Source organism: Paramisgurnus dabryanus, chromosome 16 (assembly GCF_030506205.2).
Source record: "Paramisgurnus dabryanus chromosome 16, PD_genome_1.1, whole genome shotgun sequence".
Lineage (NCBI taxonomy): Eukaryota > Metazoa > Chordata > Actinopteri > Cypriniformes > Cobitidae > Paramisgurnus > Paramisgurnus dabryanus.
This window is the reverse complement of record NC_133352.1, coordinates 5,849,842-5,921,423: the sequence shown is the minus strand read 5'-3', so window position 1 is coordinate 5,921,423 and position 71,582 is coordinate 5,849,842. Positions and strand designations below refer to the sequence as shown.

Below are 71,582 nucleotides of genomic sequence, written 5' to 3'. Positions count from 1 at the left end.
GCCAACGTTAAAGGTTGGCTGATTTATTTAAATCAAATCCACACTCTCAGAAATAAAGGTACAAAAGCTGTACCCTTTCAAAAAGTACACCTCTGTACCTAATGAGTGCATATAAAACAATCTTTAACAAAACCCAAATCATTTGCAGTCCTTTCATGGTGCAATTTTATTGTCACTGAACATGTATTAAGTATCATCAATGAAGGAAAATTGTTATTGAGATAGACTAGAGATGGTATACTTTTAAGTTATTTGTTTTTACGTACTGTTTTCTACATAAAATCATCCTACATAATGTAAAGAACATTCTGTGAAAATATAATCTTCAATATTGACTGAGTAAGGTCATGTCAAAGATTGAAATCATGGTGAAATTAATACTTGAAATAAAAATGTAATGCTCTTTATCTCAGAATTTGATTTTGAGACTTTAGCTTGGATTTCACTGACAGGGTAACATGGTCAACTTACCAATTTACCATTTCCTACACCAGTTATAATATGTTATTTTAGTATTTCAATATTTAACAAGATGCAATATTAAAATGGAAATGTATTACTAAAACTCAAAGGTTCACCTTATTCAAATTTTATAATATATCTACATAATATATAGCTCAATAAATTAAGCAAAATGCAGTGTGGATTTCAAACTGCACAAAGGTATTTACATGGATAAACCCTACTTCAACATGACTACTAAATGCATTATGAGACATGGACAGATGTTTGTATTACTTTAAACGGACAATATGCTAATTTTCCAGCTCCCCTAGAGTTAAACATTAGATTTTTACTGTTTTGGAATCCATTCAGCTGATCTCTGGGTCTGGCATAATTCATTGAATCTGATTAGACCATTAGCATCACGCTAAAAATAACCAAAGAGTTTCAATATTTTTCCTATTTAAAACTCTTCTGTATGTACATTGTGTACTAAGACCTACGAAGAATTTAAAGTTGTGATTTTCTAGGCAGTTATGGCTAGGAACTATACTCTCATTCTGGCGTAATAATCAAGATATTATGCACTGCCCGAAAATAGTCCCCATAAGCCGCCTTTCCACTGCACACGACAAACGACGGCCGATAAGCCGGATGTCATTCATTTCCTATGGAGAGTCGCAAAGCGGATGCGTGAGGTGCCGACCATCTGCGGATGCGTAAATATCGGATCTGTTTTGACGGTTGGATGCGTTAAAACATTTGAACTTGTGCGACTAAACCGCATGCGATATGCCGACCGGAAGTTATGTTTTTCATTGTATTCCAATCACAAACTGTGTGTGAGGTGAAAATGATTAATCCTTTTGGTTTAACTTTATTAGTTACACTTGAATCCTTAAAAAACACTATTGATTACTGATAATAAATACATTATTAATTTAATTTGTGTATGTAATTATTTTAATCTTGTCTTTATATGTTCTCTCAAAAAAATATTGGCAATCTTTGTCATATATGCATAGCTGTTTATTGTTTCATTCATTTGCATTAATTTATTTATTCCACCATGGTAAATATATTAGAATGAAGCCTCTTGCGCTGGAATGAGCTTCCCTCCCATATACGATTAAACTGAAACTTCATTACGACTGCCACTAGGGGGAGAACTCCGACTGTCGTTTCCGTATGTCGTGTGCAGTGGAAAGGCGGCTTTAGTATCTTTCAATAGCAGGGGACTATTTTCTTTGATTATTACACCAGAATGAGAGTATAGTTCCTAGCCATAACTGCCTAGAAAATCACAACAACAATTTCACAATCACAATTTAAATTCTTTGTAGGTCTTAGTACACAATGTACATACAGAGGAGTATAACTTTTAATTTTCTGTCTGTCTTAGTACACGATGTAACTACAGAAGAGTCAAGTTTTCAATAAGAAAAATATCTAAACTCTTTGGTTATTTTTGAGCGCAATGCTAATGGTCTAATCAGATTCAATGGATTGTGCTAAGCTATGCTAAAAGTGCTAGCGCCAGACCCAGAGATCAGCTGAATGGATTCCAAAACTGTAAAAATCTAATGTTTAACTCTAGGGGAGCTGGAAAATAAGCATGTTTTCAAAAAAAAGTGGAGTGTCCCTTTAACGCAAAAGAGTAGCAGAATGGTGATTTTAATGTCTTGAACGGAAACATTTTCATGAGTGTGCATTAACATGTAATCAAATATGAAATAAAAGCATAATATGGTTTACTGTGCAAGCTCAGAACTTTAACTTCCCCCTCCTTAAAGGCACACAAGGCAAGTCTGAGTATTATTTCTCTACTCGCTCCCCCTAGTGTCTGGGAGTAAATGCGTTCTATATCTAAGACTATACGAGACTGAAGGACACCGGGTCGGATACAGCGAACTTGCAAGTGGGGTATTCTTCCTACAGACGGTAGGGGCGGGCGAGAGAGTCTTCATTCGTCATGTAATGAGTCATTTAACCATATACCGACTTACGAAGATTATTTATTAACATAAAAATGCTGCCTTGTGTCCCTTTAACTGGTATAAATGTACCAGCAGAGAGTGAGGCAATGGGGTGTCCCGGGACAGAGGTGAGGTACAGCTATAGAGACCTTTATGTGCTGACTGGTGGATTACATGAACATGCCCTTTACAAATGTAATTAAATAAACTTCAATAATAATTGCTTTTTTGTTAAATACCCCATAATGAATGGAGCGAAAATCAATGCACAGGATAAAGAACAGAGGAAAAACAACCAGCAGCACATTCAATTATTCATGTATTCATTATTAAAAGCGGCAAAACCACATAAAACCAACCACTTTAATGACATAATACAACATTTATAATGAGCAGATTAAAATGAGCTTCATTTGTTTTATTTAGAATCCGTTAATTCTTACATCTGAAAAAGTGCTAGTTGAAAAATGTCACGGAAATACCTGAGTGCGAAACAATTTCTGAAAGCAAAAACATTTTTTAAAGGACATATTTATTTTTATCCTCTTCACCAGTTGTCCATCTGTCACCATCATCATAAACAAATGACATGAAATTTTCATTCACAAGAATGATAGTCTGTTACAAACACAGCATCATCTAGACCGCTCGCACACATTTTGGTGCAGGTGTCTGCCAAACAACTGCTTATACAGACGGGCTTCAAACAATGCTTGGGGTAATTCAAAGGGCCACAAAAACAATGGACTTAATTCATGATACACGAGCTGTGTAACTGTGTGTAACTCATTCATAAAATCATTCTTATCAAAGCTGCTGCATCCATTTTGATGCAATTACATTAAAAAAACAATTACACACAAATACACTTTGGTCGTTTCATCAACGAAGCCCAAAGTCTGAAAACAACATGTAATGATGTCCATAAATAAGGTGCCTTGTATGATTTCTTTGATGGTACTTCATGACTTGAACGTTTTCTTTGATCGTTTCTTATTTAATACACCCAATGTATTTGTGAACATACCTAAATTACAGAAGCAAGATTGTTTATAAGCATTATGCTGAAATATTTCTGTTCATCCAGAAAACGAAACAACCGAACAGTAGCGTTTTGTTATTTTGGAAAACAGGATTATTTCAAAAACATAACGTTCCTGTAACTCATTCCCTTATCGCTCGACCACAATGTCATAAAACACAAACCAGTCTTTTTAATGAGAGGCATCTTAACAAATGTTTTTACATGACAACACTGAAGTGATGATTTTATTTCATTGGAATGGCAGACAATAAAAGCGCATGTTTAACAGAAAGTGCAGTCGCTCTCCTCCTCACATTAAAATAGTTTGTTTTCTGCACACTGCTGTTCACTACGATTGTGTTAACATTTAACAGCTAGAAATCAAGGCTTGCCTCTTTCAATCGCTGAGGTCTTTTACAAGTAAATACTGGCAGAACGACGGATGGCTTTTGGTTTAGGACATTGTGTGCCTATGTACGCCCACCCACTAATAAATAAATACGTGACATTATAAAATCAAAAGGTGCTCTTGCTGTGATTTGCATTTGTTAATGTATACATCTTCTATCATAGCATTATTGAAACTTGTTAAAAATATACACAAATGATTTCTATTTACTGTATTCAGTGCAAGAAAATACATTACATGTAAGGCATGACTCCCAAAAGAAGAGATCCAAAATAATTGGCCGTATGTGCATGTTTGCCACGAGTTGACTACATAAACATCGAATCTGTAGTGGTCTTCACATCAAACATACAATGTTCATCTGATAAACTAGACCGAGCTCTCAAGACACACCAGGACTACAAAGAGCGAATGATGTGCGAGCCGATAAAAACTTTAAAGCTTTGAATCATACCATTTCAAATAGTTGCTCAGATAAACATCATGGCTGGCTTTGAAATGGTTTTAAGTAAAACCTGGACATACTAGGTAAAAATTTTACCAAAAATGGTAAAAAACGTTGACTGAGGAGTACACCAGACTGAAAGATGAGAATTCTGTGATTATTTACTCTCCTTCATCTTATTCGAATAAAATACTAAAATAAAATGTTAATAATGCTCTTTGATTGACAATGGAAGTATAAAGTGACCAGGAGCTGTTGAGCTTTGAAAGTTAAAACTATGAACACTTTTACATTTAAAAACTTACCACACTGTGCATGATAAAGATGCGTCAATACGAATGCAAATAAGATTTGCTTGTCATTACACAAAGCACAACTTAAGAATATCTGGAATCATCGTTAAAATTGATTAAAAGCTTTTTTTGTTCATTATGGTGCTCGACAGCTTAAGGTCCCAGTATGCTTTCACTGCATGAAGGGAGGAGCAGCCTTAAAGCATCGTGAGGGTGAGTGTATAGACAAAAATGATCATTTAGAGGTTAAATCATTTTTTTCATATATTGATCATGGTTCGCTTGCAGCATTTAAGCGGTATGTGGGTATAAAAATATAAACATTTAAGACCCTGAATGAGCGATTTGCTTTGCGGAAAAGTGTGAGACTTTTGACCGGGACCACCAGTTTTTTGAATCAGATTAAACAACAATACAGGTTGTTAAATGTAGGCATCTATACTGTATGTCATGTGTATCTGTAGAGTATTACATTTGCTCATGACTGAGGCTAAGTGAACATTACATTACGGTTTCCTTGTGATGTCGCATGATATGTTGGTTCTTTTCCGAAGGTCGCCTGAAACCCTTTTTGCAGTAGTCACACCTGTGAGGATAGTCCTTAGTGTGAATGGATATGACGTGCCGCTTGAAACCCGAAGCGTCCGTAGTGTTGTACTCGCAATATTGGCATTGGTAGACCTTGCGACCGCTGTGCGTCTTCATGTGCTTTTTCAGTTCGTTCTGTTGCCTGAAACCACGCTTGCAACGCTTGCATTTGAACGGCAAGTCCTTGGTGTGAACGGACAAGATGTGCCTGCTGAGCGTGAAGGGGTCTGATATCTTAAAATCACAGTGTCGGCACTGATGTACTTTATTTCCCTTGTGAGTCTCGGCGTGCTTTTTCAGTTCTGAGGGTCTGTGGAAGCCCTTTTCACACACGTCGCACTTGTGCGGGAAGTCTTTGGTGTGCACCGAGATGATGTGACGCTTCAAGTCGCTGGAATTGGTGCTCTTGTGGTCGCAGTGCGGACACTGGTGAGTCTTGTGGCCCTGAAAGATCTCCGTGTGCCTCTGGAGCTCTCTGTCATCGGCGAAGGCCTGTGGGCACTGTCCACACTTAAAGGGAAGGTCTGTGCCGTGTTTGCTCTTTATGTGAGTCTTTAAGTTGGACTGATCGGCACAACGAAAGTCGCAGTGCTGGCAACGGAAGGGCTTCTCGCCCGTGTGGGTCCTCATGTGCTTCTTGAGCTCCGATGGGTGGCGGAAGCCCTTGGCGCACTCCACGCAAACGTGCGCAAAGTTCTTGCTGTGCACAGCCAGCAGATGGCGGTTCAGGAGACCCTGTTCGGCCGTCTCGTACTCGCAATACTTACACTTGTGCAGCTTGGGCTCCTTGTCGCGCAGGATGAGTTTGTTGGAGCCGAGAGGGCTTGCCTCGTGATAGCGGCGCGTGTACTCCGTGTACTCTGGGATCTTTTCGTTCTTGATGATGAGCTTGTGGCTTTCCAGATGGTTGTGGAAACTCACCTTCTTGTTGGTGGTGAAGTCACAGTCGGTGCACTGGTACTTCTTCTTAAAAACGTGGTCCGGGTGGTTCTTCATGTGCCGTTTGAGGAAGCCTCGCGTCTTGAACTTCTTGCCGCAGATGTGGCAGGGGTAGACGGTGAGGGGCTGTCCATCAGGACCAATAATAACAGCTAGAACACAAAGAAAGGGAATGTACTGAGAAGTCAACTTTTTAAAAAAAAAAACAGGAAAAAGACGGGGCAGGATATCATGGGGACTAAATGTTTTTCAATGACCTAACGAGCATTAAATTGCTGTGCGTGCTGTAGCCACAAGAGTAGTTATTAACATGGTTTCTGTCCTAAGCAACAACAGCCGAAATGGAAAGACATTACAGATATGGAGCAACCTATTACATAAAAGATTACAAAAGCAAACACTGATTTGTCATACCGGTCTGGCACTGGCGTGACTCTCCCCTCCTCTTCTTCTTCAGCCTCTGTTTGAGAGCTCGGCTGGTGTTTATGCTGTCTGTGATCTGCAGGTATGGGGTAGCAGTGCCATTCTTACTCTCTAAACCGCTGCCTGTAGGAAAAACCATCACAGGTGAGCTGCTTGGACTAGCTTGTGATATACATGGACTAAACGTAAAGCAGAAGGCTTATTGTAAATTTGACTCCACATTCTGTCTTTCTGTCTATTGTCTGTGGAGAAGCATTCAACAAACGTGTACATATAGAGACTCTCACCAAAATGACTTACAAATGAGAATGCGTTCAACATTTTGTCATACAAGTTCACATTTCTCCTTTAAGAGCAAAACACTGTTTGCATTGTCAGCTTCTATGGCCATTTTACATCAAAGGTTTGTAAACAACATCAGTAGGAGATTGTTGATGGTTTTCATGTTTGGGATGAAACAACTTTTCTCATTGCTTTCAGCCCAGGGGACAGTTGTTGCACGAGCTGGGCGTACACTTGGTTGTAAGAATAGCCTGGACATAAAATGTGTTTTACATCATACCTAGAATTTACACCTGTTGAACCATCTAGGCGTAGCGCACGTCTGAGACCACGTGTAGTCAAAAGCCCTATTCGGGCGGAAATTGTTTCTCATGGGGATGTTTGTAAAAATATATTTGCATGCTTCCTCTGCGAAAACTTCAGATGAAGATAAATTTGCGGTGGATGTGTGAGTTTATAATTGAAAACACCTGGAAACGAGCCGCATATGTGTGGTTAATTAGGCTACATGATCCTTAACACGACCCGGATACTTGATTATATGTATATGGAATACTGTTGTGTAATTGAATACATTTTCAAATTGCATTCAGCACTTGGTTTTGCACTTGCTGCTAATAGATATTTTAAACGTTTTCGTGATTTTGTTTACAGCGGTGTGAAAAAGTGTTGGCCCCATTCCAGATTTTTATTTTTTGCATGTTTGTCACACTTTATTGTTTCATATCTTCAAACAAATTTAAATATAAATAAAAGATAACACAAGTAAACACAACATGCAGTTTTTTTAATCCATGTGGCCATATGGTGCTTTTCAGTGGTCTGAACAGATGTGCAGAATGACTTTTGCATTGATCCCACTGAGAGATCTGAATTCGAAAGGCAATTAAATTACCACTCGACCATTTTGTCAAATAACAGTCTGTAATTCAGCCGAGGATTGTTACGCGGGTGGTCGGAGAAAAACTGGATTCGGTTGGCAATAAAATCACTGACAACCCTTTGTAAATGTTGAAAATACCTTACGTCCCCATGAGAAACAATTACTGTCCGGATAGGGCTGAAAGTATTAAGTTTAAATTCTTGACTTATTTCTATGATTGAAATTTGGGCAATTCTCATGTACAGGCGACCCGAGCAGTGGCCTTTTAGGCATGAAAGCGTGATCAGAGATCGCACCAATAAATTCTTATATCTCCTTATCAAGCGTGCCGTACAAGCCCTGAAAAGTGAAGCCAAAATGTCTTGATCGCCCCCAAGTGACTGGTCCTAGTATAGGTAATAAACCCCGCCTCCCCCATGATTTGATTTCGCGGCTTTACTTCCTGCTAACTACTGCCCAGCATAGATATGTATAAAGGCTAGATGGCTCGCCCGCGCTGCTGGCCAATTGAGTGGAACGTCTGCATTTTGGCGGCCATCTTACAACAGGGCGCTCGCTCACTCCTAGCATTGAGTTTTAATGATGCAGGTACTTTTAAATGACCATAACTTGCTTAATTTTTTACCGATTTTCAAACGGTTTGGTTTGTTATAAACGTCAAAGATGTAACTATGACACTGCATACCTATACTAAAAATATATAAAAAATTCATGAAACATGTCAAAGCATCCTGTATTATAGCCACGTTAATAACGTTTGTAAAAAACCAAACCGTTTGAAAATCGGTAGAAAATTGAGCAAGTTATGGTCATTTAAAAGTACCTTCACCATTAAACTCAATGCTACGAGTGAGCGAGCGCCCTGTGGTAAGATGGCCGCCAGGTGATGCCATTAGGGACTCAGCGGTAAGCCATCTAGCCTTTATACATATCTATGCTGCCCAGCCTCAAGACCCAAGATGTCAGCACCGTATCAGGACACTGGCGGCTTCACTTTTCACCAATGGAAGAGAGCGAACAGGCGTTGTCTATCTTTTTTTACAGTCTATGCTCCTTATACAATACTAACATATTCATGAAGACAGAGCTGAGAACTTATTGAAAGGTTTGATGGTGTAGATCTGCACGTGACGCACGCATCTTGAGGGAGAGCGCACTGGTAAAGGTGTGAGAGGACAAAGCGCTCTCGTTTGTCATCTATTAGCCAGAGTCAGTACATTTAAGTTTGTAACCATAGTAATGTGAATGGTGTCTCAACTATCTGGGACTGGTCATAGTTTCAGATGGTACAACAGGCCTAAATATTTGTTTAAAGGCCGGACGTAGCTAAGCTTAAAACCAACTTTTTACGTCCAGCTGGTGCAACAGACCCCAGGTAAGAGAAAGTAAAGTAAAGGACCATAAGCCCAGGCCGCAGGGACGAAGGTCTTGTTAACTGGTGTATCCTCTGACTGGACTTCCTGGATGGCAGGAGCCTCTTCCTCTCCGACAATCACCTCCATATACACCTGGTCAGTCATCTCAGAACAGTCTTTACACAAAACAAAGTAGAGCAAAAACAACACATTAGGCTCACTGCAGGCACACAGACCATATGGGTGACTTCTTAAAAAGAGTAACTCACTGATATCATCCTCTCCCTGACTGGCGTCCTTCACGGCCATGTAGACCATCTTCTCTCTGGGCAGTCTGCCTGAGACCGCTGACTCCAACACTGCGTGCCCATTGGGAAAATCACTCTCTGATACCACTTCTGTGCTGCCTACACCAGAATGCAAACAGAATTATGGATTGCTTTAAGAAAAACAAACTTTAATATGTTTATATGTAGATAAGCTCTACATATGTGCAGCTATACTGCAGTTTAATCTGATTGCATCTGATTGTTGGTAGGATACAGTTGGGATACGCAAAAGGACATTAACGTAACACACAAATCAAAATTTTGAGAAATATTTTCGATTTTCTTTATTTGCCCAAAATGGCAGACTGCAGTAACATAACACATCGAGCTTAAAGTCAATTTTGTTTACAGCCCAATATCACTGAACACAATTTGAATCATGGGGTGGTTGCTTTTACGTTAGATGCTCCTGGCAACAGATATTTATTTTTACACAGTGCTAAATGTCATAAGGTGACACTGTGAAACACAGTATTGTGTAATTTTTCTTGTCAATGTTTAGTGTTTGACCATAAATCGATGTAACTTTATTTGAGCATGTGACACTGCTGCTCCTGATCTGTTTCACAGTTATAATAAGACTTTCAGCACTGTTGCCACAAACTAGCCATTGATATATGTCCTGATAGTGATGCTTAGCGAATATAAATAATATTTATTTAAAAGCAGTACAAATCTGCATTTCTATCAATAATCATTTCTGTACTGCTTGATTTATTTCAGTATTGATATTTCTTAGGGATGGAGCAATATATGGGCCTATAATCGGTATCTGCATTTTTTTATTATATCCTGCCAATTAACTCTTTCCCAGCCAGCATTTAAAGCGTTTCCAGCCAACGGAAGCATTTTTTAAATGATTTTCACAGAAGTTTAATGCCTTTCAAAAATGTTATTTTTTAAATATATAAAAATAAACTGTATCAAATTAAAGAACTGACCCTCTATTTTCAAAAAAAAGTTTCATCCTATCTTTATTTGTTCTCTTTGCATCACCTCTCAATTATGACCCATATATTAGAGGTGATAAAAGAGAATATATGTTTCTTCAAAAAGACAACATTTTGAGAAAAAGCTGAAATAATTGGATTTTTGTAAAGGACTTTGTTAGAGACCTGATTTAGGACGATAATCAAAACATACACAGAGTTTTTACTGTTTTTGAATCAGGGTATGATTCAGTGTTTTATAAGTTAGGTAAGAGCGCCACCTAGTAGATAATAGCAGAAATATGGATTGCCGTAAAAACTCGTCAGGGAATTGGCAGGGAAGCGTTTTCTCTTGATTGACGAGATAACTCATCAATGTTGGGGAAAAGTTAAAGGGGCAGAAAAACACCAGAATTCATACTGTGTAATTATGTTGAATTAGGTCACAATGACAACAGAATTGCAGTTTATACACTCTGCACTACTCAGATTTTACGACATCGGTATCAATAGATGTCATTCTAGGTAATTGAATATTTATATTGGCACAGAAATGTTGTATTGGTGCACCATGTATTTTTATGTTCTTTTTTTGGTTTGTGTCTCTTACCTATTTCCACATCTTCATCCCCTTCAGCCTTAAAGATATAAACTTTAATGACTTCTGAGCTGAACTCATCCTCTTTCGACCCATCGTCGTCCTGGATCATGTCTGTGCTGATCTTTAATGGCGTATCTCCAATGTCGAGCTTCCCCCCAACTTCATCCACTGCACAGAAGCCAAAAATTAGCCAAAACATCAGCCTACATGCAATTTATCTACTACCTAATGATTAAGAATCACAAAATTCCAGATCAAACCTATCAAAAATGTTTGTAAATGTCAGCACTTTTATGGTTTGTATAAGAATGTTATGTCGTTTTATACAGGGTTTCTGCAGGGTTTAGTCAGTCAAATTTTAGACTTTTTAAGACCTTTTTATGACCATTATGATTTAAATTTATGACCTACACGAATAACGAAAAATAACATTAAAATTCCTTTCAAATGTCTTTTTTTTTTACTTTCATTGAAATCAGTAACAAGTTAATACGAGACAAACGGAATCCCGTGCTGTACTTGGACCGGGTAGTGACGGAGCCGATCAAAACTGACTGATCGCCTGCACCCGCTGCAGACCTTTTACAGCAACTTTATGCTTTCCTGACTTTGCATGCGAACGTAAGGCTTTTTATGCCTAAACTAGACAGCTCCAGCGCCTTCTTACACAGTGTGCAATAGGCTTGATACCAATTGTTTGCTACGGCTTGAGCCAACTACTAAACGCATCGTCTTCGAACCATAGCTCGTTAAATGTACACTTTCCCATTGTTATAGACCCGGAGATTTCAGTTAAACTAAGCTGACCCTCGAGAGTTCAGAGTTCGCGGGAGACCACGGTTTTCTGAAGTACTTCCGACAAGTCTGTTTGCTGCCGCCAGCGCATTTTTGTGGGGAAAGGCAACAATGAATGAACGAGTATATAAATCTAAGACGTGGCTAATGTAATTTATGACCATGTATGGAAAATCTGGATGTTTTTATGACTTTTTATGGCCTAAAATTTTCATTATTAAATTTAAGACGTTTTATGACTTTTTATGACTCCGCGGAAACCCTGTTATAAGAATGTCGTTTCTGTGTTTCCCATGGTAACTGCATGAGTCTAAAGGGCGATTTATAGTCGTGCGTAGGTCCTACGCCGTAGCTACGGAGAAAACAAAGATGAGCCAAGTTGAGGAGTGTTTGAACTCAAGCTGCAACATAAGTCGCTGTTTATTTACTTCCATCATTGCTGGTCTTCTCAAAATATACACAACAAGTTGCTATTTCTTCTTCATTTGTGGGTTAACTTGCTTAGCTTCTTCTTCTGTGACGACTTCTGCTGCTACTGTGGTCACACGCGTGATTACTGCCAACCAGCGGTTTCGCGTGTGTTTGCACGCCGCACAAGTATAAATGAAAAACGACGCGGAACCTTACGCCGTCGCTGCTACGCCGTAGGACCTACGCACGACTATAAATCGCCCTTAAGTAATATGTAGCTTTGTGTAACTACATTGCTCAAAAAATCTTCACATGGTTTCTGGGATAAGGCTGTCAAAAAGGCTGTCTAAGAATGATATGTGCTGAATGTGCTTCCCTTGAAAAGATACTCTTCCTGAGTTTTTTAATGGATTTAACACTTGTTTTTAATAGAAGATTGGATTGAAGTGCCAGACAGATCCAATTTCGAAAATTACCTGTATTGCAGTGTCATTAAGCTGTCCATCAATGTAAACGATATGCAGTAGTTGACCCAAAAAGTGTATAATATATAAAGATTTTGGCTTCTAAAATAGGGAGTGGCCCCAGAACCGTGTTTACGAGTCAAATTATTTTCAAATCATCAACCTGTTGTCTGCTTACGTATGAAGGCAATCCTTTGTATAATCTCCGCCTACAGTCTTGCTCACGAGAAACGAAAACCCTGACCTGCCCACAGACACTTCCGCTAGTTAGTGTGTAAACATCATGTGGGGAAGACACTGTGTTTTCAGCTGTAAAGGCAAGTTTGTGTTTTTTTCACTACCAAATGATGAAGATGTGAAGAATCAGTGGTTAAAATTACCTTTTCAAGGAGGGATTTGCTAAACGTTTGGCCATGAAAGATGGTACCCAGTTGGAACAACATGCATCTTCTAACCACAACCTGTATGTTTGATTATTATGTTATGTGCCCCCCCACCCCACCCCCGAGTGTTTTGAATGTCTAGTTTACTGCAATGTCTTATCAGTAAGTCGCACTAACAATACTGTTTGCTGTTTAGCTTAGATGGGGTTAAAGCAGACTGAAACTATGAACGGCTTCGCACGAATCATTTGGGGGTCTCTTGAGAAATGAGGTACTATTAAATTTTGTATTTTGACCTTGCATGCATTTAAAATTGTTGTTGGGGACTTCTTAACAATATTAGCAAGCTTAGGAAATTAAACTTGACTAGCACTTTTTAAACTATAAAAAAACAAACAATTTGGATTTTTGTGCCCTTTCTATCTGACTGATCACTGGAAATGTATAAAGTGCATGTTTGTTCTTGCAACCAGAATATTGTAGTAGAGCGCCCTGTCCAAATACACAGAACAGAACGAAAATGTATTGATTTATTATATAAATGTTATTTTTTGGACATAGAACCGGATCTCATTTCCCAAACCTACTGAGACATTATGCAGATGTCCACTCACAGGAAATCATGAGATAGTCCTCTGACGTACTCTTCACATCCTCCTCATCTTCCTCCTTAATACTGCCATCAGATGTCACGGTGTCGTGTGAATGAATCTCCGTCTCCGTGTCGGTTACCATGACCTCTCCAGACACCAGGTCATGATCCAGGTGACTCTCTTCATGAGGTGAAATAAGGTCAGCCACAAACACCTGATCAGATGCAGTCTCCTCAATCAGATCAGCAGTCAGCTCGTGGTGATCGACAGTGCCTCCCAGTGCCTCTTCAATGGCTACCTCCGCCCCCAGGATAGACTCAGACATGATGACTCCCTCAGTGGTGATGACGTCCTCATGGCAGATGTCGGGACCTTCCACCACCTCAGCCTCCAGGTCAGCCTCGAGCATGATACCCTCATCCGTCACCACATCAGAGACCAGCACGGCCTCCGGCACGGACACCACAATGTGGTCACCGTCGATGTGGGCCATACCCCCCATCCCGGCAACTTTTTAAAACAAATACATACAAACAAACATAAGTCTGCCCCAAACAAATTTTGACTTTTAAGATCTTAAGTGGCTGTTCCTTACCAAAATCTGGCATTATCATTGTATGGGGCATTTTGAGATCCTTGTGAAGCTCCAGGATCCCTCCACCTTGATCCATTATCTATGACTTCAACAATCCTGTATGTGCACGCAGAACAATTAGCACGAAAAATTATCACATTCAACTGAAAGCAAATACACTTATTAAAAATTGCAGTTTCAAAAGTATTAACAAAATATGGTAATATAAACAAACCTTCACATTTGATGATGATTCATTTCACGTGCAAGTCTCACAAACAATAAGGAAATCTGTGAACCTGGCATCTGCTTATAAAGTTTCTAAAAGAAATACAGACAGAGCATTTTTTGTTATTATTCTCTTGAATCCAAAGCAACAACACAAGAAAAATATTAATATTTAGTTTTATTATTTCTAAGCCTTGCCTTCCAGGTCATCTGCACAAAAGTCATTTTCTGACGTATTACCTCTGACTTCTTGCAAGCGTACCATTAAGCTCCCACAAGCAGGAATCAACGAATGTGGAAGTGCAAAGGATAGTGCACAAACAAAATGCCGGGCATGGTATATTGAGTTTTGGTATTATATCGGTATGTTTTCACAGGATACAGGATGAGACAATGGCATCTATATTCTGATATGACCCTCCTTCTTTGCATCATAAGATCTGCCAGAAATGTATACTGAGGTCAGACGTAAGCTTTCAGACCAGCTTGCATGTTGTCCAGCTGTATAGTTTCAATCAGAAAGCCATTTTATTTTTATCATGCAGTTTTAAAGAGACACTCCACTTTTTTATTCCTACCATTTTGGAATCCATTCAGCTGATCCCTGGGTCTGGCATTAGCACTTTTAGCAAAGCTTAGCACAATCCATTGAATCTGATTAGACCATTAGCATCGCGCTAAAAAATAACCAAAAAAAGTCCCCTGCTATTTCACTATATCACTACAACTGCTGCAGCCATGTTACAGCAGCAAACTCAATGATTATTATGCCAGAATGAGAGTATAGTTCCAAGCCATATCTGCCTAGAAAATCGCAACTTTTAATTTTCCATCGGTCTTAGTACAAGATGTTACTACCGAAGAGTCAAGTTTTAAATAGGAAAAATATTGAAACTCTTTGGTTATTTTTTTGCGCTATGCTAATGGGTCTAATCAGATTCAATAGATTGTGCTAAGCTATGATAAAAGTGCTATCGCCAGACCCGGAGATCAGCTGAACGGATTCCAAAATGATAAAAATCAAATGTTTAACTCTGGGGTAGCTGGAAAATGAACATATTTTCAAAAAAAGTGGAATGTCCCTTTAATAAAGGTGATTGTGAGATCCCACATAAGGCTTCCACTTGCATGTAAACGTTTATTCCACATTGTAGAAAGTACTGAGATATTTATAATATACCTCCATTTATCCCAAAATTACCAAGATATGAACACTGGTCAATATCGTCCAGGTCTCAAGATTACGTGCTTTTTGTGAGAAGTATCCATCCTCGCAAGAACTTTACAATATGATTAGGTCATGCCATGTGAGAGTTCAAGGGTCACGCCTATGTAAAAAAAACAGATAAAACAATGTACAGACTAAATGCACTGGAAGTCGTTTTTTGGATGAATGTGTCTGCCACATGCATTAATGAATGTAGATGAACAGAAATCGACTCTTTTCTGCAAGTGTAGAAGACCCAAAGGCCAATGTTTTATATAATATAGTATAAGTTTTAAATATCAATATTTTTTCTAGACAAACCCATTGTTTTGCTTCAGAAGACCCACTGGAGTCTTATAGATTTTTTTATGATGATAAAAGACCATTCAATGGCATTACAATAAAAGCAGAGCCAGTATATATATATATATGTTTGTAAGTCAGTCTGTGTTCAGCGAAAGAAAGTAAATTACTTTAACTGCACAATGGTGTTAACGTCATCTAGATCTCATTAATATTCATGAGACAAGCCTCCATCATAGTAGGTTTCCTAATGGCGCATATCACCCCATGCGTGATAGCGTATCATAAAACATGTATATGTTGTCGCTTTATCGTGTCAAATGTTAGACACAGCACAAAGTACAACACTAAGTTTCACAATTTCTTTTAATGTTATTTGTAAAAATAAGATAATATTTAGAGAAATGTTTGTGCGGCTGTATTCGAGTTACTGCGCCATCTTGTCATACGCCATTTTACTAAATGCTAAAGGCTAATAGCATTAGCTAATCTATATCTTAACGCATTAACGAATAAAACACATTCATAAATTATGAAACATACACCCCACACTACCACATTTGCCGCATTTATTCTGTATAGGCTTGTATAATGCGTCAGTATAATGCGCGCTCGTTGTTTGGTGTAGTTAAACGCGACTATGCGCTAGTAGGAGCGCGCCCAGGGCGCTTCCCCGCGCTTGAACGCAATACAAGGCTCCGCCAGGCCCACCCAGGCCGACTGGGCCGACGGCGACCGTTTCGTATACATGCCGCACAAATCCAGAACGCTTTACCTATTCCGCGACAGCCTTCCGAGAGTTGACGCGTTTCGGATCCCCTTGAATGCGTCGTAATTTATTATAGTTAATTTTCCAACGGTAGCACTACTGCGGCCTGTACATTGAGAATCCCAAACACTGTTTTCCAGGCCTAAACCAATCACGGAGCTCGTTTCGAGGCCTTGGCCAATCAGGCATCTCATGCCAAGACGTGAGCAAATCAGAATGCTCGGCGACAACAGTAGAGGGAGGGGGGTAGTGCAAACGCGCGGGACACTTGACGTCACCTCATACACAAACCTCTGCGCTGTTTACTGAATGCATTTGCTTTTAATTTCCCAAGTAATTTAAGAGCAAGCTGTGGACGAAACTTTTGATAATGACACTAATATTCATTTTTTTACTAAGTCAATGTTTTTAAATCTTTTGGTCAGATGTTACTATAGTATACTAAAGTATAATAACAAGCATTTCATAAATATCAAAGGAGTTTATTGACAATTACATTAATTTTATGCACGGACTCAATATTTGCAGTGTTGATCTTTTTCTTTATTCAAGATCTCTGCAATTCGCCCTGGCATGCTGTCAATCAACACAAGGGCCACATTCTGACAGATGACAGTCCATTCTTGCATAATCAATGCTTGGAGTTTGTTAGAATTTAATTTTGTTCACCCACTTTGGGATTAAGGTCTGGTGACTTTGATAAAAATCTGTCTTGCATTTCTTCATATGGATTTCCCCTTGCGACGGTAAGACCAAATATGGGCCAAGTTGAGAAGTGATTTTACTCAAACTGCAACAAAAGTTGCTGTCTGTTTACCTCCATCACTGCCGATCCTCTCAAACCATACATAATAAGCTGCTGCTTTTTCGTTTGTGGGTTTACTGGCCAAGCTGCATCTTCTTTGGCTGTTGTTGCACTGCTACTGTGGGTTAAACATTTGGATACTACTTCCTAGCATGTGTAATTGCATATCATTTTGGCTAAGAACAGAGACATATGTCTTAAAGGGATAGTTCACCCAAGAATGAAAAATTTCTCACCCGCATGTTGTTACAAACCTGTATAAATGTCTTTGTTCTGATGAAAAAGTAAGATATTTTGAGAAATGTTTGTAACCAAACCGTTCGTGGCCAACCCCATTCACTTCCATATTAGGATAAAAGTAGCCTGGTCCAACCAGACTCTCATACATTCATTTCATTTGTACAGAGAGTCTGGCCACGCTCCATTGCAAAGCGTTACTTCCGTTAAAGAGGGTCCTCTGTTGAAGTTTAAAACTATTGTATCTGCCCATAGTCACTCAGGATCTGCCATAGGCGATCGCTAACGTGTGGTCGTGACGTATATCATGTGCCGAAACCGGCCGGAAACAACAAGTGCGAATAATAAGACCAACAAAACTTAGAAAACCTGGTTCTTGCTCCGGCTTTAACTTCTGTATATTCTGCAGTTTTGTAACAACGGACCAAATAGCTTTTCTCAAGTCTTTTCTCGCTGCCATTACTTTACTACAACTCAAACTGATGCACAACCTCAATGTCATCGTTCTTAGCACCCCCCCCCCCCTGTTCGCTGATTGGTCCTGCAGATTTTTGCAGGAGAAAACGAAACTCTAGACAGCAGTCCCAGACGTAGTAGTGAAGCGAAATGAAAATTAAGCAGAAGCACGTAGGAGGGAGGAGCCAGGCTAGGATAAAAGAATGTAAACTATGGAAGTAAATGGGATCCACGAACGGTTCGGTTAAAGATATTTCTTAAAATATCTTCCTTTGTGTTCATCAGAACAAAGACATTTATACAGGTTTGTAGCAGTGATTAAATGATGACAGAATTTTCATTTTTGGGTATACTATCCCTTTAAGAATGGTACAAAAACATCCTCCAAGAGCAACTTCTCCTAACCATCCAAGAAGTTTGGTGATGAAAAATGCCTTTTCCAGCATGATGGAGCACCTTGCCATAAAGCAAAGGTGACAACGAAGTGTCTCGGGGAACAAAATATTGAAATTTTGGGCCCATGGCCTGGAAACTCGCCAGACCTTAATCCCATTGAGAACTTGTGGTCAAGTCTCAAGGGGCGTGTGGACAAATAGAAAACACAAATTCTGGGAAACTCCATTGATTATGCAAGAATGGGCTGCCATCAGTGTCACTAGAAGTTGATTGATGGCACACCAGGCTGAATGGCAGAGGTCTTGAAAAAGAACAAGAGTCAAATCTGCAAATATTGACTCAATGTTATTGCCTTTGATACTTATAAAAAGCTTGTAATTATACTTCAGTATACCATAGTAACATCTGCCAAAAAGATCTAAAAACATTGAAGCAGCAGACTGTGAAAATTAATATTTATTAATATTATTATATTAAACTTTGGCCACTGCTGTTAACATTAGGCACAATGCTAATATAAAATGAAAGGCAGATAAGATGTGATGGGTTGGGCTGTTATAAATATCTGCTCGAGTAAAAATAAAAACATCTCTCTCAAGTGCACTGTTTAATAACTAATATTCACTTCACATCATATATGCTAATGCATGTTTATATTACTTTAGAGCAAATTAGACAATAAATCAATTGCACATATAAGCCTTTAGACGAAGAGCTAGTTAAATTAGATATGTCAGATAGTGTGACATACCTTAATCATCATCTAAAATGAACCTATACAAGGTAAAGTAAAATATGACTCAAGCAAAAGTACAGGTTTGCATTGTCACCACTTGATGTTCACTGCTAAATCTGGATGATGAAGCTTACTTGTGTACAAAAATACAGCATCTTCCCTTTAATGTTGCTGCCAAGCAAAGTAGTCTAGCTAAAATGAACAACAATGGCACTTCAATTGGGTTTATTGCTGAAATGGATTTATTACAGTTTGTAATTTTCTGAGGCACTCCGCTCATCATTGCATACTCAGATATTTTTAGGTTTTACTGGCTTAGTGCATCTTTTTACAATACAGGCATCCATATTAAAAGTTCTCTATGGAGTGAAAGTGTAGCAACTTAAACCTGAGAGACAGTGTTGCAGTAGTTATGCACCTTGGCACACCATGACCTCAATTTTAGTTGTTGTTATTTCTTTCACGTTTGAGGTCGGAGAAAACATTACTTAAGATATTGCTCTGTTATGTCTAGAAAATTTCCTTCTTGCCAGAATATAGCTACCCCATCGAATTAAGAGTTTTAAAAACTTCCACATATAAATCATATTTCCTTCATTTCTAAAAATAGGCAAACATGCAAAATCAATATCAGATTGCTCCACAGTCTAGGAATTAAATTCCACACATTGTTTCACACAGATTAACATATTACAGGACACATTTCTTATTCAAGTAGCTTCCCCAGGTTTCATGAAAATAAAGCATATTGACATTTTATAAACAAGCAACATATTTCAACATCAGTGTTTGTTGCCAGATCTCTTCATCACTATCACATACGAGGCTTAGAGATGATTCACACAAGCATAACATCTCTTTGTTTTAAAGCCTCTGTGTAGATTTTCTGCACCATGTCTCTGAAGAAGACACAATAAAGTTTCTCTCGGGGCTTCAGTAACAACCATCTTTCCACGATTCATCAGTGGGAGCACATGGTTTGGTCATTCCCAGTGATCTGCTATAGGTAGAAAGAAACATAAGCTCAATTCCTGGCAGATGATCGCTACAGCAGTGTATTTTGGTGATGAATGCAAGTAAGTATTTGTGGTACCTTCTGGATGTCTGAGGAATTCTTCCTCTGGAGGAAGTTGATGCTGGTGCTGTGCCTCTCCCTGGTGTTTGCCTGGCCAGCCCAGCACTCCTGTTGCCCGAGAATGCTGCGCCGTTCGAGGGACCGGGGGATTGTACTCTTCTCATACCTGATAAGGATCCTCCCTGGGCATTCGCTGGCCCTCTGACTGGTTGTCGTGGTGATGCCATCGAGCCCACAGGACCGAGAGCTTTCATGGGTGTACGCAGAGAGAGTGGAGACTGGCCATCACCTCTCGGTCGTGGCGAGGATACACCTAGAAAACCAATTAATCACTTTAAATAAATAACGACACCTAGATGTGTCATGAATACAAAAGGTATGTCATTTATAGTGGTTTTCCCAAAGGTGCTACACTTTGCCCTGAAAAGTGAAAACAAAACATTTTGATTGCCCCCTGGTGGCTGCCTGCAGTATAGGTCATAAATCCCACCCTCTTCATGTGAACTACACTTGTTTCTGTTATGCGAGTTATTTCTTATGTTGATGCACTTTTAAGTGTTTGGTTTTAAGTTAGTTATTAGATGCTATTACATGGGTGTGATGACTTGATTTGTGAGTTTGTGATTTAGTCAAATGGGAAAATGGGCAGGGCCCTTGATACTGCGGCTCCACCTCATGATCACTACTGCACAAACTCTGACTTCAAATGACGTCATTGGCGCAAGATGTCAGGCAACATTTCTGAGGTATTTTGGCTTCTTTCTTTAAAATGAAAGTCTATGGAGTCATGTCGTCCATCTTTTTTTAGAGTCTATGGCTTTCACCAAGATTTTACAGAAATGTGCAGTAATCTGGTCACCAAGAAATAAGCTGGCCTACAAACAAAGAAATCACAGACAGGGCCGCAATAACCAAGAAAAGTTGGATAGTGTCTGGTGACCTCACCTCCTAGTTACTTTCCTTGGCCAGGTTTATTCTTGTGAAACCCCTGACAATCAGATAGTATCAAAAACAACAAAGACTGAAAGATATGATCTCCAGTGAGCGAAAAGATTCTCAGTAAAGACCAACATAGATGAAAAAGACTAACCACCTTTTTTAAACATGACAACGTTAACTGCCCTGAATGAAATATCATGAGATTCACTGCTTGCTTTCATTAGCCGTGTTTCGACTACCGGGCCACAAGCCACCGTGATGGTGCGCGCCAGGGCCAATCATGTTTCCATAGACAGATCCGGGGAATGTAGTAAACCATATACTTGCTATACTGTAGGTGCATTTACAAAATTTATAGAAAAGTTCACTCTTTATTTTTTGGTATCCGTTTAACAGAGAAAAGCCAAGACTAAGCTTTCAGTTTGTCATCCAGGGAGTTCATGTATTGTATGTGAGAGATGACACAGAAGCTGATGTTAGAGCAGAAGATGACATGAATAAAACAAAGATGATGATGAGAAGAAAGAAGCTGGAAGCTGATCCATGGATGTTGAAATCAGATGTCTAAAGGGATAGTTCACCCCAAAATAAAAATTATATGATTAAATGTATGATTGGCTTTTTTTAGACGAACATAATTGGAGTTGAACACGCTCGGGCCATTTGAATATGACGCTCCAGTACCGCTTTTCATTAAGACATTCATCTGCATTTTCCTATTCACAATAAAAACATAATTTTAATTAAACCCTATTTCGAAAAAAGGATAAATCATTTAAGCAGTGTACTACACTTTCCTCTCTCAAAGAAAAACACCACAGTTTTTCAATATTTTACTATGTTCTTACCTCAACTTTGACAAATGAATACATACCTTATTCCATATCTTTATTCAATGCGCGCACTTAATCTTTGTACAGCATGTTGTGAATGTGTTACGATTAAACCTAGCCCCATATATTCCTTGGGGGGGGGGCGCACACCGGACGTGCAGCTCAGCGCCGCGACACGTCAAGTCGCGTATAGGACAACTCGGAGATATCGTAAACCGGAAGTGCACAGTGAGAAAAAGCGCAAGCTTAGTCAGATAGCGTCTACTGCAAAATGCTAAAGATACATTAGCAGCCAATGTTAATCGTTAATGATTTGGGACAGATATGATGTTATTTAATGTTAAACTATGTGAGTGGCGCTCTGTGGCGTGACAGGGATTTGAGCAACTTCCCGAGTCAAAGCTGGGCGCTGCGGACAGGCGCCACCTGTTGGCGCCAGTGTGCGTATACTCATAGAAAACAATGCGTTTGATTTTTTTAGAACGCCGCTGCGCAGCGCTGAGCTGTGCGTTCAGTGTGCGACCCCCTTTAAGATCCAAACAGGGATGACTTTAGAAGCCACTAAAAACTTCCATGTTTTCCCTTTTAAAGACTGTTACACGAGTAAGTATGGTGGCACAAAATAAAACGTGTCGATATTTTAAGCGGATAAAAAATGAGAACTATATTGTATGGCGGAAAAGCACTTAGTTTGCAGCACTTCGACTTTGGCGTGCAGTAACATCACTCCAGACATGCACTCCCCCTCTCGCCGTTAATATTTCTGCGCCTGTGCACGCATTGAATAAAGATAGGTATGTATTAATTTGTTTAAGTTGAGGTAAGAACATAGATCAGATTTTAAAGGGATAGTTTGGCCAAAAACGATATTAAACCCATGATTTACTCACCCCCAAGCTGTCGGAGTTGCATATGTCCATCGTTTTTCAGACAAACACATTTTCGGATATTTTAGAAAATATTTTAGATCTTTCTGTTGATTAAATGTAATGTTACGGGGTCCAGCAATAGTCCACGACCTTCAAGTCCAAAAAAGTGCGTCCATCCTTCACAAATTAAATCCAAACGGCTCCAGGATGATAAACAAAGGTCTTCTGTGGGTAATCCGTGCGGTGTTGTTGTAGAAATATCCATATTTAAAATGTTATTAACGTTATAAACTACCTTCCGGTAGCGCCGCCATCTTAGAGTGATGCGCATTCAGGATGAGAGCTTACGCAGCGTACAGAGTTTCTCTGCTGCTGCTCTGTGCCCCCGCCCTCCGAATTTGTCATACGTCACTAAGAAAAGTGCGTACACTACGCTAATACTCTCTCCTGAGTCTAAGATGGCGGCGCTACCGGAAGGTAGTTTATAACGTTAATAACATTTTAAATATGGATATTTCTACAACAACACCGCACGGATTACCCACAGAAGACCTTTGTTTATCATCCTGGAGCCGTTTGGATTTAATTTGTGAAGGATGGACGCACTTTTTTTGGACTTGAAGGTCGTGGACTATTGCTGGACCCCGTAACATTACATTTAATCAACTGAAAGATCTAAAATATTTTATAAAATATCCGAAAATGTGTTTGTCTGAAAAACGATGGACATTTGCAACTCGGACAGCTTGGGGGTGAGTAAATCATGGGTTTAATATCGTTTTTGGCCGAACTATCCCTTTAAGGAAAACACCACCGTTTTTTCAATATTTTACTATTACTGCAGTCTTGTTATATCTGTTTAGGTGTCACATGTCAACAGATGACAATTACGGTATGTAATCTGATTGTGCTATATGTTTGTGTTTTTACCTAAACTATTATATTTCTAGAAAGGTTGCAGGTAATTGCATGGGAAAATGGGACTTAAGGCAATGATGCTTTTGATAGAGGGGTTTGACATGTACTAGGATCCAGGGTGAAGGTGAGGCAGTGGGGTGGGGTACAAACCTGTGGGGGAGAGGGGCAGACGGGATGTGCGGTTGACTGAGCTCTGTAAGTTAGCCTCCATGCTGCGGCTGTTTCTTACGGCCTCCAGAGAGCGCAGGCTGGTGCGCGGGGTCAGGTTAGGCATGCTGTGTCTTAGTTCTTCTGGAAACCATACAGACACACACACCCCGTCCATTTACAAAATGCTTGGTCGCTGCATTCTTTTTACAAACTTCTCTCACATCCATAAACTGTTCAATCAACATGCAACAAAATCTGGCATGCACCTGCTGTTATCAATAAAGAGATTCTAGATCAGCTGCTACTCCACCCTATGCTGGATTAGTGATCATTTTTATGTGCTTGTACAAATAGCCTAAAAGGACCAGCTCTGTGCCAGCTCCGAGGCTAAATGAATGTGTTATCAGGTCCGTCTTACCTTCACTCTTGGCACCTTGGCCCTGCAGGGACCTTCGGGACATGCGCGGACGTGGGGCGGCCAGGCGACTGTACTCAGCCAGCGTGTTGGGAGACAGGCAACGTGGAGAGCTGTGGGGTGAGGGGGAGTAACGCTGGAGGCGCTGCGGCAGGGAGCAGCATTCATCCTCCTCATCCTCCTGACTGTAGGAGTCAAACTCCTGATCGCTGTAAGTGCCTCGTCGTAGAGACTGCAGAGAGGCAGAGGAGCTGCGGCGGGAGGCTGAGGTAGAGGCGTAGTCCTGCCGTAGACCTTCACACAAACACAGACGAGTTACTCCAGTCATGTGCAAAACAACGCTCTGCTCGAGACTAACAAAGGATAGGTGTCATTTAACATTTATTAAAGTGCCCATCTTATGACTGCTTTTCCACCAGTTATATAGGTGTATGAGTTCCATAAAGCATGTTTCAAAAGTTGTTTGCTCGAAATAGCTTGTAGGAAAAGATTGTTACCCATCTCTAGTAGCCTCTGTTTCAGGGCAGTTCAGATTGTGCCGTTTTGAGCTAGTCTTACATATTTATGAGCTGCTGCTCCTTTGATCACGCCCCACTACTAACGTCATGTGCCCGTGCTCGTGCTCAGTGGTATCGTGAGCAGTACAGACCATACTGTGTTATTATTTTATATATTATTATTATTAAAGGTTTATGTTGCCAACAGACAAAGCATGCAGAAAAGTATCACTAATAAGTACACTACAGGAGAGGAAACTTATGACACAATGATTCCAGAGTAAATTGTGATGTTACGTTAGCAGTCACAACAATAAACTCGTTTTCCCTGGACAATGCTAACATATTCCCATTATAAAACATGTTCAAACGCATTATTTTCGCAAATTACAGAAATTAAGACCCGGCGGGGGATGTATACTGCTTGTGAACCGCGTGCTAATTGCTAGAAGCTAGCGGGAGGTCCGGACCGTAAAGTTATAAGAGGTTCGGGGGTTAGCCTCATCAGAAAAGCCGGGGCGGTAAGGCCCGGTCTCGGTGTGTCAAACTCATCATGACACACAAAGATTCCAGTGTAAATTGTGATGTAGCAGTCTGAACAATAAACTCGTTTTCCCAGGACAATACTAACATATTCCCATTATAAAACATGTTCAAACGCATTATTTTCGCAAATTACAGAAATTAAGACCCGGCGGGGGATGTATACTGCTTGTGGACCGCGTGCTAATTGCTAGAAGCTAGCGGGGGTCCGGACCGTGTATACACTCTAAAAAAACAAACGGTGCTATATAGCACCAAAACAATTGCTTTGGATCGTAACGATAGAAGAACCATTTTAGTGCCATATAGCACCGGTGAAGAACCAGTGAAGCACCAGTGAAGCACCAGTGAAGCACCAGTGAAGCACCAGTGTAGAACCATATAGGGGCCATATAGCACCACATATGGTTCTACATAGCACTATATGGTTCTACACAGGTGCTTCACTGGTGCTTCACTGGTGCTTCACTGGTTCTTCACCGGTGCTATATGGCACTAAAAATGGTTCTTCTATCGTTACGATCCAAAGCAACTGTTTTGGTGCTATATAGCACCGTTTGTTTTTTAGAGTGTATATCTATGCAGACCGTAAAGTTATTAGAGGCTCGCCTCGTCAGAAAAGCCGGGGCGTACGGTCTCGGTTAGTTTGGCAAAAAGCTTTTAGCTCTAGCATCATAAATGTAGTATTTTGTGACAGAAGATGACAACATGCAAAATACAACGTGACTTTACCTTTTGTGATGAAACAACGCGATCGCGAATCGAATCCAGTCTGTTTCAGATGTGTCCACAAATGCTTATAATCCGTGAAATATAGATACATAGTCTGTTGTTTACATCAGATTTTGCATGAAGGTCTTATCGCCTACAATCTGAGGACTGTTTGCGTCGTAACACACTGTATATAAGATTACTCCGGGTTCCAAGAACCACGCGTTAAAACTTTGTTTTTAAAAGTAGGTGGGGAATATAATCCATAATATCCAAATAGCGCTGTTATTTCCGTGAGAGATGATAACAGCACAGAGGGTCTCATTCAAGTGACTGCTCTATGCTCTCTAGCTACCTGGTGGGTGGAGACCTGCGAGTGGGGTGGTGGGCGGGAAAATTCAAACTGAATGTGACGAAACGGTTTGTTACGTCACAACGGAGCTGAGTTTTAACTGGCGCAATCTGAGACTCAAGGCAGAGGACATTCAGAAACCTGTATCTCACTCAAAACAGCATGGATGGATTTTTTTTTTCCAAGTTTGTATGCGTGTGGGAGCATCAGAGACACAAAATAACACCCCAAAACCCAGAAAGAGTGAGTTTTTCATAATACGGGCACTTTAAATAACAAATAACGTGTTTAATGCAATTAATCATGCGACCTGACGGTACATGAATTACAAAACAAGGACACACTTTACTTTCTTGATCTTTAAAACACACCATTCATAACACATAACATCACACAATAACTATACTGATATCTGTATGCATGTGCGTATATTTAATATCTCTCTCTTTCTTTAGCCAAACAGAATCACAGACATAAAACATTAGTCCTAGCATACAGCCTAGATGTCAGCTGAGGAAAATTGTTTTTAGAATGAAGGCAAATTATGAAATATTATATTATTAAGCTTATGATGCCATTATATAACTAAATTAAACAAGAAGATCATACACATGTAAAAGTATGTCTACAGTAAATACATATTGTTTCCCAGGTCAATCAATGAAATTATTATGCGCTCTCACCCCAAATACTCCATTACATTCATGGCTAAGTAATTATTACAAATGAACAGTTAATCTCCAATGGCATTTGTCCTGAGTCTGTAGAGTACTGAGCAGGATTATAAACACTGATATAACAATGATTCACTGTTTGCTTCTGCTGCAGTAGATGTGTTTATATACAAATACAAAGCACCTTCACACACATGCAACATTCATTTGCTTCTGTGTAATGGTATTAACAGAATCAGGGTTGGATTTGTGTTCACTTACTTTCTTCTTGCAGACGGGCCATGATCTGAACATCAGTCAGGTCCTGAAGCTTGTAGCCCATGGAGATGGAGTCATCAGATGTGCTTAATTCACTGTCTATAGAAGATTGTGAGCTGAGAGCTGGTTGGACACCCGTGTAACCTAAAACAGTACAAAATAATTAGTTGTACTCAAATACACCAAACACCAGTTCACCTGCCCTCTGCGTGTATCATACATTTTAATATTGTAATAAAAATGTTTCAGGGTCAATGACGTGATGGCTAAATTGTCTGTTCAATTGTATATTTTTTTTCAGTTAAAAATAGGGCTGTGACCCCATTAAAATACCTGTCTGAAATCGATTTTGAATCGCAATGGCTGCAATTCTGTGTTTCATGCTCTGTGATCAGTAGGAAGTCCTTATCAATCTAAAATCACTATGAGTTTGATTTGTTTATAATGCGCATTTAAAAAGTCAAATCCAATCATTCAAAATATTCTTTATTATCATGAAAGTACCAGAAACAAACAGTGATATTAATGTGCCTCCAGACATTTCCTGGAATAGCGTTTTGTAATGGTTCTTCTTCTGTGACACACATGGAGTTTCTCTGGCTTTTGGATGTGGCGGCATTTAATTCATAATTCATTAAACTTCATTCCTTGAGAAAACGCGCATTTGCATGAATATTTGTCACAGCCCTGGTGAAAAATATGTTTAAATGCATCAAAAAATCATATACAAATACCATATACAATACTTCACCCTTGTATATACTCACTTTAGGTTTTTAAAAACCATGAGTTATTTGTTATTGTTCTGTTATTTAGAGTGTCTGCCCATAACTGCTGTTTTGTGTAAATGTCTATGAAGTTAATCTAATAATTAATTTATTTTCTACTATTTGGCATGACTTCCTAAGGGTTTTAAAATCCTGAACAAAATATTAATATTTTCATCATAACATACAATCAAAATTTTCCGATGATGTCAATTTTATGAAATATCATATGATGCGATTATCAAGAAAATACCACTTTGGCACTTTTATGTTGAATTCCATTAAAAGACAGGAAGTTGCATCATATACCAATTAGCCAAGGACCAATGGAAGCAGCAACCAGGTTTGTAACGCTTTCTCAAATCTGGAAAAAATAACTTTTTTAACAGCTGGTATGTGGTTTCCGCATTTGTATATCATGTGTTATGCATTTATTACTCGTTTTATTTTTTATTTACTTTTACTTTACTAGATGCCACTGTCAAGCAAAGTAAAAAACGCTTGCCATAGGCAGTGTGTAAATTCTTACCCTGTTGCAAGTTTATTCAATGTTAAATCAATTACAGCCACAAAAACACATTTACTTAACTCTTTCACTGCCAACTTTTTTTTGAAGTTTCACAAAAGATCAATGCTTTCCATAAAATTTTCTTCTTTAAAAATATAAACATATAATATATTACATGAAAGACGTCATGGTTTAAAGGTGCATATTTTTTATTTTTCTAACAAAAATTATAATTTTGCTAGATAAGACCCTTATGCCTCGTTAGGGATCGTTTATACCTTGTTCACACTGTCAGTCCATATGCGATTTTGCTGCCTATTCGATTTGACAGAAATGGACTGTGCCAAAGTTCGGCGCTGGGGTTGCGTTTACGTGACTTGAAAGCATGACGTAACCAAAAAGCTACACTTGGATTTCTGGAAATGTTCACACGTTCTAAATGTGATTGGATCCCAATCGGATATGCACCAAAATCAGATATGGACTGGCAATGTGAACAAGGTATTTGAGCCCTTTGAAGCTCCATTGAAATGGCAATTTTAAACTGTATTTAAACTGTAAACTGTTGAGGTCCAATAAAGTCTATTAAATTAAGAAAAATCCAAAAAAAAAAAAACTTAATTTCTTCTTGACTGAACAAAGAAAGACATAAACATCTTGGATGACATGGGGGTGAGTAAATTATTGAAATTTTTTTGATGAAAGTGGAATATTTCTTTAAGCTTGCATTTAGACCCTGCTTAAGTTAATGGTTTAAAAAAAAATTAGGATGTGTATCATTATGGATTTGTGCATTCTGTCTTAACTGGCCCGTCCAACGATGAGCCCCGCTGAGTCTTGTGAGACATTTGGGCTAATTATTTATGCCCCTTGTGTAAGTGTGATTATTGGGTGAGGAGGGTTACGCCCCCTGCAGCCACAGCTGAAAAAACTCTTAATGAAACACTGATGAACTATAGCTGAGGTGCAGCTCAAGGATTAATGCGGTCACATGATTAATTGCCCCACAGAAATTATAATCACTGATGAGTCCAACCACAGATTATGGTGTAAAGGAAAGCTTGTAAGTACGAGTTCAAGACCCAATATAAAATTTTATAAAATGTACTGTGATCAGGAGGTTTATTAAACAGCAGAAACTCATGCAAAACATTTATTAATGACTTATTAAAAACACACACACTTCTGAAACAGTGAGCACTGAGTTAGACAGAAATATTTGCAGAGACACCTCATGCATGACACCTGATCTTATTCAGCAGCACTGTTAAGTACACACAGCTGTGGCCACACCTGAGCATGTTTGGGTGTGTGTGTGTGTTGTGGGAAGGTTGAAGGCTTGTAAACAGACACGTATAGGGTTAATGTCATACCTGAGCTGCCAGAGGTTAGTAGTGTTTTGTTAGTTGATTTGAGGTACCCAGCAGAAGTAGCAGCTGAGACGCCAGCATCAGGAGTCTGAGATGGGCTGCTGTACACGTTCTTCCATCGCGAGGCTATGGGTGCACAGAAAAAATTCATTTAGCAACCATAAACCAACCGTTGTGTCTCAATATTAATATATTAATATGTATGCATTGATATATCAAAATATGGTTTAAAAAGTTTATTAATGCTGTATCAAGATTTCAGATAAACCCACCGCTCTCAAATGAATTGTGAACGGTCACTTTCATGTCAACCTGATTTGTTTTCTGTCAATAAGTTGATTCTTGGTGGTTCTTGTCCTGTATACACTGTAAACTCCACCGGATACTGAACTCTGGTTATATTTTAATTCGTTGGTTCTAATGTCACCTGATTAAATAATGTGACATGACTTAAGGACCGTTCACACTTCAACGGATAACCATAACAAGAATTACCTTAGCATCCAGCAACTACCAGACGATAACAATAACTTTATGTTCATTCATTCGCAGGTCGCAGTACTCATGCAGCTCATTTACTTTTAATGGAATAAACGAATGTAGATTTCCTTTAACCTCTTAAGACCCGTGTTTTAGTTTGTCTTTATTTCAGATTTCTTCCAGCTGTTTTGGGGTTTGGAAGAACCAATAAACATAATAACCAAATATTTTTCTTTGAACATGAAGCAGTGTATTTGTCCATGTTTGTGTACAAAAGGTTCCAGTTACACAGAATTAAGTATTATGGTGCAAACAACAAAAAAATCTGATGTCCATGTATGTGGACATCCAGGTCTAAGGAGGTTAATAAAAAAACTGTTTTTGAAACTGTTTACAAGTCACTGAACATGCTGTTCTTGTTGCATTTACAGCGGCTATAACAAGCCGATTTCCTCAGCACACTGCGTTTCACATATCTCTAAAAAGTGGGTCTCATTCACTTATAATTGCTTAAGTTTTTTTGTATTTATATGTACATTTGAACTTCTCACAAAAACGTTCCACCAATTTCACAACACGCGGATACGCACATGAATTTGTTCTTAGACTCGTTTTACGTTAGTGAATTTGCATAATACACGCTCAAAACCAGCTCTATAAAAGGCTTTACGTAGCACAAAGCTTGTCAACAGAAAATGTCACAGAAGCAAAAGAAACAAGAGTTTTTGTTTATTTCCAACAAAATTGCATCAATTACTTTATTAGCCCACTGGAGCCATGTGGATTATTCTGTGAAGGATAGATGCACTTTTTTGCCTTAAAAATGTCTGCCCCTGTTTCCTACAAAGCTTGGAAGAGCCAGGAAATTTTCTAATATAACTATTGTGTTCGCTTAAAAGAAGATTGGAGGAATATAACTTAATCAGCGTTGTAGAAAAACAATGACTCAAAAACAACTTGCAAGACTGCATTCAACTTGAACAGATAAAAAGTGCAAACGGCTCTGTTATCATACTGATAACAGCTTTAAAACAGGACCAGAAATTCTGTGCAGGGACTCAAGAAAGTTGGCGGCTGGTATTTTACTTCTAAAACACATGAGAATGCTTTGTTTAAGTCACTGTTACAGTTTTTCTCAATTGCTAAGACACATTTCTTGAATGATGCTCTCCTTTTCTCTAAACTGTGAACACAAAACCCAAATTTCAAGCTACATTCACAAAACCTCAGACTCTTCTTGCAAAACGAAACTTTCACCTCAAAACAGTTCAAACTGTGCTCAAAACTCAACTATGTTTTCAAATCGTGCTCGATTCAATCAAAATTAAAAACACTACGGAACAGTCACTAAACACTATGTAGAAAAATAGAAAACACAATGCTCATGAAATGAAGCTTGAAAAAATAAATGTTTATTGTTTAGGGTAGGCTAAATGCATGTTGCAAAACAAACTGTGAATTTAGCACTTGTACAAAAAGACAAAACAGAAATCTTGTGCAGAACATGATTTCATCAGATATGACTGTTCTTTATCTTCGCTGACCACCTCAACCTCCTCTCACACAAACTCTTCCACACAGATTTCTATCCATTGTAGGGCCTCACAAACCAGTGCTCTCTGAACTGGCTTACTGTTTATGTTCCCTCACATCATTAGACACAAGTGTAATAAATTTTGAGCTGTTGTGTTCAAGTGGTGACACTGTGCTTTAATTGTGTTTGATTCAATCAGTGGGTTCAGGCAACTGAGCATTTGGTTCAGCATTTGGTTCAGACAATAGGGTTTAATGTTTTAGCAATTGAGAAAAACTGTAACATGAACCATCATAAAATATATTGAAAGTTGTCATACTTTGGTCTAGTCGGTTGATTAGAGTCCGACAGGCGACTTCAGTCTCTGGACTGGGGTGATCGAGAACCTTCCTGCACCATTTCAGCGTGGACTCGGGTCCCTGTTCTGCTACCTGCTTCTTCGGTGACACGTACAACCTACAGAGAGAAAGAATTGAATCGAATGACAAGACACGTTTAACACCTGTATTTCCACAACATATCAGTAATGTAATATCTCAAGTGTATAGTTCCTCAACATAGTTCCTATGAATAAAAATAGTGATGGACTCATGACCAAGTCTTATGTGTTAACTTTTAATGTGATAAATTGTCATCATCTTCTCCATCAGGATGCTTCACTAGCACTTTTTGTTCTTCTGCGTGATTGTTACTCTGAAGTCAATACACAGGAAAATCAAACAGTATTTAATGTGGGACAGAAAGCAATCACTGATGCCTGAAGTACAGTATTTGTCAAGCATCCTTTTAAAGACTTCAAAAGCATCCTTGTCAATAAACGCTGCTCTGCACGCGTCATTTCTTTTAGAGGGTAAGAATATAACATTAATAATGGTGATACTTATCAAAACTTATGTTTATTTACAGTAAAGCTGCTTTGCAACAATGCAAAATGATGAAAAGCACTATAGAAAAAGTTGAATTAAAATGGCTGTGGATCCTGTTTAAAGTCCTGTCTTCAAAGTCTGTGCTGTTGACTCATTTGAATGGTTTGTCAACAGTCCAACCTTCCGTCAACATAAATTCTCCTTTATACCTCCTTTATATCTAAGAGTGTGCCAATTGCAAAAACAATAACAGTTTCCAAACTAGGGATGTGCACTGCCACTAATTTAGCAGCTGTTTACTAGTTAGCCAACTAGTCTAAAAGATAAAATGCCCCTGAAGACAGTCCATAAAACCTGCATGTTTAGCGTGTGTCGTGTATAAATACGATTCATTCATTTAATAATAAACAGCCATCCTATTTTTACTCCTGTTAAATAAAGGTTATAATAAATAAGCAATGCACTTGTGTTATAATTGTTTAACATGTTCTGATGTGCCAGCTCCAAACTTAATGTGATAATTTTCCACCCTGGTTTTAGCTATACAGACTCAATGAAGCCTTCCCTCTCCACATAACTGACAACAATGTGGAAAATGAGGACGCAATCGCGGAATCCAGGCATTAAAACAAATAATTTTTTTATAGTTATGTATTAGGGTTGTGCCGATAGACGATACTATCAACCATAGTCAGACATATGCCCAATAGCAGGCCTTCATGATGATAGTTGGCATGTTTGCCCATTGTAGTTTTAAATTATTATTATTTCATCATACTTTCACATTAACATGCGAATTGTGTGCTTTTCCTCACATGGGAGGGCTTGTGGGCTTTGCGCAACAGAGCTTGTAACATGCACGGCTCTGACATTTCCTTGCACTAGAGAGGGGGTTAGGCGTGCAGGGGTTTAAAATTAGCAAGTTTGTTGTTCCCACTCCCTGGTACACAGGAAATTTCAGAGGTTCATTTGCACTGCCAATGATTTTCCGGAATCTGTGTGTGCGTTCACAGTTAAGTCGATTAGTCTTGCACATCCCTATTCCATAGGGGTGTAACGGTACGCAAAAATCACGGTTCGGTGCGAACCCCGGTTTTGAAGCCACGGTTCGGTTCATTTTCGGTACAGTAAGGGAGAAATGCAAACATTAAACTGCAGGTTGTTTATTACTATAAACTTTTTTTTTACAATTTGTTTACACTTTTTTAAACACTTTTTATTAAAATATAACATATACAATATATATAAAATGAAAAAATAATAAATAAAAGACTACTGCAAAGTTCTTTTTTACATTATTTTATAACAGAAGGTAACCTTCTCTTAAACTTTTTCTACTAAAACCTTGAACTAACAAATTCAATTCCTGAATACATTTATGAACTATTAGCCTACATTTTTGCCACCAAAAATTTTCTGTTTTGATTTATTTTGGATTGTTTAACCTCACAGTATTGAACCATCTCTGTATAAAAATAATATTACTGCTCTATGTGTAACTGCATAGCAAGCAACATGATGATATACTTATTATACACTCATTTTGAGATTAGTGAGCTGCATACATAGCCATCTTTGATCTTTTGCACGTTTCTCCTAATCTTTGCTTGTGTCGTCAATGTAAGCTGTGACTTTACTTACGAACCCCTCCGCAGCTGAGTAAGCCCGGGTTACAGCTCTTCTCTGTCCCGACCAGCTGATCGCATTGTGACAATGATATGATTGACGTGAGGTGCAGATGAAAAATCTGATCACGCATGCCTTATTCTCGCTGTCACAGAAAGCGCGTCTCATGAATGCGTAGCAACGAAAGACGTGCATCCTCTCACGCATTTTGAAAGAACAAAGCAGCGCGTTGACACGCGTTTAACATGCGCTTTTAGATACGACACGTAAACATTTACATCAATAATCAAACGGATATACAACTAAGTAAATAAAAATCTTTCTGCGGGCCGAACTATGTTATATGTTTGACAGAAGACTTGCGCTGAACGCGGAGACTTCCGCCACTTAATATGTTCGTGCGGAAACCCACGTATTATGTTCCGCACAGGCGCACACAAAATGCATTCGGTGCACGTGTGCACCGTGCCGAAAGCCCTGAACCGAAACGGTCCGGTTCGAATACACGTACCGTTACACCCCTACTATTCCATACACCTTTCAAACACCACCACAAATGAACACTATTGGTTAATTTGTTGTGTCAGGCTGCTCCAGTCACAAGGTGCTAAATGTAAAAAAACAACAACATATTAATTGCTAATAATTGATTTTGAACTTAGAAATTTCAGTATTGGAACAACACTAGTATAAATCATAGCTGTATGTTCAAAATCAACAGAGCATTTTAAGTCTCTTTTGCACTAATAAGAAAAAAAGAGTGGCGTTACGCCCACGATTACATTGACCCCTGGGTGTTAATTTTATCTCTCAATGTGGCTGAATTACATTCAGTTTCTGTTTTGGACGATGTTCGCTTATGTCACTATAGAGCGTGATAGTTACAGGTTGCAGTTCACTTACTGTCCACCAGTGTCACTAAAATCAAGGGTTTCTCAATTCTACATAGCAAGGCATTCTGTGTTGACTAAAATAAAAAATAATATGAAAAATAATAATATCAACTAGCGTGCAGACTTAACCTACAAATGGCTTAAGCCGCCTTTCCACTGCACACGACATACGCAAACGACAGTCGGAGTTCTCCCCCTAGTGGCAGTCGTAATGAAGTTTCAGTTTAATCGTATATGGGAGAGAAGCTCATTCCAGCACAAGAGGCTTCATTCTAATATTTTTTACCATGGTGGAATAAATAAATGAACGCAAATGAATGAAACAATAAACAGCTATGCATATATGACAAAGATTGCCAATATTTTTTGGAGAGAACATATAAAGACAAGATTAAAATAATAACATACACAAATTAAATTAATAATGTATTACTTATCAGTTATCAAAAATGTTTTTTTAAGGATTCAAGTGTTACTAATAAAGTTAAACCAAAAGGATTAATCATTTTCACCTCACACACAGTTTGTGATTGGAATACAATGAAATACATAACTTCCGGTCGGCATATCGCATGCGGTTTAGTCGCACAAGTTCAAATTTTTTAACGGATCCAACGCTCAAAACGGATCCGATATTTACGCATCCGCATATGGTCGGCACCTCACGCAACCCCTTTGCGACTCTCCATAGGAAATGAATGACTTCCGGCTTATCGGCCGTCGTTTGTCGTGTGCAGTGGAAAGGCGGCTTCAGTGTATATATCTCACCATTAAATGGATTTCATTAAAATCCTAAATTCTTCTGATTTGGTCACAATTCAAATAGCAACAATCCACTTTTTTGCCATCCTAACTAGAATGTGCTGTATCAAATGAAGCAACATCAACATCAACCCAATGCTAGATTATTTGTTGGTGTTTTATGCAGGAAATGAAAACTGCAGCCCTCAGTTATGTACATTGTGTATTTAACAAATTAATAAAGTAATAAAGTGTCTACTGTAAAGGAGTAAAGGTTAAGCAAAAATCCTCTGAAGTCATTGAAATTTTCACATTTGTTTGATGCTCTGTGTAAATACGAAAGAGTCCCATAGTCTCCTGTCTTTTTCAATCAGTGTGACATTTACTGACGCACGCATAAACTACTGTTACACATTCAGAGCAACAAAACTACTCAATAACTTCACTTTAATGCCTTTCTGAACGTAATCACTCAGTTTAAAAACGCTTTATAAGCATGGCATTAAGTTCATCTCACACAAGATGCCTGTAGTAACACTTCTATGAGATCTAATGTTATTATTGCAGTGACCTCCACTAGATAAACTGCATAACAACAGTAGCCTAAAATAAACTTATTTGGTTATAGGTCATTATATTAAACAACAAAGCCAAGTAATGCAAATGAAATGGCAAAGTTGTTTCAGAGGAAAATCAAGCTATTCTGCTTTGATATGGAGTAGGCATGGGCCGGTATAAGATTCTGGCGGTATGATAACCTTTAGCAAAAATACCACGGTTTCACGGTGTTGCGGTATTGCCATTGCAACACTAAAATGTGTTATTTTCAAATGCCAGGTACAATTAAGCCTTTAAATTATAATATGCTTTCAAAACATATATAATATTTTCGTAATGTATATTAAATGTAAACATCAAATCAATCACATGACTTCATGATTTAATGAATTTTGTATAAGCACAGCTCATACCTTGGAGACGGTATCACAGAACATGTTAGTGGTTTTGAAACCTTGACTGTTTTAAACCTCGGTATACCTTTAAACCGGTAACCGGCCCATGCCTAATATGGAGTATGGACTAACATGAACATCCACAGAAAAATTAAATAATACAACAGATCGAAAGCCAAAACACATGGACAACGCGTGCTATAAAAGTCAACAGACTCCATTTTCAATTTCTGTACTTAAGCAGTACTTTATAGCCTTATATACATGGGTAAAGCTGTAGCACATGTATGTATGAATGAAGATGTTTAAACCCACCAACTATCTTCATCCTCCACCTCAGCACACATCTCTAAATCCAGGACATCCAATTCATCCAGGGCAGACTGGTCCATAGCCGCATTACTTTCTCCTGGCGTCTCTGAATCACAGCTATCCGGAAACGGACTCGTAGCAAACTGTCCCTGTGTTTGGTTGCACCCAGAAGCACAGGGGAGACTCAAGAACCCATCTCCCTCATCATTATCCTCTGGTCTGGTGGTTTCAGGCAGTGGAGACATCTCCCCACTGCCATCACTGCCGGCCGGAGGCGACAGCTCAAAGTTCCCAGAGTCCTCGGCGACCTCCGTCTGGAGGTGGTTGACGTTATTTCCCGCCGTAAGATTGCTGTTGCCGGTGCTGCTAAGCACCAGTTTGTTGCCTCTGTTTCGCAGGGCTTGATTCTGCACCTCCAGGCGTCGCACCAGTTCCTGTAGTTTACGGACCTCCTCTAACTCCACCCCGGTCAGGTTCTGATCAAATCCAGGCTCAGAGCTTGACATCACCTCATCTGTACCATTATCTGCTGGATGAATCACACTTCCACCATCAGGAACAACCATTCTCCAACACTGTGGATGTTAAAACAGAGGGATTGATATGTATAGCAAAATACACAGTGGGAAAAATCATTGGAAAATAGATCAGGCCTACAACAACATAGCTTACTTCATTTCTCAAAACCAGTTTGATAGGTTTATAATTAATTTCAACCCTCTTCTGTCTTGACAATATGTTGTTTCTCTTTATCTTAAACCATTGTGTGCTATTTTAATTTATTCATCATTTTGTTTCATCCAATTACTTCACGTGTTTGCAGTCTGACACAATAACACAAATATCATATAAAGATCAACAAAACCACATTTACTCTTTGGTTTGGTTTAATTTCTGTTTGTGTGTTTTGTTTTCATGCTAATACCTTCAATACAACTTTTTATTGTTTTATTATCTGCTGTCGTCTTCTAATAAATTGATGTTATTGTAGTGATGCTCAGGAAGTTCAAGCCTAACGTTACAGTTAGTTTTGATCGGGTCGTTTAAAGTTGTTTGAAGGTCAAACGTGCTGTTAAGAGTACAAGTCTGATATAAATAAAATGTATAAATAAAATGTCCCTTACAATAACAACGGCACACGAGTTAGCCAAACAAATCCGCAAACAAGTGATCTTTATCTAACTAGCTATAACGCTCTGAATGAATATACTTTCAAACCGACCTAATTTCTCTGTATATATTATAAGTAATGAACGTGATATTGTTGTATTTGATACAACATAAATGATCCTGTATCGATTTACATGAACATTAAGCTAACACCTGTATGTTTCTTTGTAGTAGCATGCATGTAAACCCGACCTGCTGCTTTCGTTGATCTTGTAACTGTGATGTTTTAATCAACATACCTCTCTTTTCGCCACAGATCATCCAAACAACAGATTTGAAATAAAAAATAGCTTAAAAAAATAAATAGGTTAAATAGGTTAGTAAACTGAGGCTGCTCTACTCCATTCACTCTGCTGTAGAGCTAGTTAGCTCGTCGCTTGCCTCCGACCTGTTGATTGACAGCGATTGAACCAATCAGATAAGAAGTTCCGCCCATTGCAGTACATAAGGACCATATTTGGAGATGAAGCGCCGCCTGCTGGCTGTTGGGAGTACGTGAGCATTTTTTTATTTTTTATACAACAGTTTTAAAGGACTTACAAAATTGTATCATGTTCCCATTTGTAACAATAGAAAAAATACTTACACAACAATAACAGAAAGAAAAAAAGAAGAAGAAACACCAGAAGGGAATTATAAAAGGTTAAAAATTGAAAGCAGTTTTTCGCCTTTGAAAGGTTTTTGTTTTTTATGTCCAACAAAGACAAAACGTAAGAATTATAATCGCCCAGAAATACTGATAAGAGGGGCTTCTTTCCGAGGAATTTGAATTTGTGGATAAAGAATTTGCCAAATAAAATTTTTTTTATAATATACTTAATACAATGTTTTGAATTGTGATAAAAGGAAATAATATTAAAAGTGTTGATGCATATTTCAACATGTGTTTTTTCTGAGAGATAGGTACATAAATCATTCCAAAAGGCTTTAACACAAACACACTCACAAAAAAGATGTACAATTGTCTCTTCCATATCACAAAAGGTAATTTTTTCAATGCTTTGCATATACTGAGAACACTATTACGAGGGTATGTAATATTTTAAAGGTGACTTCTTTTATCTTGATTGACAATAAATATTTGTATGGAAATGACCAAACCTTCTTCCAGTCAATGTCATATAGCATCATTTAAAAGAAGATGCTGGAATAGATTTTCTATTTATGAGTTTACGAACAAATAAATTATCAAATTTGAACTCCTTCGTCGGAGCCTATGGTGTAGTGGGCAGTGCTCCGACATATGGTGCAGACGCACTCTCGGCGACCCGAGTTCGAATCCCGGCTCGAGGTCCTTTGCCGAACCCGTTCCCCTCTCTCCACCCTATGCTTTCCTGTCCTCTCCTATCACACTGTCTATCTAATAAAGCCACAAAAAACATAACTTTAAAAATTTGAACTCCTTCAATTGTAACATACTCTTGATATAAAGAAGTAGAGTTATATGTTTGTACACCTTTCAAATGAGTTTTTATACCACATGGAATTGCATTGAATACAGTAAAATACTCTTTTGATGAAACTCCAAAATCATTTTTTTTTTGAAAATTCAATAAAGGAATAAAATTGACCATTGTCATCTATTAGCTGATTCACAAAATAAATGTGGTTTGAGTACCATCTCTCTAAAAATAAAGATTTATTTCTGTAAATAATATTCTGGTTGTTCCAAATAAGCACGTGAGCATTCAGTTCAATGACTCTGACCAGAAGATGGCAGCACAATACAGATACATCTGACCAGCTTATAGTTGCATTACTGAATGTAAACCAAAACAACTAACAGACGACTTTACTGAACACTGCGTTAAGTATTTTGCATTACAGTCATACTTTTAATAAAGTAGTTGACTGTATGCAATAGTATTTGAAATAATAAACATAACAATAAAAAAAATTAAAGTGTAGTATAGCACATTCTTGCTGCCTGTAATCACGGACATAAAAATGGCTGTTTTCCATCCCAATTCTGTATTAAAACATTGTAAAATGTCAAGCACATTTCCATATCACCCCACACAGTATGTTCTGGTTGCACACTAGAAATGTTGTAGGCGTGGCTGTTGCACAATTCAAGGCCTGAGACAAATTCCCCTCTAATCCATGCCAAAGGCTGTATGGCACACAATACAAAAAAAAAACAAGAGTAAGAAAATATAATATTATGTCATTCTAAACACTATTAGTTTTTCAATATTATATATTAATTTTAACTGCAATACTTTTTAACTTTTACTGAAGACTTTTGAAGTGGGTTACCATTTAAATCAAAAAAGCAAGGCCTGCTGCAGGATATCCACTATAAAATTAGAAACCGCACCCTTAAACAGCTTCCTAATTACACTTCTGGCTATTCATTACACAGAGAGAAAGAGAGAGAGAGAGAGAGAGAGAGAGAGAGAGAGAGAGAGAGAGAGAGAGAGATTGTAATGCATCATTTACAATCATACAAGCATTTTTGCTGTATGTTATGCATAAACTAGTTTTTAAAAAAGTCAAAATTTTTACAAAATAAGGCTAATGTTTAAATAAAAGTAATGCTTTGTTATTGTCAATTATATACATTATAGCTGTTTATCTTATATTCTCAATCTTTATTATGTCTATTTTGAATTAATGTATAATAATGTCATAATAATAAAATAATAATGATAAAATACCAATGTCATGATATAGGCCTACAGTGTTTCTGGAAAATCACAGATGCCGATGAGCAATAAATGGGCGGCCACTAACATGTGGTGGCAAGCTTGTAAAATCTAGAGGTAGCAGACAAAAAAAAATTCAAACTAAATATAAAAATGAAAAACAATATAAAAAATATAATGAGAAAAAATAAAATGGTAAATGAAGCGTGAGAGTTATCAAAGTTAAAAATAAACAAAACTAAAAAAGATTTTGTTTAAAAGTTTAGCAATAGTGTATTATTACATGAGCAAATATGCTGTCAAACAAGTTTCTCTTAGAAGTTGTACACAAAATGTGAGTGATTAGAGGTGTGTGTGTGTGTGTCTGTCTGTCTGTATGTGTGTGTGCGTGCGTGCGTGTGTGCGTGTGGTGACCTCATACATAGCCGATAAAAAGTGAACTTTGTGTGCATGGGTGTGTCGTGGTGCCTACTATACTAACAGACTTAAACAACTTGATAGTGTCAGGATTAAAATCTGGTTCATGTCTTGAAAGTCATGGAAGAGTTCTTGCTCTGCCGTTTTCCAAATTTCATTTATCACATGTAAGTAATGCATGTTATTAGTTGTGGTTGGTAATGCAAGTGTCATTGTTAGTATTGTACACATCCAAAAAAGTCTTGACCATCAAAGATTAATCAAAAGATGAATCAAAAAACAGAAAAAATAACTGCACACTGTTTAAGTCCCTTTATTTCAAAAAGGTTTAAAACGGCGCGCCCTTTTAAACCTTTTTGAAACAAAGGGACTTTAACAGTGTGCAGATCTTTTTTCAGTTTTTCGTGATTAGAGTGATAACACAAACCCACAGACACTCAGGCCTGTAACTCGTCTCTCACAATGTAGACCTGAAATTATGTGGTAGACCTCAAATAAAGGGTACTTTAATTTTTCGTAGTGATCAAACTTTTGCCTTGCACAACATAGTACAAGTGAAAACATCCCATAGACTTAAATTGAAGGATCATAACAAATGTATACCAACGGCATGGCATCTATTTGTAATGTTCTTGTTTTAAATGTTAAAGTTGATTACAGTAACAAAATATTGCATCTCATATATACACTATGTTGTCTTACACTATGAAGAGCCATACACAAATACACACATAAACATCTGCCCACAGGTTGTATTTTCTTCTTAATATCTGATAGCTATCTGATCAGTCTACCCCAGCACACAAGTATGCACCCTTGACATGACCATGCATGTGCAAATGCAATAAAACACATTCTTGTTTAGAAACCAAAATCTTTTGGTAAAGAGTCGTAGTTATTTTTCACTTTCAGTGCGTTACTTATTGTGAATCTCTGTTAATTAATAATATGCATTTATACAGCACAATTCTGGGGAGTCAATATGTTGTTCATACAGCTCATGTGTGGAATGTGCATCAATGTGATTTGTTATCTTTCTTCTGCAAGCATAAACATGTTGCTATCTATACACAAGACATTACAGGTATTCAGGCTTTTTTGTTCTATACATCTTGCATGCGTTTCTTTTTCTAACTGCAAATATACTAGTTAAAATAATGCAGTTATCATGTGTCAGCGTACTCCACCACACCTTTTGGCACATCTTTACACAACTGTATGTGAGGATGAAATGTAAGTTTGGGAGTAAAGGTGTGGTGCAGACTCAGATATGGGTAGTTAATCGACATACTTTTGTGAAGTTAACATGTTCTGTGTTGTGACTGGATGTATTTTAATTTAAACTATTTTAAACAGCATTTAGCTAATTGTTTTGCATGCAGCTGTTATGATCCCTTTAGTTAAAGGTCCTAATATGAACACCATTATATATTATCATATAAATGTTTAATAATTTTTGATAAATTGATTAAAAATAATACATTTATATACAAACGCTGTAAACATTATACAACAGCGATTTAAAAACCATGTGATTCATGTCATTCCATTCATGTAAACTCTTGCTGGAGCATCACAGAGACATTTTTCTGTTTTCGTTGTGGTTCATCTGGCAGGTAAACTTTTCTTCTGAAAGCTCAGAGTTAGTAGCTACTTGTGCATATGAAGAAATAGTTTCATTACCATTGCTATACAGGTAGCACTGACCTATCGTGCTTTTATATTTTGCAGAGAATTTGTTTTTTAAAGTACAAACAAATAATAGTAAAAGAAATTTCAATGAAAAAAAATACTGTACTTCAGTTCACCTTACATGACCTCTTATGCTACGTGCTTTGTCACTTAAGATACACTTAAATTACTTTACATTTTACCATTTAGTTGCAATTTTGCACGTTTCTTGGGAAATAATCCTATGGACATATACAGAACTCTAGCTGAAATTGAAAATGGATTCATTGTGTGTTTGTTTATTTGTTCATTCTTAACACCATTCCAGAATCTACGGCTATATTCATGGCAAGAACAGGTTAAACCATGCACAAGTTGATCCACACAAGTTAATCCATACACAGATTTGGCATCTCCAATTCAACTAACCTGCATGTTTTTGGCCTCTGGGAGGAAACTGGAGTACCTGGAGTAAACCCACACTGACAACATGCAAAATCCTCAGAGAAAGGCCACCTGACCTAGCCGGGGTTCAAATTATGGACCTTTTTGCTCGCAAGGCAACAGTGCTACCCACTGAGCCACATATGTATTTAGATGTTGTTTGTGATTTTAAAATACATACACACAATTTGCATAAGTACACTACCTGTGCAAGAAAATACTACACTATAACTGCTGTGCAAAACCTTCCGCAATGCTATATTCTCAGATAATATGGTGTTGTCAGTGGGGCAGTACCTGTAACGCTCCAGTAACGGCTGTTGTCCCATTTTTTCTATCAATGTATAGAGTGCTCTAGGTGGTTGCCAGAACATTGCAATGTGGTTGCATAAGTCTAATCGCCAAAAAATAATAACACTCCCTTAAACAGCCTTATCATCCGAAGAATCATTTTTGTCCATGGCAGAAAACACTGTGCATGTTGCATGCCAACGTTTAACAGGGTTTGGTTTGTTCAAGTCATTAACCCTTAGCATAATCAATAGAAATGAGGTTTGCCTTTGCAAACAAGAAACTCTTCATGGAAAGGTTTAATGAAGTAGAAAAGTTCAGCATTATAAAGACTGCACTCAATGAAAGATATATTAGAAAGACTTTATATGATCATTACAGAATTGAGACATGGTGCAATCTGCCTGAAATGTATAAACATTACAGTAAGTAATTCGTTGGGAATGCTTCTCTTTGGCCGAGACTAAAACAGTCCAAAAACCGCAGAAAGAGGAATAATGTGCTGCAGTTCACAAACATTACACATTGTACAACACTAAAATGTGCTGGGAAGTTACTGTGCAACATAAGCCTGGATGTATGCTTTTATCCTCATTTGCAAGCTGCTTTGAATAAAGTGTCTGCTAAACAAATAAATGCTTATGTTAGACTGTTGGTTGTTTTCTAGATACGAACATACACATTCTTGATTCTACAGTGTCAAATCTAAAAGATAAAACCTCTTCCTTATGTACGTCCAGTGTTGGGTAACTAGTTACTAAGTAATTAGTCACTGTAATTTAATTACTTTTTCCTTGAAAAGGTTAAGTATGGGATTACTCTTATTTTTCTTGTAATTTATTACAGTTACTTCAACTAAATACTGAACTGTAGAATAAAATAATGGATTTAACATCAACATTTAGGGCTGGTTTCCCGGACAGGGATTAGACTAGTCCTAGACTAAACATTTTTTTAAGAGCTGTCCAAACTGAAAACAACCTGCACTGACATATCTTAAAATATATAAGTACTCTTTGTTTTGCATCAAAATGCACACAAGTAATGTTTTTAGTAAGGCATGTTTGTTAAAACTAGTTATATTCCTAATTAAACTAAGGCCTTGTCCTGGTTTAAACTAATCCCTGTCCGGGAAACCATCCCTTAAAGTCTAATGTTAAAATGCATGCGTTTTATGTATCCTTCTCACTTTGAATCCTTTGGTAAGTTAATCAAAATAATCGTAACACTATAGTGTAGTTTACAATTCTCACTATTAACTAGTTGGTTATTGGCATTAATATTACTGAGATAATATTAAAGATTGGCTGTATATTAGTACTTTAAAAGCACATTAATGCCTAATTCTGCAAAACCTTACTTTACATCCTTAATCCCAATTCTAACAATAGGCCTACTTAAACTTAACAACTACTTTACTAATTATAAACAAGCATATTAAAAAGTAGTTAATAGTGAGAATTGGACCTTAAATTGTGTGACCAGATTAATTTATTTACTTACTTTTAAATCATATTTACTTTTCAAGTCATTTCAAGCCTATCTTTGTATCATTTATCTTTGTGTACGTCATCTAATAATTTTTACAAAAACAAAACATATTTATGTAGTTTCCATGGTTTTCCTTTTTTATGAAATTTTCCCATTATTAAAGGCAGGGTGCATGATCTCTGAAAGCCAATGTTGACATCTGAAATCACCTGAACGAACACGCCCCTAACCCAATAGAATCTGGACATTCCTTTGATAGACCCGCCCCACACATACACAACCCAGGCAACAATTACATTTAGTAGACACACCCCTTATTGCTAATTGGCTACAAGTGTGTTTCCAAAGCTTTTATCAGAAATCATGCACTCCGCCTTTAATGTGTACAGCAGCAGTACGAAATTCACTTGAATACATTTTAAAACTTTATTATTATTTATAAAACAAAAATATCATCTTGCATGTTATTTATAAGATTAACCAATCAAGAATAATAACAGATTCAGGTGACACGAGTTGCATTGACAGTCATGATATGTTAATGACAGAAGGCTGCAAAAACGTCAGTCTCCTCTCAAAATAACATGATAAAAGACTTAAAATATCCACAGCTGCAATTAAAACACGATTATACAGTTTTCATCTTGTACAGTAAAAAATGACAATGATTTTAATATGATCTTATATGCAGAAGTAGGTGGTCCAGTCAAAGGGGGTGGGACAGGAAGAAAGAGGAGTGGTGACAGGTTAAGATTCATTTTGTCGCCTGTACAGCCTTTTTCTCTTGCTCAATATCTGTGAAAAGAGGAATTGGAAACGTGAATTACAACGATGAACAATGTCAACCTGAATAAAGGTTATGAAAGCATTTTTAACATATTTCTGTATAATGTTCTGTCATGTTTCAAGCAACAAGACATGTAATTCTCACCAGTTAAAAAGTTGCATAACTTTATCTTAAACATGAAATATGTTGTAACTGGCTGTAATGTCGTGTGAAAGTTTCACATTTAGTAAGCAAATAGTTTTGTTAAGACACAGGAGAGCAAAGACACGATTATCAGCGCTTGAACTTACTATCGTCATAATCTATGTGTATTCATCAAAAATGTACGTTCCCTGGAAAGGAAACTGAACATGCAAATTGATTGGGAATTATTTGCACTGAGGATGAAAACAATGACAGCTTCAGGCATTAAATAAAAAACATTGTGTAAACATGTCTAAGATGCTTTACTGTGTTGTCTGATTACTGTAGCAGACAGAGATGTTAAAGAGAAACCTAATGCATAAATATATAGCTTTAATAGTGAGGAGAAATGTGATATTATTCATTATTTAAAACTTAAATAAACTTGCAGCAAAATGAAATATCTCCAATCAATCTATCATAATCTGTTTGGGAATCTTGCGTAACAATGTTGCAGTAGGGTTTGAATCTGTCAGGAGCCACACCTTTATGTTTAACTGTTTTTTTTTTTTTTTTTTTTTGATAGGCCACAGGTGAAACAAAGGCAGAGGCGGTCTGTTTTTTTCCGTGTTATCTTGAGAATTGTGCAGTGTGTGTGTGTGTGTGTGTGTGTGTGTGTGTGTGTGTGTGTGTGTCAGATCAGCACAAGACTGTGCAAATCCAAGCTACATTTACTGAAACAATGAAACATGAAGCTGCCAAACTCGCTTACCCTCTTTGGTCGGCAGAGTGTTCTTCTCTGCTGTATTCGTCTTTTTCAGGCATTTCTTGTCAAATTGCTTCACTTCCTCTTTGACGGGATTGTTGTCACTCATTTTGGCGAGTCTGTGTAAATTAGAGTAATTCAATACCAAATCAAAAAAAAAAATGTCTGCACAACATTCATGAATATTTTGTGAGCAGATCTGACAAACATAACTGACAATGTATATAACTGTGTTTCATTGTCAAACAGCATTTTTAACAAAAGCAGAAGTTTTCAACTACCCATTTCCTCCAAGGTTTAAGTTTCCCTCACTTTGTATGAACATGTAGGTGGACCCCACCCTCCTCTGAGGTGCAATTAAAAACCAGGTTACACAAGCCCTTATTTGAGCAAACATCATTAAATATCACCAACCTATCACCAATCTAACATGATATGCTTTTACTGCACAAAGCTGAATATTTTGCAGTTGCGGTTTTTATTTTAACTTTTTTTAATGAACTGAGGCCTAACTTTTGTGCATAAGATAACAACACAATACTGACAGTATTACAGAAAGATCTGCACAACAAGAGGAAGTAACATTTCAAAATTAATCTATGCAATGATCAGCCAAGATATTTGGACACCCTTTGTTCTTTTTTATGGTGTAAAATAAATCCACTATAAAAAAGTGTTTTGTCAAGCAACCTTAATGTTTAAATCAGGTGCAGTAACAGTTGCGCATATTTACTTTTGATGGTGCATTAATGTTTAACCTTTTCCTTTTTATGTCAAATGATTATTACACATACGGAAAACAATACAAATCTTAAGTAACCAGGCCTTGAACTGTTAAAGACTTAAGACATTGTGGTGTATAGCTCACACATTTATTAAACACACATTATTTACTAAAACTTATTAGAAACTACACCGTTAAACTGTAAGCATTGCATATGTTCACGTGTTCACCACACCCAGTATGAAAATCTCAGGCGACTGTGTGAAATTCCTGACATGTTTTAATAACGGAAAGGTTCAGTTTGATATTATTGTGTAGTGATGTTTTTAATGAACAGACACCGTGCGTAAAGCAAAGATCCACATCTATGTTCCCCTCAAGCGCGCGACGCACGCGCACAAACAGGTAATGCGCATTATTACCATATGCTGCTGCATAGCCTTGACATTTGCAGGTGTTCATTTTTTAACATTAAAATATACATCAAATAGAGTTTACATGAATGTTATAATCGCATTGCTTTACAATCGTGCGTTTTACTTGCACACTTTTAAAGAGACATCTATACTGCATAACATTCTCTGGAGAAATACATAACAGGTCTGCTACAGCATTTCTCTGATGAAATAAATATATAATTTTGTGTACTTTTAGTGACTTACCTAGATCTGTCCTCAAAAGTATTCACCACAGTAAATGTCGTTGACAGAACCTATGTGCGTGCTGAAGGTGGGCAGTTGGTTTAAATAGCAATCACGCCTCCGTTTCACAACAGCGCTGTGGTAATCCGCGCGATCTGATTGGCCCAATATCTCACTTCTAAATTCTGATTGGATTGACCTGTAGCGTTTCTGTATTATGGTTGGTTGGATAAACAGCCAGCAATTGTGCATTCTGATTGGTAATTCCGATGTGAAGTGTGTGCGAATGACTAATATCAGTAGCAATGTGAAATAAATCAAGGGCGAACAACGAACTCGTAACGAGGAGAAGAGCCAGGCTTTGAAGGACTTCATGCATAAGGGTGAGTGGGTTCTGGCTAGAGGGGATACAGCTACTGACAAACCCCGCGAGATGTTGTGTTTAGGGTTAGGATGAAAAACAGCGGTTCTGGGGAGATAAATGTGTCAGCAGCGCCATCTTCAGGCGATTAACCTTCAGTTGCTGTCGCAAACTATTTAAAAGGAATGCGAATGTGATCAAATCAGATCAGACATGAATACCTTTGCAGTCATGATCCTAATGGATAAATTGACATTCTGCAAATAAATAAAATAAAAAGTGTATCAAGTAGTATTTTCTCTGATGTATGAAGGACTGTTGTTTAATCCCATTTGAAAAATATAATCACAATTACTAGAGAATAGTTTGGGCAAAAATTATACAGCTTCAATTAAATAATAGTTGACCTTTACATAATGTATTTTACATTTAATTTATAAAAAAAGTTTCAGATATGAAAAAAGATTGACAGGTTCTAGTTGTAGAACACTTGTAGAGTTTTTAAATTGTACAAATCCTTTGTGTGTAAGTGTGTGTTATTACCTTATACAACGGGTCTGTTGAATGCTGTATTCTGATTGGCTGAGAAATGTTTAATGGGTGTTGATTGTTTTTCAGTAAACAACACACCTAACTTGTCACATGTCTTAAAAATAGGCCAAGTGCAATGTTTGTGGTAACTGTGGTATAAGCTGAATAATTGACTCCGGTCCTTTGAATTATTTGAATATAATGCACACCCAAGGTGGTGATGTGGCACGATGCAAAGCAGAGTCCTTGCATTATTTTCTTATAATTCAATGGCCCATCGTGAATTATTCCATACTTAATGATATGCAAAGGTACAAATCCCAAAGTAAACAATGACGCCAGTTATCGTATCCAACTTAAATCTCTTTTCTTGGACCACATCAAACACACGGATTTTAGGCAACAATTTACTTCCTGGACCTGTTGACGTGGACATTATTATAAATCTGCCCGCTTTTGACTCACAGCCTGTAAGTAGTTTTTGTTGTCATATTGGAAGAATTTACTACTGAATAAACCATAATTCAAACACAAGTTTGGAGCAGTGCAGAGTAGCACTTGTTGTTTGTCAGCTTGCTCATCTGCATTTTCTGGATCAGATTTGGCTCGTATTGATAAGATAGTAAAGACAATATTAACTCCTGTAGTATTGCATTGGGAGTAATCTTATAAACATGGCTGATGTCATAGGTATTCAGGCTAATCACAATGTACTGGTTTGCTGGCATTTGAGGAAGGCAGGGACATCTGAAGCAACCATAATGTACGGTAAAATAATGTGTTTTTTGAACCATAAACCACGCAAACTCACTGTATTATACAAAAAACACACAAAAAATGTTGTTTCTAGCAATGTAATAGGTGCTCTTTAACGTGGCCATGCAGTTATACTGCAATAAATGAGGAATAATGTTATAGTCGTTTTATTCCTAATGAAAACCACTACCTTCTGTAGTGTTTCTTTTCCATTTTAAAGGCTTTGACACAAAGACAGTCAGATGGATAGATTTCCTGTAATATTTAAATTATTTATTTCGCATTTCAGTTCAACATACATTATGCAAGGTTTTTGTAGTAAGAATTCTTTCATTCCTTAAAAAAAAAAATGTACATCATGTTTACGATATTGTGTGCATTACATTAATAAATATTTTAGCACACTGCCTACATCATTGCAAAACTTCAATGTTTGGTCTCTTAGGTTTGTGCAAAACAATGTTAATATAAACCTGAGATTTCGGTTATGGAGGAAATCACTGATTCCTCGCTGACTGCATCACTATCAGCTTGAGTGTCTTTTCAACTGGTCATATATGGCAGTAGTGATGCCCCAGGTAATGCAGGAGCGAAAGATGACCAAGCCACCTCCACGATAGAGAAGAACCAGGCTATGGTTACGGGCTGCCCAAAGCCACTGCCAACTGCTTTTTACTCCTCTGTCTGCTTCTACTTGAGCCTGCATGTTGGCCACCAGCACAGAGAGAGGATACAGTGGTAGACTAATCATCATTGAATTTAAAACTCCTGATATAAATGATGACGCTACAGGAGAAAAGCCATAATCCCTGAGTGCTTTAGACATTGGGTCCTTTAGACCAAAATAGAGACTGTTTCCTAAGGCATTACGGACAAGAATAGGTAGAAATGCTGTGTAGTACCCTGATGCTAATGGTCTCGAACTTAACTTGAGCAATACACTTCTTATAGTCGGAAGACTGCTGTCATTCCTGCTATTCTGCAGGACGTTTTGCACACGTTCACAAGGAGTAAAGAGAGCAGCTTCCACCACCCCTGCACCTAAACCAGCCATAGACGGCAGGAGATTTTGAGGAAGAGGGGGTTCGGCCCAGATGGAGAGCTTCTGTTGGAAAGTGTCCTGGAGGCCAAACAGGAGCGTGCCATTGAGAGATCTCATCAGGAGGGGTGGAGCTACACCACGGTACAGTTTCAGCGGACCCTCCTTAAATAACTGGACCACGGCTTCACGTACTAAAGTGCTGTGAAGCTGTTGACGAAACACAGTCTTGTACAAAGGGAACGTGATGATGGTGGTCAAGGTGGAAATGAGGCTGGAGGTTCCTCCATGCAAGTAGCTGCGAAACCAGGCTGTAGAGTCGGTGGATTCGACAACAGCCTGGTCGTCATTGGAATTGCCTCCCATATCTTGTGTTGCTGGAGAAAGACAGGACCAAAGATACTAAGTTATTTTATTGTCATACATACAATTAATGCATACAAGTAAAATCAATTGAAAAACATCTTTGACAGCTGTCTTCACAACACAATACAATAGATGTTTACTGCGATTGCACACCAAATAAAAATACATAACTTACAAAATGTTTTAAGTATGATTAAAAACAGTATGACCATCAAAACAATATGATGAATAATTCACATTACTGCGTGCAGTATAAAGTGTCCATTATTAATACTGTTATTGCACATTAATGTCATATGGCATTGAATCCTGAAGTTCATGTTCTCAAATACTACAACTATAAGTCTTCTACATTAAATAATTAGAAGTATATTAAACAAAAATTTTTTTACAAATCGGTCATTTTTCTGTCCCCGGCCTTTACAGAAATATTATTAAAAAAGAAACATTTAAAAACACTTAAGGGTTACACTTTTCTTAATATTTTAAAATAAAACAATATGTCTTTTGAACAATTACACATTCCTGAGCATCATTGCAGCAATATTTGTTTTTTAATTAATTATATAGACCAGTGGTTTCTTTAACTTTTTGGCATGCAGCCCCCTTTGGTAGTGGTGCATCGCTCTTTGGCCCCCCTGAAGAAGATTTTTGACGTATACTTGACATTTGAATGTAATAAAACATATTAAATTGTACAACATATTGCTGTTGGTTAGTAGCCTTATTTGTCTGAGGTCTAATTACACAGAAATAAAAAAGGAATGTATTTTATAAAATCCCATACAACTGGGGGCCCCCTGGCACCATCTTGCGGCCCCCAGTTTGAGAACCACTGATATAGACTTCAAAGCACTACATAAGTGCTTGTCCCCAGGGAAAGGGCTTTATTTTGAGGTCAAAAATATTTTTTTCTACAATTTAAATTCCAATAATGTATACATAACTATCAAATATATGATGTAAATGGCAAAAACAAACCAAAATGGTGCATAAATATTATAAAATTTCCAATGAAAAAAGTATTGAAGTACCTGGAGTTGTCACTGGTTTTGTTATTGATTAACAAGAATCTCTTATTTTGAAATAAAAACCACACTTGTGACATCACTTGAGTTCCTTCTTCCCAGATCTATAAAGAAAGGCTCTTGTTAAATCCACTGTCTCTTTTCAGTTATAAGAGATTGTCTCATTTATCTAATGATTTCATATAACGCTTTTGGTTTAACTCGCTGGTATGGCCCACTTTATTGTCAGGGAATTGTAAAAAACTAGAATACAAATGGATTAAACTACTTAATTAAGTGAGTATAACATGTAGTTTGATATCTTGCAGCATCCATTTTGTGAAATGCATTCAAGAAAATTGTCACTGGTGTTACTGTCAATGGGTAACATCAATGAAGATCAACTCATTGACATTTATATATGAACTTTATTCAAAACTATTCAGTTAGTTCTTTTGCATAAAACAGCATTAAGATTTAATGATTCTTCTAACTTTTCTTAATAACTGTTAATCTTTCTTTTGTTCATATATGGCTAAATTAATTGCAGCTGAGAAGCAGCGACTTTACTGACAGCGTAGGGATCTGGATTTGTTAAGTTAAAAATATGTTTTTAAAATGTTATGATCTCTTACTAACTGCTTTTACTTAGTGTCACCGATAGTCTTTAATTGCTGAATGTAACAATTTAGTCTTATATACTTCATTTTAGTTAAAGAATAAGAATATTTGATCTTACATAGGTCACTGGTGAATAATTGTGTCACTGGTTTAACTGTGTTTTATCTGTCACATAAATAAAATGTGCCACATGTGACATGATCATTAAATAGCCTACTAAAAATTCAACATAAGCTGGTGGCTGGTTTAAGATGTCAGTAGCTAGTTTAAGCTGGTCCTCCCAGAGTGGCAAAGATGGTCAGGCTGGCTGGTCTTTCAGCCTCACCAGCTAGACCAGCTTAAAAAGTTACCAAAACACAGCTAGTCCAGCATGCTTCACCAGCAAAAATCAAGCACCAGCAAAAATAAAACCAGCTCACGTTGATCAGAAAATTTGGTTGAGGTTTCACTGCTGCTCTGCTATCTGGGACACCAGCGGCAATAAAAAAAAAAATGGTACATGCGGTTTTTAAATAAAATAACAAAATAGATAATTACGCTGTTTATGTGTATAAAGTCAACTGGTAATCTAATATTAATAATGTGGTTAATTTAATAAGTACATTTTAATACATTAAACAACATTTTTAATGTAAAAAATTCTAAATTAATTTCTTATGTAAATGAAAAATTATTTATATTTATTTATATGCAGCCCCTAAATGTGCATCATTACGATATGAAATGACGCGTCTAATCATAAATAAACGAAATTTAAGCAAACTTAAGCATGCATACGTGCTATAATTACACAGAAACAACAAAGACACTTGTCTACCTTCAATCGGAGATTTTCACAGATGTTCAATCAAATACACCGGCGATGATTTATAGAGGATAAATAATCATAATATTGAGAAACTCTTCAGCAGATCAATCGTGATTGAGAGATTAAAAGAACCATTGGATATAATGGACAGTGTCCGTTATTCTCTATGAGCGTACTCATGCCACTCCTCAATCAGCATTGGTTACTCTTCAGCAGCTTATGACGTGAATGTGACGTCACCTTTCTGCGTGTTTTTATTTCCTGATTGCATTAACATGTAACATAACAACAATAAAAAAAGATAACACCACAACAAAAATTACACTAAATTACAGATTATTAGAGAGAATAATCTGATTATTTCAAAGAAACTTAAACAACAAAAAATAGATGGTTTTAATTTCGGAATGAACGTTGTTAATTTATAAACACACTACTGTTTCTAGTTATTAAGTATATGTAGAATTTAACATTACTGTTTAATAAATGTAGCTTATGGTTCACTGCCAGGTTCATGAGAATTAGTTACCATTTATATGAATGGATAATCCTGCAATTGTTTTATTATGTGAGCTGAGCTCAAACCAACACATGAGGTTTTAGTAGTATATTAACAACACAGAAGCAATGCCCAAAGCACGCCTTTAAAAAAAAAAAGTTTAATTGTAGGAATGTGCATTTAAAGTAACTTAAATGAAAACAAACTTTCCTAAGAGATTAAAAACAGGACATTAAAGGGAAATTACATAAGCACTATCAAGATGTAACAATGTAAGAAAGAAAGTACTTTTTATTCATAGAAACGTTCATATAAAGAGTTCTTAAAAATATCCATGGAAAATGAAATCTTTAATCGTTTTGGTAAGCAGGCACAAGCCTGCAGAGATCAAGCTATAATCTAATCCTAGCAAACAAAACCTCTAAACTCTTACATTAGCCACTGATTTACACAATCTGTAGTAAAGCTGTCAAAATCACCTGTTAACCGCTTATTTTTTTTAATATGTGATTTTGCCTGATTCAGCACAGAAGTTAATATCAGTGAATGCAAACAAATAAATTACAATGTGACAAGTTTTTAGACTAAGCTAGATTTTAGGTTAGCCATAGTCACAGATTGTAACAGCAGTTTATACAAAACACAGACTGAAAACAAAAACTCAACATTCCATGTCTTGCTCTCAGTGGAAAAATCTCAGTCTTTCTAAAATCCTCAACTAGTGAAATGTTTCTGTAAAGGCTAATATCTCTGGTCAGGCCTCTTTGGGTAAGATGAATGAAGTTCAGCATTGGCCTTTAGTGGTGAACAGACGAGAAGTTACAAAGGAACGTGGCTGAAAAGATAGGACACAGATTCGCCATTATGGGTCCTGCGAATGGCCTCGGCGAGGATCATGGAAATGTCAATAACCTGTAGATCAATGAACAATATACTTAGTATACATGTCTTTAAAAGTAATTATTAGTTAGCAGACCAAAACGTCATCTATGAGGAATAAAGAATTTTGAGAACATTGACCTTGACATGACACCAGTAACACTTTTGCAATAGACAGATTAATGCACAGACAGATTGGTTAAATATCACATACTAAGTGTATTCTGTAAATAACTGTGAATAAGAACAACCAATATTTTACCCATTTAAAAAAAGTTACTGGGCTTTAAGTGTTGACATGAATCAGATGGGGTTTTGACATGACAAACCTGTATTTTGGGACAGTGTTTCATCTTTTCCTCTTGAGGAATTGTATTGGTCACCACTACAGCCTCAAAAGAAGCATTGTTGATGCGTGAACTGGCTGGACCAGAGAAGATACCATGGGTAAGGATGGCATAAACTTTGGTGGCACCAGCTGATATAAGCCTTAATAAAAAATAAAAGAAATTAGAGTAAGAAATTCTCAAAACGCCAAGATCACTGAAGGTGATTTGATGTAAACGAATGCAAAATCTCACTTTTCAGCTGCATGGCATACGGTACCGCATGTATCTGCCATGTCATCAACCAATATGGCCACCCGATCTTTAACATCTCCAACCAAGACCATGCGATCCACCTCATTAGCTTTTTTTCTTTCTTTGTGAATGAGGGCAAAGTCAACATTAAGCCTGTCGGCAATAGAGGTCACCCTGCCAATGGAAAAATACATGAATGAAAGTGAAAGTTACAGCATGTTTAGGTCATTACAAATCAACAGAGCATAACTAATCACATAACCAAACACACCTCTTGGCTCCTCCTGCGTCTGGAGAAACTATAGTGCAATTCTTCCATTCTGGAATATTTTCTTTAATCCACTGTAACACTGCAGGCTCTGCATATAAATTGTCCACGGGAATGTCAAAGAAACCCTAAAACAACAAATTAAGAAGTCCAAAATCCTTAGATCTATGTGTAACATTTATATTCATAATTTCTGCAAAAAATGAATTCTCACTCAACATGCACACAAAATGCAAAACATTTGATAGTGCTATAAAGCCCACCTGGATTTGGGATGCGTGCAGATCCATTGTTATGATGTGGTCAGCACCAGAGACTGAAAGCATATTTGCAACCAGCTTGGCAGAGATGGGTGCCCGACTCTTCACAAAACAACAAACAAGTGTTTAATTGATTGATAATAACAGTTTACTCTCTTCACAATTACAAATATGGTTGTCTATTAAAGTTTGAGCTTCTTTTCCAAAAACAAATCATTTTTTCCAAGTGGTAAACAATAGCACACTTTTACACCCCTCTGGTGATAGCTTAAAGTGAAAGAATGCATAACCTTTGACCCACCTTATCCTTTTTATCTTGTCTTGCGTAGGGGAAGCATGGGATGACTGCTGTGACTCGGCATGCAGATGCGATCTTGCAGGCGTTGATCATAATCAAAAGCTCCATTAAATTGTCATTAATTTCACCACAGCCGCTCTGGACAATGTAGACATCCTCCCCACGTACACTCTCTCCAATCTCCACACTGTAAAGGACAGAACAACACATCTCAGTGAAACACCTGCTTTTACTACAACAAATGACACACATAAGGGAGCGTGTACACCAAAGCGGCTAAAAACATCAGGCTGATACTATGCTGCTGGCGTTTTTAAAAAGTACGGCACTTCCAATGGAAACAATTGAAAACATACACAGGCCATCAACGTAAACACCTTGGTGTGCACCCCCCACTTACTAATGGTAACCACACTTCCCATTAAAATACCATAGTAGCTGCATTTATTGTTCCCAATTCTCACAATCTTTGTGTCTTGGTACTAGACGTTTGATTTACATTTACGGTATGCATTTTGCAGATGCTTTAAACAACTTACAGTACATTACAAAGTATACATTTTTATCAGTTCCCTGTGTTCAACTTCAAACCCATGAACCCTTTGTGGCACTATTGCAATGCTCTATCATAGATAGTTCTTGTATTGTTTTAAAGATCATTTTACAGTAGTAACTTAGTAGTAATACCATGGTATTTTGTAAAAAAAACCATCAAATACATTTTTTTAAACATTTAAAAACACTAATAAAAATGTCAAATTTGAGAGTGAACAGGACAATACATAATGCTTTGGTATTGACAAGCCTACCCGACATGATACCGCGATACATCCCAATGGCGCGATGTTTGCCTGTCAAACCGCCCTTGAAAGAGTTAATAACTTGACCATGATAACATCATCTGATTAAAGTGTCAACATTACATTACATAACCTTAAAAAGTTAAAGTCCAGCCCGTTTAAACATACAAATTAAAATAGCGATAAAACCAAGCTTATTTCAAAGTTTATTGTGTATTTATTCAATTTTGCATTGTTTCAAAGCGTCCGTACATAAAAAATTATAACATAAACCGGTAAACTTAATTATAAAATATTAAATTATATACTATATGATAAAATAGCAAATAGAGATGGCAATAAAGGATCCAGATATAATAAAAAAGTAACACAAAAAAAAACTATAAAAATGTGCACCGCAAGCGCGTACTGTGTGATGGCGCTCAGCACTCTGGGATTTGTAATCTTCTAAATCCCACGTGGAGCACTGGCGGACACCAGATGAACTACAACTCCCAGCAGCGGTATATGATGCAAAGCACTTTAGCACGTGAATGTCACGCTTTCATATAATTTCCTGGAATTACTCACCATGTCTCTTGGTTGCTAAACTTTTTGGTCACCACTTTGCCCAGCTCCAAGCCAAGTCGGTCGGCGATTTTCTGAGACAGATCCTGATGAGAGCTCCCGCTGAATATCTTAATATTAGGCATCTTCTTTTCGCTTCCACGCGTCTCGAGAGCAAGAAAACCCGAAGGTGCTCGAGATAACAGAACGTTTGCTCGCAAACGAAAAACAATTATGCACTTTCGTGTATCAGCAAGAAACCGATGTTGGTATTACCAGAAAAATAAGTCGCCACTACCTCTCCACCATAGCTGCTCATGTGCGTTACGCATGTGACGTCACACATCCGCCTTTGCGTGCTGGCGTCATAGAACATGTCGTTTGTTTCCGATAGCCCCTGCTGGTAATAAAAAACAAACAAAAAAGCCCCTGCTGGTTTTGGGGGGTAAAGAAAAAAGCCCCTGCTGGTAGATGCTGGCACTACACACTATTATGGTAAAATATATATCTCTCTGTAGACATCTATTCAAGTCTATTCAACTATAGGTCAGTATGTTTGGACATTGAGTGTGGGGTCCCTCAGGGATCGGTGATGGGACCCAAGCTGTTTATTTTGTTTATCAATGATATATGTTCAGTATCTAAGTTGTTGAGGATGGTTTTATTTGCGGATGATACTAATATATTTTGTTCAGGTGAAAATTTACAGCAATTAATATTAAATGTAACTCAAGAAATGAACAAATTAAAAACATGGTTTGATATAAATAAACTCTCATTAAATTTAAATAAAACAAAAATAATGTTGTTCGGTAATTATAATAGGAATATTCAGGTGAACGTACAAATAGATGGGGTTAGAATTGATAGAGTTTATGAAAATAAATTCTTGGGGGTAATTATAGATGACAGACTTAATTGGAAATCACATATTAATCATGTACAATCAAAACTATCAAAATTAATTGCAGTATTAAATAGAGTAAAGCAGGTTTTGGATCTTAAATCACTCCACATGTTGTATTGTTCACTAGTTTCCCCATATATTAATTACTGTGCTGAGATCTGGGGTCACAATTATAAAAGTTCACTATATTCAATAGTTGTTCTTCAAAAAAGAGCAATAAGAATTATTCACAACGCTGGTTATAGGGATCATACTCATTCATTATTTTTACAATCAAAAATATTAAAATTTATTGATATTGTGAAGTATCAGACAGCCCAAATAATGTTTAAAGCTAAAAATAATCTGTTACCGAGAAATATTCAAATATTATTTAAGGCAAGAGATGAAGGGTATAATCTAAGGAGGACAAATAATTTTAAAATTAACAGAATTTGGACAACAAGAAAAAGTTTTTGTATCTCAAGCTCTGGAGTGAGGATATGGAATAGTTTTGACGAGGAATTAAAACAATGCCCAAACATAAATCAGTTTAAGTTTAGGTTTAAAGATATGGTCTTCAAAAGGTACAGGGATGAAGATGGGTGTGAATAATTTTTTTTTTTATATATATATATATTTTTCTTTTTTGGTTTATATAATTGATGTGCTTTTTCTTTTTTTTTACATTGTTTTGAGGTATAAGAAGCAAGATGCATGAATATTTGGAATGATGGTCGCTTACTGTAAGCTTTAAGTTATGGAGAAGGGGTGAGATTAAATAAGTTATTTTCTTCTTCTCACTCCTTTTCGAATAGGCAAAGGACATTTAATATAGTTTTATGTTTTGTGTGATTTGTATACTTGAATTTATCTTTTTTTGTTTGATGTTCTTTTTGCATAAATTCGAAATAAATACAATAAAAAAAAAAAAAAAAAAAAAAAAAAGTAGCCGTCTGTCAGTACAAAAATGCAGTTGTAATCTAATGGATTTGACAACCTCAGTAGTAAATTACTCAAGAACATTTGTCTTGTATAATTATAGCTGCAGTGTGTTAAGACAAAGAGGAAAGTAAATAGATAATTCAATGTCATAATAATAACTTTATCTTGTGTCATGCCACTCAGTTGATTGGATGTGAAATTATTTTGTGAAATGATTGTTCACAGAAACAGCACTGTTTACAGATTTTTATCTCACATGACCCAGATAAACTTGAATAGCAATTGAACAAATATTTAAACACGCTGCTTGCTAGTCTATTTGTCTACCTCATTATTTTCATTAACCCTAACAGAACCAGACACTGAACACAACCACAAAGCCAGCTGATATAAAACAATACAATATTTATTTATAACCATACAAAGTATATTTCTTGTGATGTCTTCACAGAATGGCATCAACAACTTACAATGCCATTATTTTTCCTTGTTAAGATAAAACTTTCTTAAATCAGAGGTTGAATAAATGAAATAGCTGCTGTTATCAGTGTAGTTTCACAATATAACACAGTAACGTTCTTTGCTAAGCAAACATATTCACCACTACATTTTAACTATTTTTCGGTAAGTAAAAATCATTAAATAAAAAGGAAGAGATCCCTTTTAAAGGGTGATTTTTTTACAACAGTAAAATGCACAAAATAACAAATAAGCCTTAAAAGGACATCCATGTTCCGTTGAATGAAAACAGGTTACAATGGCATTTTTACTTAATGGAGTGGTTGTTTATTTTGTCAGATGTCACACTTATGCATATGTGTCATGTGAAAATGGATAATTTTTTTGCATCAGATATTTTCTTTTCAGAAAAAATCTAAGCCAAAACCTTTAACAAACTTGCACAGATCATGTAAGGTTCCTAACCGGCAGCTCCTATGCCAGGCTCGTGTACAGCACAAAGCAGATCATTTTAGCAATGAGGTGTAATCTGATATGTCAACTGTATTCAGAGATAAAGAGAAGACTACTGTGATTTTAACCAGAGAATGAAACATAACTTTGTCAGAGTCTTTGACCACTAGATGTCAGTGTTGAATTATATTATAATATTGCGTTGCAAACTGAGGCAAATCTGTCATTGGTATTTTCCTCACTAGAAATAAAATAAACTTATTTATTCGAATCTCTTTGATGATCCATATTGTATTGTTTTTACCACATCGTGCATTGCAATTATAAAGCATACATTCATATTTTAATGTAAATATAAAGACAAACAATGTGATGCCGCAACCACACCATTAAAAAGGAACAACAACAAAGAACAACTAAATAAAAATAATACATATATATAAACATACAAATGCTAAATGAAAGTAAGAGAAGGTCATAAAATAAATGCATTATTGAGGACGTCAGACGTGAGGGGGCGGGGCTAGCGCACGTGAATATTATGGTCCAGTTGCTGCGTGCGCTCAGTGCGGGATGAGAGCACGGAGAGAAATGGATCTTAAATCTTTTTATTTACACGCATTTCTTCACATCACCTTTTTAGTCATTTTATAATGACAACACGCATTTCAGCATTTCACTATAAGGCGGTGTAGGTGCGCTATTTCAACAGTGTTTGTTCAGTGGCTGTAAGATTTACGATTGGTGTCGGTAAATGGGATTTTCTCGATGTTTGGAAAGACAAGGACAAATGAAATCGGACATAATCTAAAAACCAGGCGTAATTGCTTAATTTCCACATGACAATATTTCACGTTGGTAAGCAAGACCCCTTTTCCTGAATTGCGTAAGTTATGTTAATTTAAATCACATTTTATTTTTCCTAAAGGACTATTGACATTGTTTTTAAAAATTTCAAATTTCCCTGGATATTTTTGACAGTACAGTACTGAGAGATAAACTAGTGTAGAAATACACTTAAGTCCTTGAAGCTTGTCAAAAACTTGTCGGTCTTCTCCACTATGGCTTTGCCGGACAATACTAGTGGTGTTCCTGTTGAAGAAATGTCTTATCCGGAAATTATTGAGCTAAACGTTGGTGGCCAGGTGTATATAACTCGCTACTCTACATTAACAAGTGTGCCAGAGTCCCTCCTGTGGAAGATGTTCAGTCAAAAGAGCACAAAGAGTTTGGCCCGTGACACCAAGGGCCGCTTTTTCGTCGACAGAGATGGCTTCCTGTTCCGTTACATTCTGGACTACATGCGAGATCAACAGCTCGTCCTTCCCGACCATTTCCCAGAGCGAGGACGACTGCAGAGAGAGGCAGAGTTCTTTAACCTCCCTGAACTTGTCAAAATCTTGGCACCAAAGATCAGTAAACAGAACTCTCTGGGTGACGAAGGTTGCCAGAGTGACCCGGAAGAGTCGTCACCATGTGCTGACAACGCCCGCAATCTGGCCTCACTGGGGGCATCTGCGGCCGCCTGCTCCAGCATGGCATCAGTCGGAGGCGATGGCAAGCGCTCCGGATTCATCACAATTGGCTACCGGGGCTCTTACACGCTTGGTCGCGATAGTCAAGCGGACGCCAAGTTCCGGCGAGTGGCACGGATTATGGTGTGTGGGAAAACCTCCCTTGCTAAGGAGGTTTTTGGCGAAACACTAAACGAGAGCCGTGACCCCGATCGCCCACCAGAGCGCTACACATCCCGCTACTACCTAAAGTTTACTTTCTTGGAGCAGGCTTTCGACAGGTTAGCCGATGCCGGCTTTCATATGGTGGCCTGCAACTCCACCGGGACGTGCGCCTTTGCCCATGAGCAGACTGACGACAAAATCTGGACCAGCTACACCGAATATGTATTCTACCGTGAGTGACCTCAAACCTGTGCTCCAGTGTCTCCTCCCTGCCTCCCAGACCAGACACCATCACCTTCAGTAGATTCATCTAGATCACAATCCCCAACCTCCATCCAGACTTTTCCTCAACTGAGCCCTTAATGCTTCCTACCTGCCTCGCTTTCTTTCTATTGAACAAATCTCACTTTCCTCTTACCAAATATTTGCCTTTCCTCTGATAGACATTTATTCATATTGCCTTTTCAGCTTTTGGGAAGCACAGAATTGTATTGTTGATCTTCATATACGTTATCCAGCTAAAAGTTGGAAACAAACTGCTTAAACTATAGCACATTAGCCATTTAAAAGGGCTTGGAATAGTAAATACTTTCATTTTTCTGTCTACCAAATTGCAGGACATATTTTGAGGCTTTTAAGCTGTTGGTCATCCCTGATGACAAATAGATATGTAATAGCTTTTCATTTTGGATTATTATTTGGTTGTGTAATCTATTTATGGGGCCAAAGAAGTGGTAAAGCACTGGGTTTTAAAATGGATCGAAACCTAGTGGGCTTGTGAAACTTAATGATCAAGTAATAGAGTAACTTAAATTATCAATTAAACTTAATTATCAAGTTACATATATTACAATAACTGGTTTAGTTTTCTCATTGGTTTTGGCATAATGTTTATTGAGTTGGCAAAGATTTTAAACAAATAGCAGTTAATTGCACAGAATTAAACAATATTAAAATAGCAGAAATTGCAAAGCTTGTGGTAGATTGGTGAATTGGTGTATATTGACTGTGTTTTTTTTTTGCTGGTGTTTATTTTTTGTTTCCAGTCACAATATTTTATTAAAATGGTCTTAAAGTATTTACAGTAAGTGTATCATTCATATGCATGTTATTTAAGTGACATTTTCTGTGAATGATGCACATACTTTTTTATCATAAAGATTATGTCATTATGTCATTTACTAAATGTTTTTTCTCCATACTATACAAGGCCATTGTTTGTGTGGCTTTTTGACCGTGGTACTTTACAAATTTTAGAGCTTTAAATCAAATATTTTTAAATTCATTGTGACCTTAGGCTACAGTTGCCATACACTGTAACACCGGCACAAAATTAAGATGTCCTGCAGTAGACTTTAGTAATGAAGTGTAAAATATTAACCACTAATTCATTCGTTGTTTCATTTGTACGATGGCACATGTGCAGGCATCTGTAAATCATTTAATTCCTCTGAGATCTCAATTTACCGATTGTCTTTTGAAGGTCATGCGTAAGCTTTGTTTATAGTGAAATGCTTACCTCAAAGTGTCTTTATGGAAGCATGAATAAAAACATTGTTTGGTACTTTGTCCTAAATCTCATACAAATGTCTGTTTAGACATGTTTACACTGATAGATTATGATTTACCCACTACTGTGTAAAATTAGGTGTCCACTGATATATTGGCAGATAAACACGTCAGTTCCCCACTATCAGACATTGGCAGAATGTTTAAAAATAGCTGACGGCTGATCAGGGCAGATTGAAGACCGCACTTCTAGGATTTCACGACATAATACTTTAAAACAAGGAGTAAAAAGCAAAACTATTGATATTGGCAGACGTAATTCTAATTAATACAATATCAGTAAAGGAACAGATATTTTGTATTTTTGTCAGACTATAATTCAATACTTCACATACTGTATAGCAGGGCTAGGCAACCGGCGGCCTGCGGGCCTAATGCGACTCTCCAGTCATCTTTATTCGTCCCACCGGTCATCCAGTCCACCAGTCAGCGGGTTAGCCGCCTTTCCACTGTACATGACAAATGACGGCTGATAAACCAGAAGGACATTTGGAAAGGGGCTGCGTGGGATGCCAATCATCTGAGGGTGCACGATGTTCAAATCAAATTTGAGCTTTGGATGCATTAAAAAAAAAATTACTTGTGCGACTACACAGCATGTGACACACCGGATGGAAGTAATGTTTTTAAGTGTGTTCCAATCAAAACACGGTGTGCAAGGTGAATATTATTAATCCTTTTTTGTTTAACTTTATCTGTAACACTTAAATCCTTTTAAAACGATTGATTACTAATAAGTAAATTATGAAGTATAAAAACATTAATAGATTAAAGGCTCTTCCGCTGGAATTAGTCTCTGTCCCATGTTGACACAGATTTACGATTAAACGGAAACGACGATTTCATTACGACTGCCACTAGGGGGCAAACTCTGACAGTGGCATCAGAATGCAGTGTACAATGGACAGACAGTTTAGCCTAAAAAAAAGTGTACATTTAATCATTAGTAGATGGGTAAAACCATGTGTAAATACTTGTTGTAAAATGTTACAATTTATGAAAGTTAAACAGTTATAAATAAAAGAAGTTTAAGAGCTCTGCTTATTCCATGGTTACCACAAACATAACTCTGGTGCCTATTTTTAAGACATTTGGCAGGTTAGGTGTGGGGTTTACAGAAAAATAATCAACACCCATGGAACATTTCTCATCCAATCAAAATTAAGCATTAAACAGGTCTGTGGTAAAATAATAATTATATATATATATATATAGGTAAAAATAAAAAATATATAAAAGGTAAAAAAGAGCTAAATGTTTGGCACACATAATATTTATATTTAAAAAATCTGGCCCTTAAGGAAAAGTAGTTGAAGACCCCTGCTATATAGCCAAATTTTAGTAGTACACATGCCAATGTTTTATCATCTAGTGGAAAGCCTTCCTAGAAGAGTGAAAGAGAGAGATTAATGCCTTGCTATTGAAATTAAATGCTTAATATCACACAAGAGCATCAAGCACCATTAACTAACTGACATTGCTTTATGGGTCCTGGTTTGCTATGCCAATTCAACCCAAAAGCAGGAGTTCAGGTCTAGGTCATTTCTATCTGTTCACAAGGCCACTGTCATTTTGGAATTGAAAAAGCTCTGACCAAATTCATGCAACAAAGCCATTGTATTAAATGGTGTTTGTAGGTTTCATAGTTCTGGACAAATACCCTGCTGGAAAAAACATCATACCAGATTAAATTACACAGAATTGACAATAAATTAACGTATTTTATAAAATGGCATATAACTGGGGCTCCATCCATAGTTTGAGAACCACTGGCTTATTTTATAGGTGCTTAGCAGTGTTCGATATTAATATCTGTTATACCCATGAAAGTTGAACAGAAATATTAAATGAGATTATTATATCTCCGTTCCCCAAACTTGCTACTGCAAAGTCAGACAGTTTCTTTATCATCCTTTTTCCTTTTCTCAACTTCTTTCATGTAGCTTATGAATTTTGTCTCTATAGAGACTTAAAAGTATGAGCAAGGCCAGAATGAAAACTAGGACAAACCTATAACCAGCTTACGCAAAGCAGATTACTCAACAAGCCTGCATGTTGCTGTGTGTGTCTAATCGATCTATTTAAGATAGACAAAACACATTATTCCTCCAGTTAAGAACCAGAGACCAACATATGTGAATGTCTTTTCAGCTTGGGAAACATCGAGATCATGCATTTGTCTGAAACATCAAGACAGCCTTGGGTGATATTCCGACTTAAATTCAATAAGAGAAGGAGAAGCAGACAGGGCTGTAGACTGTTACATAGAAAAATTGCAGAACACAGTTTACTGTAAGGTTGTTTGTGGGTTCAGGCTGTATTCATCTGAATGAAGTAAATGACACCGACCGAATTCGATTAACTCCCTAGTTGAAAGACAATGACTTCAAAGAGTTTCACAGTAAAACAGTAGCTGATATGCTGACAGCTAATGGAGTTGTGTGTGATCTGACATCAGGTCAGTTTCTGAACAAGTCAAAAGTCGGAGAAAGAAGAACATTCAAAGTCCCACTCTACATTTGTTTTTCTCATTTTGTACATTTGTGATTTTTAATATTTTTTTAATTTACGATTTATTTAAAAATATGTTATGTATGATTACCAATAAATTATACATAGTTATGCATACTGCATGTATACATTTGTGTTTTATCATATGTGTTTTATCATTAGTAGTTTTTATGCTTATTATCCTGATTTCGCATTGCATGTAAACACCCCCTGCTGAAAAAAACAGCATACCAGCAAGACCAGCATATGTTGTGTTTTGGTGCTGGTATGCTGGTGACCACCAGCTAAACCAGCATCAAACCAGCATAGACCAGCATAATTCCCATAATTTGATGCTGTTTTTTTCAGCAGGGCCTTAACCGGCTTCTTCGCAGGTTTGTTAATGTGCACGTGTGTCTGCATGTAAAAGATAAACATCACATGTGGACGTAAGCGCGAATTAAGTCTGCGCTCGACTTATGCAGTTGGCAGAGAAACTGCAAAAATAAAAGCTCATCTTACATTTACAGGTTCTGCAGATATAGCTTAAGACAGATCGGCTGTTTGAACGACTACTGTATATGTACTTGAGACAGTGACGTTAGGCTACTGTCTGCGAGAAACCTGACAAATCTCCAAATCCCTAAATGCAGTTTTCTGCTTAGCCGGTTTATTGGTTTGCATTGTAAGGGATCTCAGGTTTCGGAAGGAGAACGAAACTGCAATCGTTCCCGGGTTTCGGACACAATATGTCTGAGAGCGTTGCTAGAGTACGAATATATTGTATTGCAATATGGAGCGTTCAAGTATTAACACTAAATCAAAACTAAACAACAAATTTGTAAATGAAAAGCTTTAATTACAGTACTGACCTAAAGTTACAGTTGAAATGGTTACACTATAAATGCATGAAATGGTAAATAATACAAACAATTTACTGTTTCCAATGTATGTGAGATATTACCTGATAAGATAGAGAACATAGAAAGAAAGAAAGCTTAGAAGAAAGGGATTCACACTTGACAACTGGAACCTCAGAGCTCATGTGAAGAAGAAAAGGAAAGGGAAATAGCCAATGCAAAATGCAAAAGCCCAGAGCTCATAAAAACCTTGACCTATATCCCCTATCCCTTGACCATGTGACTAAACCTAACTTGATACATTCAAATTGACCAATCAGAAGATCACCTTTAACCCCCAATGTACTTGACCAAACCCAACATAATACATTCAAACTGACCAATCAGAAGACCACCTTTAACCCCCACTGTATTGGATAAACAGCTGTGACAATAGTCTTTGATCACTATCAGCACAGGGGGTTGTGACCAGTTGTGACTAAGTAATACATTCCTATATTTTTAATCTTACAGCATGTAAATAGGTTTCTATAGTAAACAGATTTTTTATATTTATGTCATGGGTATGTTGACTACTTTATTCTGATTGGTTGAGAAATGTTCCACGGGTGTTGTTTTTTTTCCCTGTAAAACGCAAACCTGAACTGTAAAATGTCTTAAAATAACCAGCAGAGCGATGTTTGTGGTAACCGTGGTATAACGGGATTATAAAATGGGCAGTTCTGGTTCTTCATTCTGATTGGTTGAAATGCGTTCTAAGCAGTGATAAAATACCCCGGTAAACCCACAGTTTAGACCGCATTACAGGAGTATCACTGCGCCACTGTTGCTGCGTACTGATTTATGAAAATAAACACCACACACTTTAATCATATTTTTTATTTGTATACAAATTTCACAATTATGACGATATCCAGATAAATGTCAATAAATATTGTTGAGTCATCTCGTCAATAAAGATAAAACTCTCCCTGAGGAGTTTCTAACTCAAATTCATATTTCCGCTATCCACTGGGTGGCGATCTTACCCAACTTAAACACTGAAGCATTCACTCAACACTAAAAGCAGCGTGTTTTGATCAGGCTCTGAATCTGATCTCTTACAAAAGTTATTCACATAAATAGATTTATCTCCGCTTTTAGCTAAAAAATTTGAGAGGTGATAAGAGAACGAATGAAGGTAGGATGAAATGTTTTTTTGTTTGTTTTTGTTTGAAAGCGGATGATCTGTTCTTTCATTTGATATTTAATGTTTATTTAAAGAAGATAATTTTTCTGCGTTAAACTAAAACTGGGTGGCAACTTAAAAAAAAACACTGACGGGTAAAGAGTTAAACATGCTTCCGAGCATATTTGATCATCACTTCAACAGTTGCACGATATAAATGTTAATGTATAATTAGATGAATGGTGATTTATAAAAATAAACTCTGCTTCACGTCATGCCTAACAACGCCCCTTAGCTGTTATAAAATGCACTGGTAACCCACTGCTTCGTGGGGCTTATTGCTTTATTAATTCATAATTGATAATTAAATAATGCACACTCATGTTGTAACTCCGATTTGTATCGTGCCGCATTACCACCTTGGGTGTGTATTATTTTCGAATAATTCAACGGCCTGTGAATGCATGAAAATTTATTGACTTAAAGTGTGTTTCTACAACAGCTAAATTGCTTTGGCTGCTAAAGCAAGCTTAATGTGTCAGCTGTAGCTGTGTTTATTCACATTTGAATTGTTGCACTATGTGTTCTGATGTTATTTATGGTGTCTGGGCAATGCTGTTTAGCAGTGGTTCAGTCATTCAACACATCCCATGAACTCCAGGGAGAGGCTGTTAAAGGTGTTCAGCTTCCGCAGTGTGCAGGGAAATATGCAGCTTTATTAATGAAAAGAGACAGTGAGGGACACATGAAACTTGAAACTTATCTGCTGAGCGAGTGGAAAACATCCCCAAAGTAAAGAATGAGCTTTTAGTCTTCTTGTTATATCCACTTTGTGTTTGTGGTGGTATCAGTACCTCCAATTTCATGACCCTGTCACCTCTGTGGTATCTGTTGTGAGCACACAGCTTCAATTCTCTGCATGCGCTCTTAGGTTTGTCTTGTGTGTTATGCTTTTCTGTTGGGGTGCATGGCTTATGGTTGGTGTTTATGTGGATTTTTGTATTTTTTCTCTTTCCCATCTGGACCTGCCTTGTTCCCCTAGGTTGTTTTCAACCCAGCGTTGGGTCAGATTACAAATTACAACTCAAAAATGAGGGTGAGCATTTTTAGAGTGCAATGTATCTTTATTCTAATGTATGAATTTTCAAATGAGCCCTGTCTGTGCTGCCATTTAGTGGAAAGCACGTGTTGGTACAGAACCTTTCGGAACAAATCTGGAAATTTGCTTAAAGGTCCAGTGTGGATTTTTTTTCGGCAGCAGTGGCTCAGTGGTTCATGTAGGTTGTCTAAATCCTACGGTTCCACCAGACCAAGTGTCGAGGTGTCCTTGAGCAAGACACCTAACCCCAGCTGCTCCCAACGAGCTGAATGGTGTCTTGCATGGCTGACACCACTGTGTGTGAGTGAATGGGTGAATGTGAGGCAATATATGTAAAGTGCTTTGGATGGCCATAGGTCTGTTAAAAGCGCTATATAAATGCAGTCCATTTACCATTTAGTGGTGAGATTGTGAATTACAACCAACAGAAGCTACAGTAGCCGCCACAGCACAAACATGTTGTCGTCTGAGACAACGTAGGTATGAAACAGACTCTGTAGAGCAGTTTGTCCATTAGGGCTACTGTAGAAACATGAAGGAAACTTCCATGTCAGGAGACCTACGGTGTATGTAGATAAATATACGTCTCATTCTAAGGTAATAAAAACAATACAGTTCATTATGTAAGGTCTTTATACACCACTGATAATATAGTTACAGTATGTATACTATATTGCATTTCTGTCAAGAGTTACTCAATGTACCATTAATGCATGTACAACTGTAAAACTGATACAGCATTTTAAAACAGGTTAACTTCAGTTGACATGTAATTGAACAGAGAGTCAGATTCTAAACCATCTAGAGACTTAAGGGGATGATTGCATAACCATAGCAGGTAAATTAAGATTGCGTGTTTAAAACTAGTCTGACCAACAAGCAATTCGTTAGACCTAATCTTTCTTACTTTTTGAATTGATATGAGATCAGCCTACATTTTTATGTAACTAACTTAAAACAGTTGATCAGTTTTGAGGAAAAGAAAAATTAATGACTAACTTATAAACTATTCTAAAAAGTAATCGGCATTTAATCTAACAGTCAGTAAGCTCTATAATCAGTAGCTTGACGCAGTGAGATTTACTAGGATGGCCAGCAGCCTCTTAACCAAATGCTGCATGCGACTTCAGTGTTTCAGCTTTCATTTAAAGCAGTGTCTATCTCTCCACAGGCATACAGAATGTAAATGCATACGGAATGAGACTCTTAAAATGTTTCTGACTCTTTAAGATCAGTCCCCCTTCCTTTTGAATTTATACACACACAGTGAGTCAGATTAACCCTTAAATGCATACATCAGGTCTTTTGTGACCATGGGCATCATTAGATGTGTTTCCACTAGGTCGCCAAGATTTCACCAAGTAAGATGTGATCCTGGATCCCCTCCCTAACTCAAACCCTAACCATTTTTAAAACCCAATGCTAAACCTAAATCTAACAAACACAACAATCCTAATCCTGCAATCTGAGTGGTTAATGAAAATGTTGATCCAGGACCAACAATGATGTTGATCCATGATCACATCCTACTTGGTGAAATCATGTTCACCGTTTGGACTATCGGGCCAGAAGCGGGCGTGCCTGCCAGGGCCTGTCGCGTTTGCACTGTCACTTTCGAGG

At 37.4% G+C, this 71,582-nt stretch overlaps 6 protein-coding genes across 10 annotated transcripts; 1 reads left to right on the top strand and 5 right to left on the bottom strand.

Moving 5' to 3' along the window:
- Nucleotides 1-2,769: 2,769 nt before the first annotated feature.
- Nucleotides 2,770-16,810, bottom strand: znf711 (zinc finger protein 711). Of its 2 annotated transcripts, XM_065249148.2 has the most exons (9): nt 16,654-16,810; nt 14,376-14,461; nt 14,162-14,257; nt 13,588-14,076; nt 10,930-11,088; nt 9,331-9,468; nt 9,106-9,237; nt 6,533-6,664; nt 2,770-6,270 (listed from the first exon to the last, which is right to left on the bottom strand). In XM_065249148.2, exons 3-9 carry the CDS (start codon nt 14,235-14,237, stop codon nt 5,093-5,095), a joined length of 2,304 nt encoding a protein of 767 aa, XP_065105220.2. In that variant the 5' UTR covers nt 14,238-14,257; nt 14,376-14,461; nt 16,654-16,810; the 3' UTR covers nt 2,770-5,092. The 2 variants fall into 2 exon arrangements, with proteins under 2 accessions (XP_065105220.2, XP_065105221.2); XM_065249149.2 differs by lacking the exons at nt 14,162-14,257; nt 14,376-14,461; nt 16,654-16,810 and having other exon boundaries at nt 13,561-13,695.
- A 2,677-nt stretch (nt 16,811-19,487) lies between these two features.
- LOC135731197 (SLAIN motif-containing protein-like) lies at nt 19,488-39,118 on the bottom strand. 3 transcript variants are annotated; one of them, XM_065249145.2, is made up of 9 exons: nt 38,971-39,118; nt 37,565-38,136; nt 32,490-32,626; nt 30,160-30,282; nt 27,515-27,655; nt 24,480-24,770; nt 24,062-24,202; nt 20,371-20,665; nt 19,488-20,277 (listed from the first exon to the last, which is right to left on the bottom strand). In XM_065249145.2, the coding sequence occupies exons 2-9, from the start codon at nt 38,125-38,127 to the stop codon at nt 20,211-20,213; spliced, it is 1,758 nt and encodes a 585-aa protein (XP_065105217.2). In that variant the 5' UTR covers nt 38,128-38,136; nt 38,971-39,118; the 3' UTR covers nt 19,488-20,210. The 3 variants fall into 3 exon arrangements, with proteins under 3 accessions (XP_065105217.2, XP_065105218.2, XP_065105219.2); XM_065249146.2 differs by having other exon boundaries at nt 24,062-24,199; XM_065249147.2 differs by lacking the exon at nt 24,062-24,202.
- A 6,987-nt stretch (nt 39,119-46,105) lies between these two features.
- Nucleotides 46,106-48,904, bottom strand: tmsb1 (thymosin beta 1). The gene is made up of 3 exons (XM_065267999.1): nt 48,756-48,904; nt 47,376-47,488; nt 46,106-46,488 (listed from the first exon to the last, which is right to left on the bottom strand). Exons 2-3 carry the CDS (start codon nt 47,476-47,478, stop codon nt 46,448-46,450), a joined length of 144 nt encoding a protein of 47 aa, XP_065124071.1. The 5' UTR covers nt 47,479-47,488; nt 48,756-48,904; the 3' UTR covers nt 46,106-46,447.
- Nucleotides 48,905-50,176: 1,272 nt separating this feature from the next.
- On the bottom strand, nt 50,177-54,403 carry LOC135749453 (solute carrier family 25 member 53-like). 2 transcript variants are annotated; one of them, XM_065268044.1, is made up of 3 exons: nt 54,233-54,403; nt 52,822-52,919; nt 50,177-51,798 (listed from the first exon to the last, which is right to left on the bottom strand). In XM_065268044.1, the coding sequence occupies exon 3, from the start codon at nt 51,785-51,787 to the stop codon at nt 50,909-50,911; it is 879 nt and encodes a 292-aa protein (XP_065124116.1). In that variant the 5' UTR covers nt 51,788-51,798; nt 52,822-52,919; nt 54,233-54,403; the 3' UTR covers nt 50,177-50,908. The 2 variants fall into 2 exon arrangements, with proteins under 2 accessions (XP_065124116.1, XP_065124117.1); XM_065268045.1 differs by lacking the exon at nt 52,822-52,919.
- A 592-nt stretch (nt 54,404-54,995) lies between these two features.
- On the bottom strand, nt 54,996-58,710 carry prps1b (phosphoribosyl pyrophosphate synthetase 1B). The gene is made up of 7 exons (XM_065268022.2): nt 58,379-58,710; nt 57,012-57,195; nt 56,714-56,812; nt 56,454-56,578; nt 56,183-56,356; nt 55,931-56,090; nt 54,996-55,634 (listed from the first exon to the last, which is right to left on the bottom strand). The coding sequence occupies exons 1-7, from the start codon at nt 58,498-58,500 to the stop codon at nt 55,542-55,544; spliced, it is 957 nt and encodes a 318-aa protein (XP_065124094.1). The 5' UTR covers nt 58,501-58,710; the 3' UTR covers nt 54,996-55,541.
- Nucleotides 58,711-61,631: 2,921 nt separating this feature from the next.
- kctd12b (potassium channel tetramerisation domain containing 12b) lies at nt 61,632-64,061 on the top strand. The gene has a single exon (XM_065249142.2). The coding sequence runs from the start codon at nt 62,159-62,161 to the stop codon at nt 63,014-63,016; it is 858 nt and encodes a 285-aa protein (XP_065105214.1). The 5' UTR covers nt 61,632-62,158; the 3' UTR covers nt 63,017-64,061.
- Nucleotides 64,062-71,582: the final 7,521 nt, after the last annotated feature.

Coding starts and splice junctions, on each gene's coding strand:
- znf711 (XM_065249148.2), bottom strand. CDS start 14,237: ATGGATCAAGGTGGAGGGATCCTGGAGCTTCACAAGGATCTCAAAATG. Junction 9,238..9,330: donor TCAGGGAGAGGATGATATCA/GTGAGTTACTCT, acceptor TTTTGTGTAAAG/ACTGTTCTGAGATGACTGAC. Junction 6,665..9,105: donor CCCTGCGGCCTGGGCTTATG/GTCCTTTACTTT, acceptor TTTTTCCTACAG/GCAGCGGTTTAGAGAGTAAG.
- LOC135749453 (XM_065268044.1), bottom strand. CDS start 51,787: ATGGGAGGCAATTCCAATGACGACCAGGCTGTTGTCGAATCCACCGAC.
- prps1b (XM_065268022.2), bottom strand. CDS start 58,500: ATGCCTAATATTAAGATATTCAGCGGGAGCTCTCATCAGGATCTGTCT. Junction 57,196..58,378: donor TTTAGCAACCAAGAGACATG/GTGAGTAATTCC, acceptor TGTCCTTTACAG/TGTGGAGATTGGAGAGAGTG. Junction 56,091..56,182: donor GTATGCCATGCAGCTGAAAA/GTGAGATTTTGC, acceptor TTTTTTATTAAG/GCTTATATCAGCTGGTGCCA.
- LOC135731197 (XM_065249145.2), bottom strand. CDS start 38,127: ATGGTTGTTCCTGATGGTGGAAGTGTGATTCATCCAGCAGATAATGGT. Junction 24,203..24,479: donor CCAAGGTGCCAAGAGTGAAG/GTAAGACGGACC, acceptor TATGGTTTCCAG/AAGAACTAAGACACAGCATG. Junction 20,666..24,061: donor TCTGCCCCTCTCCCCCACAG/GTTTGTACCCCA, acceptor TTGGTTTTCTAG/GTGTATCCTCGCCACGACCG.
- kctd12b (XM_065249142.2), top strand. CDS start 62,159: ATGGCTTTGCCGGACAATACTAGTGGTGTTCCTGTTGAAGAAATGTCT.
- tmsb1 (XM_065267999.1), bottom strand. CDS start 47,478: ATGAGTGACAACAATCCCGTCAAAGAGGAAGTGAAGCAATTTGACAAG. Junction 46,489..47,375: donor CACTCTGCCGACCAAAGAGG/GTAAGCGAGTTT, acceptor CTCTTTTCACAG/ATATTGAGCAAGAGAAAAAG.